Below are 72089 nucleotides of genomic sequence, written 5' to 3'. Positions count from 1 at the left end.
GTATATTTAAAAACAATTTCCCTAAGAAAACAGTGAAACATACTTGTAAGAAACCATCGAAAAAGTCATGGCTTACTAAAGAGATAAAAATATCTCATAAATAGAAAAGAGAAATGTATCTTTTAGCCAGAAGGAGTAATGATCCAGAACAGTCAAACATTATAAAAACTACCGCAAACTTTAAGACAAGTTATTAAAAACAACAGGAGTAGATGCATTCTATGTGAGATTAGCACTTCTGATAATAAAATTAATGCAATTTGGAATATTGTTAAAAGGGAAACAGAGCAACTGAAAGCACAGGAAGATTGTATTTCCATCAAACTCAATGAAAAGCTTCTTAACAAAAAGCCAGAAGTTGAAAATATTTTAATAATCATTTAAGTGTTGTAGAGGAAATGGGCTCCAGCTATTCATTAGAAAATACAAAGTTACAGTGTTGCCGTAAAAAAAAAAGGAAATTGTGGGAAGTGTGACAGTGAAATAGCGAAATCAAACGAATGCATTTCAAGTATACAAAAAATCGTGGAAGTCCTAAGACGTGAAATTTCGCAACTAAGAAATGAAAATACCGAGCTGCAGAAGGTGTGTCGTGTTCCTAACGATAAAACTGTAAGTAAATTGCAAACTGAAGCTGGAGAGAATCTCGAGAAGCGGAAAGGATGCGCAAAACATGTATCTAACTTTGTAAATGATATTGTGTTCGCCGAAAAAAACAGACTCACAGTACTGTCGACTGATAGAATCGAACACACTAAGGACAATGAACTCCATTAACAGCGAGAGAGTACCAAAACAAAAAAGGGCACAAAATAAAATTGTTACATAAACCGAAGCCCTGTAACTAAAGGTAGTGAAACCGTTCAGACAAGTGGAAAAAAGACAGTTAACAAGAAGAACAAGCCCAATAACCTGCTCGACGACAACTGTAAATTCACTCCGAAATCCAAATCGAAGTGCAATATCCTCTTGCTCGCTGACAGCCATAGAAGAAAGTTAGCGGAAACCCTGCAAAAAAGTAAACAATAAAATCCAAGTAAGCAGCGTGGTGAAGCCAGGAACAAGAACCAAAAACATTGTAGTAAAATCTTGCTGCACAATGATTTTATCGTATTTATAGCAGGCGCAAATGACATGGCGTTTAACGAAGCTGAGACCTGTGTCGAAGGCTTGTCACGTTTCTAGAACAAAACAAATCCTAAAATACTGTTGTTGCAACCATTCCACATCGGCATGATTTATCATACCATTAGTGTGTTAACAAAGAGATCAGAAAAACAATAGCAAGGATTAAACTGCTTTGTTCCAGATATGAAAAATGTTCGATTTTGGATATAGGGACATCAGATAAATACATGCATACTGTACATGGATTACATTTGAACCGTGAGGGAAAGTGATTTTTGTGTGAAAGATTACAGAAAATATCGATCTAAGTACCCTAAATTACGAAAACAGTTCGTTCTCAACTGATTTGCCAACTCACTTAAATATTGTATCCTGTGCCAGCAACATACAGAGTGTTCAACACACCAGCCAGACAGAACCATTGGAATCTCTAGCAGCGACCATAAAAGTGGTGAAGCAGTCAAAAAGAGAGATAACTTCCAGGCTCCAGGAGGATTTTTGGTATCCTTAAATGCAGAGGAAGAGGATATAGCAGAAATTCCGAAGCTCAAACCAACAGTAGGCCTACTTGTCCACAGTGAAAGTACCCTGATACCAAGTATGCCTAGTCGTAAAAATGGTGCAGATTTAAGAAAGACTAAACCACTCATAATTTTCTATCAGAACATTGGCCTAAAAGGACTTAAAAATTCACTAGACCAGCTACTAATAAACATATATGGTACTGAAAGAGAAAAGCAACCAGATATACTATGCTTCACTGAACATCATGTCACTTGTGGTATTCAGATGTTGTGCTTAGATAGATTCAGTTTAGCATCTCAATATTGCAGATCCAATATGGAGAGGGGTGGAACAGTGATTTATGTTTGAAATAATGTAGTATTTAGAACTCTTGATGTAAGCAAATTTTGTATTGAGCAGCAATTTGAAGTGTGTGGTATAGAACTGGCAACAAATAGTGTATCAGTAGTCATATTATCAATTTATAGAGCACCTGCAGGGAATCTTGGAATCTTTCTCAAACAGATTGAAGCAATGTTATCAAAATTGTACAGAAAAAACATTTCAGTCATAATACTAGGCGACTTTAATGTAAATTTCCTGAAAGAAAGTTATGACAGAATGGAGCTGGAGGAACTAATGAGCTGTTAGAATCTAATGCAAGTAGTTGAATTTCCCACTAGGGTAACTGACCACTCCAGTACTCTAATTGATAATGTGTTTGTTGAAAAGTCTAAATGGGTTGTCAGACCATGATGCTATACTTCTGACAATTCCCCATTTAAATCTTAACAGAAAACCAAAAGCTATCTGGAAAAATGAGAGACCAATAAATAAAGAAACAATGGAGACATACAGGCAGAAGCTACAGTTAGTTGACTGGTCTGAAGAGTTCAACTCAGCAGATGTCAACACAAAATTTAATGTATTTATTAATTTAACATCAAATCTGTTTGAGAAGGTGTTTCCAAGTAAAAGAGTCAGGGAAAATCAATGTAACTCTGCATTTAAGACATGGATTACCCAGGGCATCAAAATTTCATGTAAAACAAAAAGAGAATTGTATGCTTCAGCCAGGCAGTGAAACAATGCTGCAGTGATGGGGCAATATAAAGTGTACTGTAAGATATTAAGGAAGGTGACCCATAAATCTAAAAGTATAAAAGGAAATTGACAAATCAAATAACAAAATGAAAACCATATGGAAATATGTTAAAAGCGAGATGGGGAAAAGCCTATCTGCCAAAGAAGTGATTAGCTTAAGAACTGGGAGCCTTTCGGTGGATACTCCCGAAATGGTGGCTAATATCTTTAACAATCATTTCCAAACAGTCACCAATCAAATAGGATGCCAAGGTTCTGTAAAGAAAGCTACAGAATACTTGCATAACACCTTAACTAACAAAATAGATGAGATGTATCTTCGAAAAACTACAGTGATGAAATTAGAAAATATAATTATGTCTTTAAAATGTAAAACGCTGGAGTTGACAACATTTCCAGCAAGTTACTGAAATACTGTTGTAAAGAAATAAGTACAGTCCTCTGCCATATTAATAATATGTCATTGGAAGGCTAAAATATGGGCTTATAGACCAATTTATAAAAAGGGAGAAAAGACTGAAGCTACGAACTATCGACCAATTTTATTACTCTCAGTTTTCTCCAAGGTACTAGAGAAATTGATGCATAGCACAATGGTTGAGCATCTTAGTAAATATAACATCCTCAGCAGTAACCAGTTTGGCTTTCAGAAAGGGGTATCAACCGTGGATGCAATACATGCCTTTGTTGACAATGTTATGGAAGCCATAAATAATAATATTATGATGGCTGGAATGTTTTGTGACCTGTCAAAAGCTTTTGACAGAGTAAGTCACTATATTCTCTTGAGTAAAGCCAAGACCTTAGAAATGGGTGGAACCGTAGGCACGTGGCTTGAATCCTATCTGTGTGGTAGAAAGCAGAAAGTAATCGGGAAAGGACTGCATGGTGGCCATGTATCTTCAGAATGGGGTTCCACTACTGCAGGAGTACCTCAATGCTCAGTATTGGGCCCACTGCCCTTACTAATATTTATAATTGACTTAGCACTATGCACAGAATATGGGAAAATACTCATGTTTGCTGATGACACCACTTTATCAGTTCGTAATCTCTCAGGGAATGTGTCAAATGAGGCTGCAAATAAAGCTTTTGCAGATTTGGCAAAGTGGTTTGAAACCAATGGCCTTACAGTCAACCTAAAAAAGACAAATTACATTCATTTCTCTTCTAAAACAAATGTTACTAATGAAATGAACCTAAAAATAGGTGAGCATGAGACTTTGAAGGTTGAGTCCACCAAATTCTTAGGTCTGCATATAGATAGCAAAATGAAGTGTCACCACCATATTCAAGATTTGTGCAAAAAGCTAAGCTCTGCAATGTTTGCCTTAAGAATAATTTCAGACACTAGCGCAATGAGCACAATAAAAACTGTATATTTTGGCTATTTTCACCAACTTATGGCCTATGGTATAATATTTTGGGGAACTCAACCAATAGCAAAAAAAGTGTTCCATGCACATAAGCGAGCAATAAGAATTATGTGTGGAGTACATCCTAGGCACTCGTGCAGGGATCTGTTTAGAGCTCTACAAATCCTTACAACACCTGGCCAATATATCTTTTCCATTATGTGCTTTGTTTCAAAAAGTTGCTACTTCTTCAAATTCAATAGCTTATACCACAGTTATAACACCCAAAGGAAACTGGATATCCATTATGAGCTAAAAACGAAAAGCATAGTCCAGAAGGGGGTTTCATACAGTGATACCACGATTTTTAATGCCCTCCCAAAGTACATTAAAGAACTGGTTGGAAACGTGTCATAGTTTAAAGAAAATCTGAAGCAGTTCCTTTTAGATGAATCTTGTTACAGTATTCGTGAATTTCTTATCAAAAATGCATAGAACCCCTTGTTTGTGCTTAAACCTTACTGTGTGACCTCTACAATTGATCAGTCATACTCTGTAAGTACAGTGTAACTTAATATAATACCCAAATTTATGTATATCTGTGTATGACACGGAATAACTTAACAACAATACCCAAATTTATGTGTGACTGAATATTCTTTCAGATGTCCTGCATCTTAACTAATATGTAAGGGTAATGCTAATTTTCACAGTTTCTTTAATCAGTAGCTTCAATATTTAACTATACGGTAAAATTCCTGCAATAGGCTTTTACATTACACGTAGCTCACACAGAAGAGTTATCCTACGTTTAAATTAGGAATTTTCACTATTCTTACTTTTGATTATGATACTATGTTACCTAAGATCGAAAAGCATTTTAACTTTTCCGTCTGGTAATCGAAAACGCATATTGCCGGAGTGTTATGATATATCATTTCAATTTGTTTAAAAATAAATAACATTCGATGGTCTATTGATATTCTGCTTATCTGTTTTTATGTATTGACTGCAACTATCCACAACTTTTCAGGTTAGTTGGACCACTTGGTTGGCTAGTGCAGTCAAAATTAAATGTGCTGGCAAATATGTTGCCTCTTATCGTCACTGCGTCGATATGTGCATAATGCTCTAAATAAAATGCATGATTGTTGTGGTACTTCACTGTAATCAAGGCATCTTGGTTTCCAGACCGAGTGAAACGCGATCCAATGAGGTTTCAGCAAATGTGGAAGACTGCATAGAGCAATGTTTGCATCAGGTTTATTCTTATGATGAACATGTTATAGTCACTGCGCCATCTCTTCCTGTCTTGCCTCTTGAAAGTACGTTTCTGTCCACCACTAATTAGCTACATTCAACACAACTTCACCAGAGTGTGTCAGTGATGACTTGACAGAGAATCCTTTAGTTGTACGTGTTCTTCGACGCACAAAGCTTGGATGAAGGGTTGGGATTGCAATACTTGTTGATAATGGCACACTAAATTTCTAATTCTGGCATCACTCAGTAATTTATATTACTGTTGTGGTAAAATGAAACACAAAAGGGTTTTCTACATTTTTCCTGTGGTGTTATGATGTTCCCAAATAAATTAATGCAGCAGAGCAAATATGAACCCAAGGCATATAGCTACATACAGAAGTATATGTGTGTGAGCTTAAAGTAAATAACGGTACTTTTGTAATTGTAGCTATGTAGAGATCCCCATTGGGAAATGTTCAGCTATTTTTAAAAATATGGATTCTTTGTTGTGCTTTCTGTCAGACAGAGAGAAGCAAATTATTGCTTGTGGGGATTCCAATGTACATTTTCTGAAAGAGTCTGAGAGAAAACTGTACTATGAAATATTACATGTTTTCTTTCAATTTGATGTCAGTTATCGATTTTCCTACTTGAGGGGTGCAGGAAACCAGCACACTGATAGGTAATGTTTTTTAGGACAAGATAAATTTTATCAAATAAAAACTTTTCCTGTTAACAATGGTCTGTCTGATCATGTACATGAAATAGCTCCATGCAATAATGAAAACAGTCCTCCAATATAGTGTTTTCAATTAACGATTTAACAATTGCAAATTTTAGGGAAAGTTTGCAACAGTTAGACTGGGATGAGGTGTACAGGGAACCTGATGCTAATTAAAAATTTAACCCACTTCTTGACACCTTTGCAAGTATATTTAAAAACAATTTCCCTAAGAAAACAGTGAAACATACTTGTAAGAAACCATCGAAAAAGTCATGGCTTACTAAAGAGATAAAAATATCTCATAAATAGAAAAGAGAAATGTATCTTTTAGCCAGAAGGAGTAATGATCCAGAACAGTCAAACATTATAAAAACTACCGCAAACTTTAAGACAAGTTATTAAAAATAACAGGAGTAGGTGCATTCTATGTGAGATTAGCACTTCTGATAATAAAATTAATGCAATTTGGAATATTGTTAAAAGGGAAACAGAGCAACTGAAAGCACAGGAAGATTGTATTTCCATCAAACTCAATGAAAAGCTTCTTAACAAAAAGCCAGAAGTTGAAAATATTTTAATAATCATTTAAGTGTTGTAGAGGAAATGGGCTCCAGCTATTCATTAGAAAATACAAAGTTACAGTGTTGCCGTAAAAAAAAAAGGAAATTGTGGGAAGTGTGACAGTGAAATAGCGAAATCAAACGAATGCATTTCAAGTATACAAAAAATCGTGGAAGTCCTAAGACGTGAAATTTCGCAACTAAGAAATGAAAATACCGAGCTGCAGAAGGTGTGTCGTGTTCCTAACGATAAAACTGTAAGTAAATTGCAAACTGAAGCTGGAGAGAATCTCGAGAAGCGGAAAGGATGCGCAAAACATGTATCTAACTTTGTAAATGATATTGTGTTCGCCGAAAAAAACAGACTCACAGTACTGTCGACTGATAGAATCGAACACACTAAGGACAATGAACTCCATTAACAGCGAGAGAGTACCAAAACAAAAAAGGGCACAAAATAAAATTGTTACATAAACCGAAGCCCTGTAACTAAAGGTAGTGAAACCGTTCAGACAAGTGGAAAAAAGACAGTTAACAAGAAGAACAAGCCCAATAACCTGCTCGACGACAACTGTAAATTCACTCCGAAATCCAAATCGAAGTGCAATATCCTCTTGCTCGCTGACAGCCATAGAAGAAAGTTAGCGGAAACCCTGCAAAAAAGTAAACAATAAAATCCAAGTAAGCAGCGTGGTGAAGCCAGGAACAAGAACCAAAAACATTGTAGTAAAATCTTGCTGCACAATGATTTTATCGTATTTATAGCAGGCGCAAATGACATGGCGTTTAACGAAGCTGAGACCTGTGTCGAAGGCTTGTCACGTTTCTAGAACAAAACAAATCCTAAAATACTGTTGTTGCAACCATTCCACATCGGCATGATTTATCATACCATTAGTGTGTTAACAAAGAGATCAGAAAAACAATAGCAAGGATTAAACTGCTTTGTTCCAGATATGAAAAATGTTCGATTTTGGATATAGGGACATCAGATAAATACATGCATACTGTACATGGATTACATTTGAACCGTGAGGGAAAGTGATTTTTGTGTGAAAGATTACAGAAAATATCGATCTAAGTACCCTAAATTACGAAAACAGTTCGTTCTCAACTGATTTGCCAACTCACTTAAATATTGTATCCTGTGCCAGCAACATACAGAGTGTTCAACACACCAGCCAGACAGAACCATTGGAATCTCTAGCAGCGACCATAAAAGTGGTGAAGCAGTCAAAAAGAGAGATAACTTCCAGGCTCCAGGAGGATTTTTGGTATCCTTAAATGCAGAGGAAGAGGATATAGCAGAAATTCCGAAGCTCAAACCAACAGTAGGCCTACTTGTCCACAGTGAAAGTACCCTGATACCAAGTATGCCTAGTCGTAAAAATGGTGCAGATTTAAGAAAGACTAAACCACTCATAATTTTCTATCAGAACATTGGCCTAAAAGGACTTAAAAATTCACTAGACCAGCTACTAATAAACATATATGGTACTGAAAGAGAAAAGCAACCAGATATACTATGCTTCACTGAACATCATGTCACTTGTGGTATTCAGATGTTGTGCTTAGATAGATTCAGTTTAGCATCTCAATATTGCAGATCCAATATGGAGAGGGGTGGAACAGTGATTTATGTTTGAAATAATGTAGTATTTAGAACTCTTGATGTAAGCAAATTTTGTATTGAGCAGCAATTTGAAGTGTGTGGTATAGAACTGGCAACAAATAGTGTATCAGTAGTCATATTATCAATTTATAGAGCACCTGCAGGGAATCTTGGAATCTTTCTCAAACAGATTGAAGCAATGTTATCAAAATTGTACAGAAAAAACATTTCAGTCATAATACTAGGCGACTTTAATGTAAATTTCCTGAAAGAAAGTTATGACAGAATGGAGCTGGAGGAACTAATGAGCTGTTAGAATCTAATGCAAGTAGTTGAATTTCCCACTAGGGTAACTGACCACTCCAGTACTCTAATTGATAATGTGTTTGTTGAAAAGTCTAAATGGGTTGTCAGACCATGATGCTATACTTCTGACAATTCCCCATTTAAATCTTAACAGAAAACCAAAAGCTATCTGGAAAAATGAGAGACCAATAAATAAAGAAACAATGGAGACATACAGGCAGAAGCTACAGTTAGTTGACTGGTCTGAAGAGTTCAACTCAGCAGATGTCAACACAAAATTTAATGTATTTATTAATTTAACATCAAATCTGTTTGAGAAGGTGTTTCCAAGTAAAAGAGTCAGGGAAAATCAATGTAACTCTGCATTTAAGACATGGATTACCCAGGGCATCAAAATTTCATGTAAAACAAAAAGAGAATTGTATGCTTCAGCCAGGCAGTGAAACAATGCTGCAGTGATGGGGCAATATAAAGTGTACTGTAAGATATTAAGGAAGGTGACCCATAAATCTAAAAGTATAAAAGGAAATTGACAAATCAAATAACAAAATGAACACCCTATGGAAATATGTTAAAAGCGAGATGGGGAAAAGCCTATCTGCCAAAGAAGTGATTAGCTTAAGAACTTTGAGCCTTTCGGTGGATACTCCCGAAATGGTGGCTAATATCTTTAACAATCATTTCCAAACAGTCACCAATCAAATAGGATGCCAAGGTTCTGTAAAGAAAGCTACAGAATACTTGCATAACACCTTAACTAACAAAATAGATGAGATGTATCTTCGAAAAACTACAGTGATGAAATTAGAAAATATAATTATGTCTTTAAAATGTAAAACGCTGGAGTTGACAACATTTCCAGCAAGTTACTGAAATACTGTTGTAAAGAAATAAGTACAGTCCTCTGCCATATTAATAATATGTCATTGGAAGGCTAAAATATGGGCTTATAGACCAATTTATAAAAAGGGAGAAAAGACTGAAGCTACGAACTATCGACCAATTTTATTACTCTCAGTTTTCTCCAAGGTACTAGAGAAATTGATGCATAGCACAATGGTTGAGTATCTTAGTAAATATAACATCCTCAGCAGTAACCAGTTTGGCTTTCAGAAAGGGGTATCAACTGTGGATGCAATACATGCCTTTGTTGACAATGTTATGGAAGCCATAAATAATAATATTATGATGGCTGGAATGTTTTGTGACCTGTCAAAAGCTTTTGACAGAGTAAGTCACTATATTCTCTTGAGTAAAGCCAAGACCTTAGAAATGGGTGGAACCGTAGGCACGTGGCTTGAATCCTATCTGTGTGGTAGAAAGCAGAAAGTAATCGGGAAAGGACTGCATGGTGGCCATGTATCTTCAGAATGGGGTTCCACTACTGCAGGAGTACCTCAATGCTCAGTATTGGGCCCACTGCCCTTACTAATATTTATAATTGACTTAGCACTATGCACAGAATATGGGAAAGTACTCATGTTTGCTGACGACACCACTTTATCAGTTCGTAATCTCTCAGGGAATGTGTCAAATGAGGCTGCAAATAAAGCTTTTGCAAATTTGGCAAACTGGTTTGAAACCAATGGCCTTACAGTCAACCTAAAAAAGACAAATTACATTCATTTCTCTTCTAAAACTAATGTTACTAATGAAATGAACCTAAAAATAGGTGAGCATGAGACTTTGAAGGTTGAGTCCTCCAAATTCTTAGGTCTGCATATAGATAGCAAAATGAAGTGTCACCACCATATTCAAGATCTGTGCAAAAAGCTAAGCTCTGTAATGTTTGCCTTAAGAATAATTTCAGACACTAGCGCAATGAGCACAATAAAAACTGTATATTTTGGCTGTTTTCACCAACTTATGGCCTATGGTATAATATTTTGGGGAACTCAACCAATAGCAAAAAAAGTGTTCCATGCACATAAGCGAGCAATAAGAATTATGTGTGGAGTACATCCTAGGCACTCGTGCAGGGATCTGTTTAGAGCTCTACAAATCCTTACAACACCTGGCCAATATATCTTTTCCATTATGTGCTTTGTTTCAAAAAGTTGCTACTTCTTCAAATTCAATAGCTTATACCACAGTTATAACACCCAAAGGAAACTGGATATCCATTATGAGCTAAAAACGAAAAGCATAGTCCAGAAGGGGGTTTCATACAGTGATACCACGATTTTTAATGCCCTCCCAAAGTACATTAAAGAACTGGTTGGAAACGTGTCATAGTTTAAAGAAAATCTGAAGCAGTTCCTTTTAGATGAATCTTGTTACAGTATTCGTGAATTTCTTATCAAAAATGCATAGAACCCCTTGTTTGTGCTTAAACCTTACTGTGTGACCTCTACAATTGATCAGTCATACTCTGTAAGTACAGTGTAACTTAATATAATACCCAAATTTATGTATATCTGTGTATGACACGGAATAACTTAACAACAATACCCAAATTTATGTGTGACTGAATATTCTTTCAGATGTCCTGCATCTTAACTAATATGTAAGGGTAATGCTAATTTTCACAGTTTCTTTAATCAGTAGCTTCAATATTTAACTATACGGTAAAATTCCTGCAATAGGCTTTTACATTACACGTAGCTCACACAGAAGAGTTATCCTACGTTTAAATTAGGAATTTTCACTATTCTTACTTTTGATTATGATACTATGTTACCTAAGATCGAAAAGCATTTTAACTTTTCCGTCTGGTAATCGAAAACGCATATTGCCGGAGTGTTATGATATATCATTTCAATTTGTTTAAAAATAAATAACATTCGATGGTCTATTGATATTCTGCTTATCTGTTTTTATGTATTGACTGCAACTATCCACAACTTTTCAGGTTAGTTGGACCACTTGGTTGGCTAGTGCAGTCAAAATTAAATGTGCTGGCAAATATGTTGCCTCTTATCGTCACTGCGTCGATATGTGCATAATGCTCTAAATAAAATGCATGATTGTTGTGGTACTTCACTGTAATCAAGGCATCTTGGTTTCCAGACCGAGTGAAACGCGATCCAATGAGGTTTCAGCAAATGTGGAAGACTGCATAGAGCAATGTTTGCATCAGGTTTATTCTTATGATGAACATGTTATAGTCACTGCGCCATCTCTTCCTGTCTTGCCTATTGAAAGTACGTTTCTGTCCACCACTAATTAGCTACATTCAACACAACTTCACCAGAGTGTGTCAGTGATGACTTGACAGAGAATCCTTTAGTTGTACGTGTTCTTCGACGCACAAAGCTTGGATGAAGGGTTGGGATTGCAATACTTGTTGATGATGGCACACTAAATTTCTAATTCTGGCATCACTCAGTAATTTATATTACTGTTGTGGTAAAATGAAACACAAAAGGGTTTTCTACATTTTTCCTGTGGTGTTATGATGTTCCCAAATAAATTAATGCAGCAGAGCAAATATGAACCCAAGGCATATAGCTACATACAGAAGTATATGTGTGTGAGCTTAAAGTAAATAACGGTACTTTTGTAATTGTAGCTATGTAGAGATCCCCATTGGGAAATGTTCAGCTATTTTTAAAAATATGGATTCTTTGTTGTGCTTTCTGTCAGACAGAGAGAAGCAAATTATTGCTTGTGGGGATTCCAATGTACATTTTCTGAAAGAGTCTGAGAGAAAACTGTACTATGAAATATTACATGTTTTCTTTCAATTTGATGTCAGTTATCGATTTTGCCACTTGAGGGGTGCAGGAAACCAGCACACTGATAGGTAATGTTTTTTAGGACAAGATAAATTTTATCAAATAAAAACTTTTCCTGTTAACAATGGTCTGTCTGATCATGTACATGAAATAGCTCCATGCAATAATGAAAACAGTCCTCCAATATAGTGTTTTCAATTAACGATTAAACAATTGCAAATTTTAGGGAAAGTTTGCAACAGTTAGACTGGGATGAGGTGTACAGGGAACCTGATGCTAATTAAAAATTTAACCCACTTCTTGACACCTTTGCTAGTATATTTAAAAACAATTTCCCTAAGAAAACAGTGAAACATACTTGTAAGAAACCATCGAAAAAGTCATGGCTTACTAAAGAGATAAAAATATCTCATAAATAGAAAAGAGAAATGTATCTTTTAGCCAGAAGGAGTAATGATCCAGAACAGTCAAACATTATAAAAACTACCGCAATCTTTAAGACAAGTTATTAATAATTCCAGGAGTATGTGCATTCTATGTGAGATTAGCACTTCTGATAATAAAATTAATGCAATTTGGAATATTGTTAAAAGGGAAACAGAGCAACTGAAAGCACAGGAAGATTGTATTTCCATCAAACTCAATGAAAAGCTTCTTAACAAAAAGCCAGAAGTTGAAAATATTTTAATAATCATTTAAGTGTTGTAGAAGAAATGGGCTCCAGCTATTCATTAGAAAATACAAAGTTGTATATGGAAGAGACAATACCTGTGCAATTTGATAAAACTGAAATTCAACCCACATCTCCAATTGAAATTAGGAAAATCATAAATTGACTCAAAAGTAACAGCTCACATGGAAGCTGATGTCATTTCCAACAGACTACGAAAAGCCTTTTCCCAACAAAAGATTCTCAGAAACATACGTATAGCTCACTGAAGCAGGATATTTTTTCAAAGAGACTGAAATACGCTATTGTTAAACCATTGCATATAAAAGAGAATAGGTCTGATGCTAAGAACTACTGCCCAATCTCACTTCTGACAGATATATACAAAATTCTTGTAAAACTAATGTATTCAAGAGAAGCTTTATATATTTGTAAAAATGAAGTACTAACAAAATGTCAGTTCGATTTTCAGAAATGCTTTTCAACACAAAATGCTGTGTATGCTTCCACTGAACAAATATTAAATGCTTTGAATGACCGAACATCACCAATTGGGATATTTTGTGATTACTCAAAGGCGTTTGACTGTGTTAATCGTGAAATTCTTCTGGATAATCTAAAGTATTGTGGTACGAGTAGGACATTGCAGAAATGGATTAATTCATATTTAACTGGAAGAACGCGAAGGTTGAAACTGAAGGTACAGATTGTCTGCAAAAATCAGCAGAGTCCTCTAACTGTGGAGTTATGAAGAATGGTGTGCCATGAGGTTTAGTTTTGGGTCCCATATTGTTTGTAATATATATTAATGACTTACCACACTATGTTCATGAAGATGCAAAGCTAGTTCTTTTTACTGATGATACAAGTACAGTAATCACATCCAATAAACAATAATTAGCTCAGGAACTTGTATGTAATGTCTTTGAGAAAATTATGAAATCGTTTTCTGCAAATAGATTCCACTGAATGTTTAGAAAACACAATAAATACAATTCTGTGCAGTAAATGGCGTAACACCACTGATAAATATAAACTTTCAACAGAAGCATGTTGCTAAGGCAGAATATTCAAAATTTTTGAATGTGTGCATTGATGAGAAATTGAATTGGAAGCAATGATGTTCAACTGAAACAGTTAGGTTCATCTAATTATGCTATTGTGGTTATTGCAAATATTAATAACAAACATATCAGTAAATTAGTCTACTATGCCTATTTTCGTTCACTGCTTTCATATGGCATCAGATTTTGGGGTAATTCGTTTTTAAGAAATCAGTATTCATTGCAGGAAAGCTTGTGATCAGAGTAACAGCTGGAGACCGCCCAAGATATTCTTGCAGACATTTATTTTTGGAACTCGGAATATTCGCAGTGAATTTGTTATTAATAATCTACCCCAATTCAAATAATAAACAAGTGTATAGCAACAACACTAGAAGTAAAGATGATCTTCACTATTCTAGGTTAAATCTGACTTTGGTGATTTGCCAAATAGCGCTGAAAATCTGTAGCTCTTTCTACTCAATAGATGAATCTTCAGATATGAATTAGTAACTGTAATGTGATGAAAACCAGTGTTAAAGTGACACATTCGACATCATTACAAAATGTCGTATTCATGATCTATGGAACAAGTATTAATGCAATGTAACGAGAAATTTTCTAGCTAGTTTATCGAATGGGGGTGATTAGAAATTAATCTTTTTGGTAAATAAGCTGCACTCTTCCAGCGGTATTTGTACCTCTCAAGCAATGCTCTTTTCAAAAATTCGTTAAGTTTTGCGTGATAAATGCTTTTTCAATAATACTCTTTTTTAAAAGGAAATACTTTTATGGTCCCTAGAAACAGTGAATCAGTGAAGGAAAATGGCCAAAAAATAATCAGACCAAAACTTTCAAAGCGATAAGCAAATCGCAAAATGTGATGATAATGACAAAAATCCTGTATAAAGAAATACAAAACATGTCGAACCTAGAAATATAAGTGGGTTGCAGTAAGGTACATAAACAAAGGAAGGAAGCATCAAGAACGTGACAAACAAAGCGTCAGAAATGACTTCTTAATAATTGGTGATTCACTAATTAAAAACGTTGCAGTATCAGATACTAAAATCGATGTCCACCCAGGGATAGGTATGCATCAACTAAATAAACACCTCAAGAACATGTAGACAATGAAACAAAATGTGTTCCCACTGGTACATCGCTATGAAAACTACAAAGGTGTATTCATCAATGTGGGGACGAACTCGCTGCGAAACAGCAGTGAAGAAGAGATGGTAAAAGAAGCAAGAAACCTAATCCAGATGGCGACAAACTGGTGCCCAGCATGAAAGTTAATTATTCCTAGTATCCTGCACTGAAGTTGGGAATATGATAAATACATAGATAGGGTAAACAATCGTATCACAGAGCAGTGCAACAGACTTGGTGCAGTTTTCGTGGATGTGAATAAATTAATTAGTGATAAATTTATAGGACAAGACATACTGCATCTAAACAGGCTATGATACGCACATTCAGCAATATGTATAGTGATATAAGTAAGATCATACTTAATAAGGGAAACTAGTATGCAGAGACGTAGGTGTAAAAATTGATAACGAAGTTGAAACAAAAGAACCCAAACAGCGTTTCAAACCAGATGCATTAAGAAATATTCAAAAAAGTAACAATACTTTTCTAATGGACTAGAATATAAATATGTTAAGTTCAAACTACACAAATGGCAGAGAAACAAATCTTCATGACTTGCAAAACATTTTGTCAGAAATCCCAAATATCAAGATTGTATCTGTGAATGAACACTGGCTTACAAAGGATAGTATCAAAATCTTAAATAACCTTGATAATTTTTATGTTGCCAGCAGCTTTTGTTGAAGTAATTTCACTCTAGGAGGATTGTGCATACTTGTGGAAAGATCAAAGGCATGTAGAGCAAGACTCGATATCGATTCCCTTAACGAAGAATGCATATTTGAAAGCTGCTGCCTATAATTAACGCAAAACATTATAATTTTTATCTGTGTACAGAATTTCAGGCGCAGAAATAAAGAGACATTTTTTGTCGAAATTCCACGTCTGTAGCAAAAAATTCAAAAAGAAACCAAAAAAGAATCATAATAACTGCTGATTTCAACATAGATCTAGCCAGTGAAGCCAATAACTCCACTAAACTCAATGATATGATTCAAATATCGGGTTTTGGTGCAAATTTCACTGTTTTTACTCGAGTAAATGAAGTGTGTGCCACATATATAGAAAATATTTTAACCAATTACACTTCTAACGAGGCAAATAAGTTTTGTTTAAATTTTCTACTTTCTGATCGTTGTGCTCTGTCTATGGAACTACCAAAAACAATAAAACGTTGCTTAAAAGAACTCTACATCATACGCCAGTTCAGCAAAGAAAATATGAAGTTATTCTATCATAGATTACGTAAGGTGAATTGGGCTATAGATCATAGTATTTGAGGCTATGAAAATTTTACTACTTTCTTGGAAAATTTCATGCACGTTTTTAATGAAACTTCCCTCTGTACTGCAAATCATAAAAAATAGGAAATAAAGTAAAGTGGATAACTGAAGGATTAAAAATCCTGAGTGTCGGAAAAAGACGTCTTCATAGGGAACTAAAACATAAGAAAAGTCCTGATTTTGTTACCTACGTAAAATATTTTTAAAAAATTGTAAAGGCAGTCATAGAACTGGCAAGTGAGGCGTTATGGTCGGTGATCAAAGCTGATACAGGTGCCACAGGTAGATGATATTTCTGAAATCAAGATAGAGGATAAAACTATTGTAAATCCTGCTCAAATTTCTGAATTCTTTATAAATGTAAATAGATCTAATGTCAATGTAGCAGATTACCCACACAAGGTAAATTTCTACATCAATGAGCAACTTGATGATGAATTTTTAAGTACATTTACCAAACCTACTGTTAAAGTTATAGAAAATGTGATCCCCATGATAATCATTGAAAGTAACAGTACAGATCAAATTCCACAAATTGTATTAAATAATTTAGAAAAATTAGATACCTGGTTTGATATAAATTGGTTAAAATTAAACATGGAAAAGACTCAGTTAATGCAGTGTAAAACAAATCAAGCAAAAGTAAATGATATTCAAGTCAGTCACAGAAACCAGGATTTGCAGGAAGCTGTGTGAAATTCCTAGGAAGGCAACTATATAAAAATCTATCATGGGGATCCTATATACAGTGCCTTGCAAATAAATTAAACAGTCAAGCATTTGGAATGAGAATATTGTACAATGCTACCAGTATGGGCATAAGGAAAGTAGTATATCACAGCTAGTTTGACTCGGTAATAAGGTAAGCAATTATATTTTGGGATAACTCAAAGCATATGTGTCGAAAATTAAAACTCCAGAAAACCATCATTAGAAATATGCACAATGTAGGACGAAGAAAATCATGTCTCCCACTCCCAAAAATTCTAAGTATACTAAGTGTTCCCTCACTGTACACATATGAGCTGATTATCTCTGTTCACAGTAACCCTGATTTACTTGTAGTAAATCATTTTCAACATGCTTACGACACGAGAAATCGAAATAATATTATGATGCCCATCCACCGTTTAAAACTTTACGCCAAACTCCACATTATGAAAATTTGTAACAAAGTCAACGGAAGCGAACTACTCAGCATAAATTTAGAATCACATAAAAAAGTCCTTGTATAAGAAACTAGTGCAGAAAAGTTACTGTTCAGTAGAAGAATTCATAAATTACAACCTGAAAATTTGAGCATGAGAGAGCAAGTACTTAGGTCTGTTAATCTTAAAAGATTGTTACTCTTGAAGAAAAACTATTAATTGCTTATTTAACTAATTATTCTGTACTGTATATTATATTACTGGTATTATAAGGAAAATTGTAAACCAGTTTTTGTGTTCTGACAAGTCTCCTCTACTTTAAGTCGATGGCTTGAAATTGTAGTTATGAGACAATAAACTTCTACTTCTACTACTTCGAGGTTTATGTGTAATAATAATAATAATAAATAATAATAATAATAATAATAATAATAATATTTATTCAACATCGAATTATCAAATGCAATCCCTAGAAATAATACAGTTTCAGGACATCATACAGATTATTCTTTTGAATACGTCAGTTTATAAATTACAAACTAAAGGTTTGTTTGTATTAATAAATTTTACATTTTGTTGGATTTTACGTCTGGTAGTATACAATCACGATATTACAAATACTTTTTTTATCAACATTATATTAGTTGTAGGTTACTTAAAACTATGAACTTGACATACTTACAAAACACTTTTCATACAGATATAATACTCGTCTAGGGAATAAAAAGGGTTTTCAATTAGAATTCTTTTTAGCTGATCTTTTAATTTGTTAGTAGGAAGGGTTGTGAGACTTTTTGGTAGGTCATTAGCTAGCTTCAGCCCAGCATGAAGTTAATTTTTTCATATAAAGCTGTTCTGTGGCTATTTACATGGTATCTGATCTTTTGCCTCGTATCATATTGGTGCAGGTCACAGTTGAAATTTGGATTTATTGTTTTCACAAGCAATATAACTTTCAATGTGTACACACCTATAATGGTAAGCACACCTAATTTTGGGAACAGATTCCGACATGATTCTTGAGGTTTGGCACCACAAATGATCCTGATAACTTTTTTCTGTAGTATTAATAATGTACTTAGGTGCGCTTGAGTTGTTGCACCCCACATTTCTACAGCATAGTTTAAGTTTGATGAGGATGGGGCATGATAAGCAGTTTTTAGTACACCCATGTCCTTACAATAATTGATAATCATATTTATAGCAAACACATTCTTCCACTGCTTACATGCTAAGGAATCGATATGCATGTTCCATTTGAGTCTGTCCTGGATTGTAATTCCCAAGAACTTTGTCCACTTTTCCTTTTTTACAATGGCATTTCCTATGGACAATTTCATGTCAAATTCTATTTGTTTCCTTGTCTTAAATTCCATCATTGCAGTCTTTGAAGCACTTACATTTAGATCGCTTTCATTAAAATACTTGACTATTTCATTAGTTACACTGTTGAACTGTACCTCCAGACTCTCATAGTTTTTGTGTTTACACACTATTGGCGTATCATCTGCATACAATATTTTTGTACCGTTAGGAGAACAATACTGTATATCATTAACATATATCAAGAAAAGAAGGGGTCCCAAGACCTTGAGGCACTCCATATTTGATGTCTGTAATTTTAGATTTGTAAGACCCACTTGTTTGTTTTATGCAAGACAAATTGTTTTCTATTGCTCATATACGATTTTATTAGCTCATAGCCAGTTCCTCTGACACCCAGGTTTCACAGCTTGTTCAGTAATATGGTGATGTTGGCACAGTCGAAAGTTGTTTCTAGATCAAGGAACACTCCAGTTACATACTACTTGTTTTCTATGGTCGTTATTATTTTGTCTATTAATTCTGCTGCTGCTACTGATGTTGACTTGTTTTTCATTAAGCCATTCTGATTTTCAAATCTTAAATTGTGTTGACTCAGGCGTGTCATTAGTCTAGTATAAATAACTTTCTCAACTACCTTAGAAAATGCAGGTAAGATTGAGATAGGGCGGTAGTTTTCAATTTTAGATTTATCACCTTTCTTGTGAATCGGGGTTACTTGTGCTGTCTTTAGACTATCTGGGAAACAACCTGATGCAATTACATCATTTACTGTTGTGGCCATGGCATCAGATATGTTGTCTATGCATCTTTTCAGTGTACATATAGACAATCCATCATAGCCTGCTGATTTTGTATTTTTTAATGACATTACTATGTTTTTGACTTTATTGTTATTGGTTGGGGCCAAGTATATGCTTTGTTTGATTTGAATGCCCCTATATCTGTGCTGAAGATTCTTAAAATCGTCATTGACAGATTTTCCAACAGAAGAAAAGTACTCATTAAATACATTTGCAATCTGACATTGACATTTCATGATATGCCCTTGATGGTTTATAGTAAAATCGCTTGTTCATCTGTCCTTACAATTCCTAAAGCTATTTACTACTTTCCAAACAGCTAAACGTTGAATATTGGAATAGGGTAGAATATCTGAAACGGAATATTAGCTCAGGAGGTTACTTGGATTGCTCGTCATTAATTTGGTAAACATATCTTATTGTTGCCTTTCTCGTTAAAATGATCTATATGTTATGGCTCACGCGCGAACGACATTGTCTGTTTGACTTTGGCAAGAATGTTCTTACCTTCGACCATAGATACTATTTATTGTCGAAGGTTCGTACCTCTAGTTTGTACTTGAAGGAAACTAGGGATGTCTGTTGGAACTTTGTTCTTTGGTTGACGGAAGGAAGTGGTGGTCTATTTTGTGAGTTGAGTGACTGCAGGTAAGTTGGTTTTGAATAATCGGTTTTTCGATTGTGTTATTTTCAATAATTATGTCGGAGTTTAGAATTTAGAAAAGCTAAGTTTTGTGTGTTAGTATTTCAATATCCAGTAATGTAATGTTGATTTGACTGTAGGTGTTCTTTGGACCAGACACTTCCTTACCACGCGGTAACCACCAGAATGCAGAAGGTTTGTTTAGTTATAATTTGATTTAAGAAAATTTATTTTTTACTGCTTTACTGAAGACTGATATCAATTTCATGTTGCAGCCAGCAAAGGAGCCGATTCCTTCCGTGCAGGTGTTCGGTAGAAAGGTATGAGATTCGCACTGTAATCCTATTGTAGTGTGACGTGATATTTGTTACACATCACTAACTACTTAGACTCATTCAAGCGTATTACCTACCCTCGTCTTCGTAAAGTGTTATTTTTGTCGCGCTGTTTAACTTTTTCTGTAACAGAACTCCTGTGGATAAGATAAATGAACCTTGTTACGGGAATGTTCCGCCGACATGTGTTCTTTCGGCTTGTCAGTTGGTGGTTGAAGATTAGATGTATTTAGTGTGGGTAAAAATTTAATATTGCACTAGACTTTTTATTGGTGTTAACACTTCCTTCACAAGCTATTCTAATAAGTGATTATACGACAATTCTAGTAAGAGATTTGGATTATCCGCATAGTACTATTTCGCCCTCCCACCCTTTTTTCCACTTGCATATCGCCAATCAATATGCCTGTGATGTTAATATATCCCGAATATGATGTATATGTGAATTTTCAGTTCTTACTGAGGCTAAGAAACAAGGCTAAAATATGACTATTGAGCTAATGCAAAAGGTTTCATATGACTTTCTTTTTTCAGAAAAGTGCAACTGCTGTTGCATATTGTAAAAGAGGAAATGGAAACTTGAGAGTAAATGGCAGGCCATTGGAGATGGTAGAGCCTCGTGTGCTGCAATATAAACTTCAGGAACCAGTACTGCTGTTAGGAAAGGTACTAGTCATTAATTTGTTTTGGTAAAGTGTTGCTCGTGTAAATCTTTGTATGGGCTTCATATAGTTAATTTTCCTATTCATTTAATGAAAGTCAATGGTCAAATTTTAACCCATATGCAGACTTGTTGTTTTAATTCATTCTAGCTCATTGACTCAACACTGTTATGGGCATACAGTATTTTGTGTTATTATCGTAGGCAACATATGCTATACAACTTGAGTTGAAAATTAAAGTACAGATGTTTGTGGATAAAACTTGTTTAGCATTGAATTCTGTTCGGAATTGTTGGGAGAAATGCCAGATTCCTTGAAATAGAATTGGCATATTTGCATTTCACATGTCCTGCTTTGTGATATCAGTATATAGCAAATAAGACATGATCCCAGATGTTCAGTATGATCGCCATAACAAAATTATGTACCATATGATACTATGCTCAATTCATTGCGTTGTATGTAACGTCTGATTTACTGTTTGGACTTATGTAGCTGAACTTTTTTTGGCTATTAAATTCACTGGTATTGTGAATTCAGTGTATCAGCACCTGATCTAACCCAGTACGATAGTCAGTGTGTATATGTGGACAAGAAAAAGAATTCAAAGGTTTTTCCTGGATTTCCCAGTTAAAAACTACTTTCTCCCAGGTGAAAACACTTTCTCCATTTTAAGTAACAATATATTTTCCCTCAAAACTGTAAAACTCAACAATCCTGTAAATGGTGTTGGTCTTACCCACAGGCATAGTTTCCGGGCACTTAGAAAGAAAATGAAATTTGGGGGAAAAATAGGTTTTGGAAAGACCTTTGATCTGCAGGAATTATGAAAGTACAAATTCGAATTCCACCAAACACCCATGTTACTTTCCAAAGCATTGAAATAAATGTTGCAATGTGCTTTTGTAAGCCAGTCATATATCAGGCCGTGATCTTGCCAGCCGATGACTTGATATTCAGAGTGTAAGGCATGTGATGGTCAGCCAATAGTAACAGTACTTAATAGTGGGAGCACACAAACAAGAACTTAATGGTTCAAATTTATACATAGTGCTCTACAAGGAACTCAAGGCTTTCGCATACAATATTAATCTTTGCACCTGTTACATTTGAGGGTATTTCAAAGAGTATCGGAATTTTGTGAACTGTACCAAAACCTGCACATTTAAAGTGCATACTTGAGTGCTCATGTGTATGCCACCAAACTATATTCAGGACAGTGGAAATTAAAGTCCTGTGGTACCTCTCCTGCTCCCAGTCAGCAAGTTTGACAACCTGCCCCTCCTAATAAAAAAAAATAAGAAAGCTCGCAATTAATACCGGATGGGATTATTTGTAATTGGGAGAACAAGCGCTAGTGGTAAAATTTGCTATCTTAATTACTATTAGCTAATAACTTGCTATTTTGTCATAAAATGAATTATACATAAAGCCAGTAAAGGCAAGACAGCTCTTTAATCTTGCTACAGCTTTCCATGGTGTGCTTTCCTTAGTGCAAAAGAATCTGTTACCTCATCAGAGTTCGTCAAACGTTTCGCCACATGAAAAATCAAAATGTTATGTAACACTGAAAAAGCTGTTAATACAATTAGTACCCATGACTGACAGTGTGATTTCTTGAGCTAATTAAGTCTATTTTGTCCCTGGCAAGATGAAACAAAATAGGCCTTCCAACATTGCAGAAATTGTTACACCCAAATAAATGACTGTTTGGCACAATTGGTTGTTTTTATAACATGACAGAATATAAGTTGTGAAGTATCAATGCCTTCAAGCATGGGGTCAACAGAAGCATCAGACTCCACCTGTTTGGTTTGACCCATGACATACGGGTGTTGTGTGTGTTGTCATTAAGACAGAGTTTGTGAGTTGGTTGTGTTTGTAGATGTCGTGTTGCTGTTTGATGGTGCGCCCCCCCTCTCTCTCTCTCTCTCTCTCCTCTCTCTCTCTCTCTCTCTCTCTCTCTCTCTTTGTGTGTGTGTGTTGGCCAACCTACTTTACAGCCCCAAAACTTGTTTGTGGTAAGTAATTTTTTTATTTTTTTGGTCTATTTTTCTCGAGTTGGAATGTTTCGTGTATTCATGGTGTCAAAAGTGTTTTAATTTACATAGGGATGTTTGACTTTTGAATTTTTGAGGTGTTGTGTTTTTGGTTCTGTTTTTCATAGTTGTAGGCGTTGGTTTTTTCCTATCAACAATTGTGGTTGGCCTATATAGGTCAAGGGATGTCAGATTCCTGTACATTTGGTAATTTTTTGTTAATTTTGTGTTTTGGGATAGTGGTGTTTTTACTGTTATATTTAGCCTGTCCACTCCCTAAGAACCCCAGTTTCTCGCATTTGACCTGCTAGTTTGTATTTTTGGGTAGATGTTATAGTCTTATAAGTATTTACGTATTTTTTGCCATGTGTATGTAGTGACATCACAAGTGCTATATTGAAGATGCTTAGAATAGCCATTTCTGCCATATTGATGTCATGGGTCAAAGCATATGGGTGGTATCTGACACTTCTATAATCCTCAAGCATGAGACCGAAAAGCAGTTGTACGGTATTTTTATATAAATTTGGAATCACCATATTCTTCCTTAATTTGTGTGATGTCAGACTTTCATCTCAGTCCTCGTTCTAAGAATCTTGCCATCTTCCCTCCCAGAATCATCAATTTAGTTATTGCGCGATTATTCTCCAGTTAGGTGTTACATGTTTGTACAATATCTTCCACACTACTTCCAGAATAGAACTCAAGCAGCTGCTAGCTGGGGACTGTACAACTGGCACTTACTGGTATAGTGATCTGGCCAAAATTTTTTGTCTATTTCACTTTCTTGAGTGTCCCGAGAAGGTGTGTGCCCGCTCGTAACTGCTAGAAGGAATCTAATGTAAACAGTTGTCTCACTTGTTGGAGGCAGTTTGTTATGTAGCATTCCATAATCTTCCCAAAGCCTTTGAGGCATTTTGCTGTTGACACACTTGTATGAGCACTGTGTTGCGGTATATGGTGCAATTCTTTTGCAGTTTGCTATTTTTCTGTCATTGTTTTATTGCTGCAGTAGCGGAATACAGCAATCTCCTTTGTTAGAGTATCAGTTCTTAAGTCAGAATTACAAAAACAATAAAATCCTGTATTTCTAAGAAATTCCCGGGTTTCTCCCAGTTGTCCCAGGTCATATTCACTCTGATAGGACAATCCACAAATGATAGCGGTGTGCACATGTTGACATGGATGGGAATGGCATTATTTACAATTTCATGCAACAGATGTGTACATCCTGAAAATTCTCTTGCTTGCTTATGCAGAATTTGTGTTAGAATAAAAGTACACCTTGTTGCCATGTGTCTACTGAGATGTGCCATGTATATTTGGCAATCCTGTTTCATTTTGTGGGAGTCATACTACCCCATACACTAAATTTTTAATCTTTTAAATTAAACTTTTATTTTTGTTTACAATGTAAGATTTCACCTGAATCCTGTGATTTCTATTGCATTAAGAAGGCAGTGGTGTGATGGAGGCTGGAACACTGTACAGTTTCTTCTAGGCAATTTTGTCAGTGTTGTAAATGATATTACATGATTTGTGCTCTTTCACTGTTTCCAACAGTTTTGCCCTTCTCAATGCTGTGTCAAAAGAATCTATACAACCACTTCTTCTGCTGCTGCATGCAAGGCAAAGAATGAAATAAACAAATTTTGTTACCTCTCAAGATTTATTTTCTGTAAAAATCAACGAAGCATTCGGTACAAGCTCACCAGCATGCTAAAGAATGAGCTGACTGCCATGTGCAATTGAAGTTGTCAGTCATTGTGTCATCAGTCCATGCAGTCTGTCTGGAATTACCGGTGTTTATTCATGTTTCATCCATCCAAACGATTTTGTGGGGTTTACGCTTCAATACTTTGCCCAGAAAATGGCATTTCCAGGCAATGATGTCCTGCTGCTCAAGCAGAACTCTTCTTCCAGAGACACTTCCTATTGGAAGGCTATCTTTTTCACCAGTGCTGAAGGAATAGATTTTTCCTTTGAAAATGAGTCGGAGCAGCAGCTTCTTCTGGGTTGGATATTCTTTCGACATTTAATAATCATATGTATGTTGCTGAATTGTCCCCTTGAAAATCATCCAGTTCTGTTATAGTTAGAAGCACACACTTTGGTTTTCCCTGGAGCTGAAAGAGTAGCAGTTGGCTCCTGTAGATCTCCAGCACACCTTTCCCTTGTTGTTTTCTTCACAGAAGTTATTGCAGTTTCAGAGCAACAGCTACTTGTTCACTTTTGACAACAATATTAGTCGTGCTGTTGTCCTTTTCCTCCCAAAAAGCATAAGTAATATGGGCTTTTGGGATTGCCTTTTTAATGTAATGGTGCTGCCTACTTTCCTTCAGTGAGAGGAAGAGGCCATATCATATATGTTTGAAATTAGCAACACCTTACCCTTCACATTTTACACAAGTTCAGTTGGTAACTCATGATCCATGATTAAACGAATATAGGGCATGTGTGTTGCAGCCACTATGGAAGCATGGCACCATGTGCGACCTTGAGTGGTAGGGTTGCAATCTGGCACCATAGCAATGTTTACAAATTCCAGAGCTGGGATTGATGCTAGTGTCCCCTCCATGCAGTGCACTTGGCATGCAGGAGGTGTTGGGGACATTCTTGTAGTGGCTGACTACATGTGTGATCTAATTTGTGCAGGGACTCCTGAGAGTAGAGAAATAGGAGAAAAGATAGAAGGTAAGAGTTCTGTGGTTAAACTGGGAAGGTTGCATAAAAAAGGCATCTAGCAGGTGTCGAATTAATTTATCGCAAACTATGCATGACACATTTTGGAATTATTTCCATCTTCAGAAGTGATCACTGCATGGGGAGCCATGTATAATTTCGTCCTTTAGAATACACTATAATTATGTAGAAAAGGTCAAATGAATATGAAATTTTTTTAAAGATATTACCACTGTCTGGATAGTTGCAAACTTATCTATTTTCTAGTTGACACTACACACAATTTAAGAAATAAGGGTACTGGAAAAAATAGTTTGATACCAGTGCTCTGTTTTTTATATATAAAGGAACTTGTCTAGAATGGTGTTTTTTCTTATCAAATTTTTAGGTTGTATCCATGCAAAACCCCCTTCCCCAAAGGTTGTCCCTCTAATTTCATTGGGGTTTTGTCCGTGTCTGATATGCACGGCATTTGTATTTTTGAGTGTTGTGATGATGCTTTGGTAGCCATGTTGGATAATAGTTTTCAGTGTGTTGATGATGTCATTGGTCAGACCTGGCTGGTGGTATGTCTCCACTAATCCCAAATTTCTCAATGCTTTGAGGACTAGACACTTAGAAAAATTTCAGGCCCAGACAGTAAGCTATTTATGCAATATATTTTAAAATGTAACACGCTAAAGACCAAGATTCAGGGTTCAGTTCTTTCACAGATTATTAATTTTGTTGTAACAATGGTAAAAAGTATAGTTATCCTTCAAAAAAGTCTGAGGTGAGTTCTTGAGCAATGTAACACATAATTGGCTTTTATAAAAGTCGAAGTATGTATTCAGCCAGGTAAGCTACAATATGTTCGGTGTGCAACAGTGAAATTTAAAATTGTGCTAAAGAGATAGTCAGCTGCTGCAGTTTAAGCTGTGCTGGTAGGATCCTGCCTAACCTCACCCTTGGAAAAACAGCAAAATAATTTTTTGAAGAAGCTTAGCTTCTCTTGTAGCTATAGTGTATGTAAATTAAGTCATTGACATTTCCTGTTTGTATTTTCACACTACATAACACTGATATTGCTATTGGCTGACTACATCGCATGTCTTATGTTCTCAATACCTGCTGGCCTTGGCTGGTGAGATCATGCAACGGAATGTGATTGGCTGACAAAATTGCATTGTGCAGTGCAGTCCAGATTTTAGTGCTTTGGAAGCTGCCATGTATAAACTACCATGCTGTATTCAGTGGAATTCTTATTTCACTTCCATAGTACTAAATATGCACTGTAAATGTTGCCACACACATATACAAAACACATTGCTTTTTGGGTTTCATTTCCTTTAAGTGCCAGGAAGTTTTACACCAGTGTACAAAACCAAACCAGTCAAAGGTTTGATAAGTTTCACAGGTCTGAGGAAATTTTTTAGTTAACATGGGAAAAATGTATTTTCACCTGGGAAAAGTGTACTTTAAACAGTGAAATCTGGGAGTTTTTTCTATTCCATGTGTACACCATGTTAGAGGTAGAGCTACTGGTGTGGACTCCTTTTAGTAAGCAGTATCATTTCAAGATCTGGTGACACTTTTAGGGATAACCAAAGGTTCCAGTGCCACCCACCAGCTCTGACCTCTCGCTTCATGAAGATGGACACAAGTATTTCAAACTTACACGATATGCCAACCATGACATAGTGCATTACACATGCATACAGAAACAAATACGAAAAATGTTAATTGCATGAATAACATGAAACTAACAAAACAATGGTATTAGTGGGTTTTCAGTGGAGACAAACTAAGCATATGACAATTCTAATAATGAAGACATAAGCAAAAATCAAGCAAACAAAATCCTCAGCATTTGACAAACTTGTCAATAAAAAACCCAAAAAACTGGTTGAAAGTTCATAGGAGATTGTGCTTGTCCTACATTGTTGAATTGTTATGCCTGGTACTGTGAATCCCCACACATATCCAAAAATTGGTACCAGAAATTTCACTTTGTAATATGCCCGGGGGTACATATGGGTGGGGATCCTGAAACTGTTTTCTCTTGCCACTTGTCTGTGCCCCCTGTCCACACCATGTACCTGATTTCGCTGCAGTCGTATTGTTCTGCCCCCACACTGCTGCTGGCTTGCCTGAAATTATCTATCGAAATATGCATGTGGGTTTTGGGGAGCCACTCAATGTTAAAACACAACACTGACTTAAGTCTGGTATGAATAACTATATTCTGAGACAATAAGAATTCACAGGTTGCACTCTTTACACTTGTAAGTCATAAATGTTTATCCCAATTGACAATCTTGATGATTATCTGTCCACAATATCACGAGCATACGCTTAAGACACGACGCGAGTGATTATTGTTGATGCGGAAGCCGAATGATAGAACGGAAGTTCTTACTCTCGTCACGCGTACACAGATATTTGGTGCCAGTCTTCCTTGACACTAGTAATGATAGAACACTGTTCGTAAAGTTAATTTTACAGTTCAGTTCTCAGTTGTACGAGCGTGCACATAACCGTTGCGGCATGGCTGATTGCCGATGATGAGGAAACGCGATGACCGAAAGCACGTTCTCATGCTCGCTACAAGACACTGGCACTTGTTTGCACTCTTTTATGGTAATTAATTTTTGCTGATGCACATTAGTTCATTCTGAGTGACCAAACATGGTGCGGATGATTGATACTGTGTGGTACAACATGCAATGAGAGGGTACACAAATATGTTATGGTCTGCACTGCTCCTTTTTTAATTACTTCTTGACACACTTTCCTCTGAATCATTTTCAGATTTTATCACTTTACTTAATAGCACTTGTAGCAACACTAAAAATGCCTGTCACATGCAAAGCTACCCTCAACACGCGATAACAGTTCAGTGTCCTGTACTCGACTATGCAGACGTGGCTACCCACAAAGATAATCCGCAACCAAACCAGCAATATGACAGTATGCTTACAAGTTGACTATATAGCTTAATCAAAATTGAAAAAAACCACACACCGCTTGGCAAATCCAATGGCAAACACTTCACTTGATCTGTGGTATAACCCCAAAACCTGCTTACATACTTGACACTGCAAATCTAACCTCGCAGATTTAGGTAAAATGCCACTCTAACTTCCAATCTCAAGTTGGAATAATTACCTACAATTGACGGAACCCAAAAATTCGTTAAAAATTGCATTAACACAATTTTCGAGGAAGAAGGAACAAATTAAGCTTTGTAGCCCCCGGTCTAAAATATACCTTCTCTACAACTGTGGCACTATTATAGTTGGCAATTGGATTGAACTACTGAAGGAAATTACTTCTGGTCAAGATATCCCCTCATTGCGGCATGCTGTTACCTTCTTGTTAACTTTTTGTCATACCAATAACTAACCAAGAAGAACCAAAATTGTCTCCAACAGTAAGCAACACACCACACTAATAATTCCAAACCCATAAACAAATCGTTCCCATAACTGGCAACATGGAAGGAAAAAACTCGCTTACAAACAGCCACAAACACTTCCAGTATTTTCACAAACGGCAGTAATTGAGTCCAGTGCATCACAAATATCACTTACACCACACAATTTGGAAACACAAATATCCCATATTAGAGCACCTTAACTTGCCCTCCACAAACATTGTCCATTTCAAATATACTGTATGATGTCCTATGACAGGTCAAAGCAGATGGGTGCTACTGTAAACTTTTCATTTGCTCCTATAGTCAGCAGTAGTTGCCAAATATAATACTAAAGAAAGTACCAACTGTTTTGTTAACTCTTTTTATTCTAACATTTGTAGCAGTATGCTTAAGTGTTCTTCCCTCCAGTTAACTTTGCAGATCATAAACTGTAATAAATTGTATTGATATTAGTGCTGATGGCGACTTAAATTGCCACAGAAATTTAATTTGATATCAAATTGTAATGCCTGTTATTTTCTTATACCTGTTAGTACTTGTTTAATGAAATGATTTAATCTAGTGGAATATTATCTTGATTCAGTAAATTTCATGCAATAATATAGTGTACAGAGATTGTTCCAACAGTTCCATTTTTTGTAAGTTGTTGTTTTCACTGTCACAGGAGCGTTTTTCCGGAGTTGATATCAGAGTTCGTGTAAACGGAGGTGGCCATGTTGCACAGATTTATGCTATTCGTCAAGCCATTTCAAAAGCTCTTGTTTCTTACTACCAGAAATGTAAGTATGCTGTCTGTAATTTTGCAATATGTGAAATAAGGAGTTTCCTGTTTGTGTGTGAGACAGGGGTGTTAGCATTCAGGTTTAGAAATTCTATGCTTATGGCCACAGAAATACCTGCAAAGTTAAGGGGAATAAAGGGCAAAAGCAGATCTGAAGTAGGAATCACATGTTCAGATGTGGAGGGTGGGGGAGGGGGCCCACAAGTGGTGAGTTGCTGGGCAGTTAGTGTAGCTTCAAAGTCTTCACTTCAGTTGTAATTGTCATCCAGAGATCTAGAAGTACAAACAGATCATTATCTGGTGTCTGTTGTAGCTATTTGACACATCACGTACAAACTGGATCTGGTGGTAGTGAGGTACTTTTTGAAAGGATGAATGATGTCCAGGTTGTTTGTTGTAAGTGTTGAATTAATCATGCCAGAGAATCAACAGTCCCATAGAGTTATTAAAAACCGTGTTTTGTGGGTTCTTGCTTGTGTATGTTGTTGTTTTGTGATTACATGCCTGCAAGGGAAAGCATTGCCCTGTGTACTGAAAAAATTACAGTTCCTTTACACAAGGAAGTACAATGCAGTTTTACTACCAGGAAAATTTTCATTTTTTGTGAGAAATTAGCAGTGACACACAACCAGATGGTTACGTTGCCAAATGTGGCTTCTGGCACACCGTGTCTGTTTGCTACTAGTTGCATTCTGTAGAGGCAAAACGTACAGACTGTGACAAAATGCAGATCAAATTTGTATGCATAAATTTATTTATAGGTGCTAGTTGTTCATATAAACTCTAAAAATTGAAAAGTAGTATTCAGTTTATTATATAATTTAAGTTATTTGTAGTACTTCATTGTAGAAATGCAAACCTTTTGCTATATTGTCTAAAACTTGCAGTTTCTCTTTTTGAATTTCATGTATTGTGAATATTGATTTTTCTAAAAATTTGATTTGTCAATATCGCTTGCAGGAAAGTAGATAGATTAAAATATACATAGCAGTGTCTAACGTAAGAGTATACTGTGTCAATAGGGTGTTCATGATGCAAGTAAATGTCAACTTCGAGCTCATATAACTAAAGTGAGTAATTCGTAAGTACAACAAGCACTGTCATTGTGCACTCAGTGACAAATACAATGGCCATGCTGGCTTGTGACAGTAACAGTCAGTTTCTATGAGGTGCTAGCAGTTTATGTATGTCCACCTCACAGAAACTGACTCGCTGTAATCAGACAGCATGGCTATTTTGTGTGCCATTTTGAGTGTACAATGACAGTGCTTGCCTGTTATAAGTAAGAGTTTAAAGTGGACATCCCCCTGTGTTAATGGCTGTCTGACAAGTGCCCTCTTACCTTAGGCTCTGCTGTGTATACTTTGAACTGAAGATGATAGGTAATGGTTAAGCTTATCAGTTTTCTAGGTGTGATCTTGACTAATAGATTTCACAAAAAATCAGTATTCACTGAAGTAATACATTGTTTGTACTGTACTGTACAGGTAACTCAAATTTTTCATTGACAATTTATTCTACAGTGACACAATAATTAGTATATTGTGTTACAAGGTGGTGATCAGTCCATGACATGCTCTTCTCTTAAATTCCAGTGTGTTGCAGTTACAGTAATGGGGAAACACCACTTAAATTACTGTTGTAATCTGATTTCTAATTTTCTCTTCTGCACTACCAGAGCAGTTATCTGTCCCAGGTGTGGAATTATATATTTTCCACTTGCAGTGGTCCATAGTGCCTTTATTTTTGGGTGCCTCTTATGGCACATTTATGTCTACACTGTAAACCATCGTGAGGTGCATAGCAGAGAGTACATTCCATTATGCCAGGTATTAGCGTTTCTACCTGTCCCATTCACATGTACAGTGTGGGAAGAATAATTGTTTGAATGCCTCTGTGTGTACAGTAATTATTCTAGTCTTATCCTTATGATTCATATGTTAGTGATACATAGAGGGTTGTTTTATATTCCTAAGGTCATCATTTAAAGCCAGTTCTTGGAACTTTTAACAGACTCTCAGGATAGATGTAAACTATCTTAGCGCCTTCCAGATGAGTTCGTTCGTTATCTCTGTGACACTCTCCCATGGATTAAACAAACATGTGACCATTTGTGCTGCCCTCCTCTGTATACATTCAGTATGTGCTGTTAGGTACGTGTATGGCCCCCACACACAAGAGTAATATTTTAGGACTGGTCACATGCAATCTCTTCTGCACTTCCTCAGTATTCTACCAGTAAACGGAAGTGTACCACCTGCTGCAACCATGACTGATCGTATGTGACCATTCAGTTTCATAGTCCTACAAAGTGTTCCACTTCGGTATTTGTATTAGATGACAAATTCCAACAGTGACTCACTGATTTTATAGTCATAGGATACTAAGTTTTTTGTTGCCAATCTCTGCACGGCTTGCAATCTTATCAATGTTTGGCTTTATATTTATGCAGCTTCTTTATGATAATATATCATTATGGATAACTACATCATCTGCAAAACGCTTGATTTCACTATTATGTGTAAGATCATTAATATACAACATGAACAGCAAGGGTTTCAGCACACTGTCCTGGGTTACATCCAAACTTACCTCTACATCTGACGATGACTCATCTGAGATAACATGTTTGGACCTACCTACCAAAAAGTTCAGTCTAGTAACAAATTTCATAACCCATATAATTGTACTTTTGATAGCAAGTGTAGGTGCAGTACGGAGTCAAATGCTTTTTGGAAATCAAGAAAAACTGAATGCTGAGGCATAATCAGTCGTGGATGATATGATGATATTATGTTATGATATGATGATATTATGTTATGATATGATGATATTATGTTATGATATGATGATATTATGTTATGATATGATGATATTATGTTATGATATTATGTTATGATATGATGATATTATGTTATGATGATATGATGGTATGATATATGGTATGGTATGATAAGAAGAAGAAGAAGAAGAAATCTATCTGTAGCCTTCATCCAAAGCTTTCAGTATGTCATGGGAGAAAAGTTTCACATGATGGGTGTTTTCGAAATGCTGGTTGACATTGAGAAGGGCATTATGTGGAGCTCTAAATGTTACAAGAGACTACAATAAATCAATGTCAAGGATATTGGACGGTAGTTTTGTGGATCAGTCCTACTACCCTTCTTGTAGGTCACACCAAATGCAAATTCATAGGGGCTCCTACTTTGCACTGCAAACTTAAAGAATTTCTTGCAGTAGTTTAATACTGAAATATCACAATAACTGTGGCCATTAACGAAATGAAGCTGAGGAATGAATCTCTAAGATGTGCGAGACTGAGTTTATTACAGAAGAGTTTCTTTAAAATGGTTTGACAATTACTGCAGATCAGCCAGCTTGCGCAGCTGACAGATTACGCGCTGAGTAGGCCTGGAGTTACCATTGTTTGCTGATGTGTTCAGTGCACGCTGGCAACTGCACTTCCCTCCACCTGCTCTGTACTGAACTATCAAAAGCTGAAACTAATTTTAAATGCCCTGTAGTTAGACTGATGTACATGGAATTGCAAAATAATGTCCTTGTAGTGCTGCAGTATTTCTTATTATAGTGAAACATCAGAGGCAAAACAAATCTGTATTCTAGTTTTTAAGTATTAAATGGTTCTCTGTTGGTATAAAATTAGTGTTCATTGTTAAAAGATTATTTTGTGGATTTATGATTTTAATAAATGACATTTAATTTTCAGATGTAGACGAGGCGTCTAAGAAAGAGATAAAGGATATTTTGATCCAGTATGACAGAACTCTCTTGGTAGCTGACCCGAGGCGTTGCGAGCCCAAGAAGTTCGGTGGACCAGGTGCCCGTGCAAGATACCAGAAATCATACCGTTAAAGTGTATATTCTCTTATTAATAAACATTCTTTGAAAACAGGGTCTCATTTATTTCACCTTGGAAATTATTCCAATTTTTATGCAGTTATTTTATGTATTAATGGAACACAAGCCAAATTATATCGTATCCATCAAATATTTTGTAACACAAATATTGTTTGCTGATTTAGCGGTGCTCTGTGCGCATTTAAAACAAATTGTTCAAAAGATAGGCAAGCAATTGACATCTTTTTCACCATGAGGCCTAGAAATTTTTTCACTCCCTCCTTTATTGCTGTTTAGGCATTGCTTTCAATGCTTACTATAATCCTGTGTTTGACATTGAATTTAGCAGCTCAGAAAATGAAGAATGTGATGTTACTTCATTAGTGACTGAAGGTACATTATTTTGTCAGTTGAGTGACAGGTGCTCACCAGTGATATGAGAAATACATCCTCTGTGCTCCAGCCAGCTCTTCCAAGATTTAAGTCCACAGGAAACTTACGAAATCTGTGGTTAGACTTCACAGCTACGGATAAATTAAAAAATGACCCCAAGTTTCAGGATACATTAATCACTCCAATACACAAGTATACTTGGGGTTTTGACAGGTGTCCTTCAATATTTTGTAACTTATTATTTTGATCTTGAAAAGCTGTCTTTATCTGTGTGTGATATTTATTATATTTCCCATTAATAAAACAATTTGGAACATAATTTGAAAAAATCAGTTATGGGGGTGATTCTGTTTGTGGATGAAGCTGGAGTTTTCTGATGTATCTTATGTGCCAGATTTGAGACAGATCTGGTGATCCAGCAGGCCAATGCAACATGTAAACACTGCAGAGCATGTTGGCTTGCAACAGCAGTGGGAGAGCATTATCCTGTTGGAAAACACCCCCTAGTGTGCTGTTCACGAATGCCAGCACAACAGGTTGAATCATCATATTGACATGTAGTCGGGGTTTGTGGGATAACCATGAGAATGCTCCTGCTGTCGTACAAAATCATGTCCCAGATCATAACTCCAGCTATATGTCCTGTGTGTGGCATGCAGGCAGGTTGGTTGCAGACACTTAAAAAAGGCCAGTAACCAGCACACAGCCTTCACTAGTGCTGAGGCTGAACTAAGTTTAATCAGAAAACATACAGACCTCCACCTTGCCCTCCAATAAGTTCTCACTTGACACCAATGAAAGTGCAAATGATGGCAGTTTTGGGTCAGTGGAAGGCACAGTACTGTGTGTCTGGCTCTGTGATGTCCTTGAAGTCATTCATTTATGTTTGTCACTGTGGTGCCAACTATGGCGCAGGTGCAGTGCAAATGTATAGTTAAACCCAATTTTCCTTAATTTTGTAGACAATTTTTTTTATCTATAGCCTCTAGTGTGGCGTGTAAAATTTTGTTTGCAGTGTATGTAGCACAAACCAGGTCTTGAAAGCAAGTGGTGTTCTTCCAGCTTCGTGCATTCTCTGCTTCAATCAGTTGGCCAGCTATCAGTTTTAGTTAAAAGCATACACACAAATTGAGTTTAGCTGGGGAAAAAATGCTTGCCACTCAGGCATGTTTATCATTAGAGATGGTTCACACTGTGTAAAACTGAGCTGCCAGGGCACCTGCTGTACCTGTTTGGAAATTGTAGCATTCATGCACTCCTGAATGTTCAGTGTCATGCAGAGGACATGCTTTGTTGTGCTCAACAATTTTTGCTGTTATAGTTGACACTATTTTTCATTATGGACATAGTGTAGTTGATGTAAAATCCATTTATTTTGCAGTATGTATGAATGACTTTCCATTGTCTTAGAGAAATTCTAACATGTACAAACTGTTTTTCCCATTATCTTTCGCTGGCTATATTGGGACTTGTGCCTGTCATATATTGTGTTGCTTACCCCACTGTGAAAAAACTTACATCATACTATATTGGTTAAACTGTGAAATAGTCTTTTTGGTCACAAATTTGTTGTTCATTTCAGTAACTGGTTTTGATTATTTTGATCATCAGATAGTGACCAAAAAGAGTGCATATTTGTGATAAAGATCATTACAATACATTAAGGGATGTTTCTTCACATTGCCTGAAGCTTTTAACAAATGATGTACCTGTGTCCTTGAACTTTGTACAAGAAGCAAATGAAATTTATAACCATAGTTGGTGTCTTCACACAATACAAAAACTTGATAAAACTATGATGGACACTCATGGCCTGCAATGTATGCCCATCATTAGTGGTATGTTGCAAAGCCAGAAACAGCATGTTTAAAATTCCACCTAAGTTACAATAGGGTGCAACTAAAAGAGCTAGAGCATAATAATGGGTTGACAGTAAAATATTTGTTAAAATTATAAATGCTGACTCGCAGGGTCTTACAGTGCACACACAACATAATGAAACTAATTGAAGGTAGTGTACACAAACAGGAAAAAGGCTACAGAACCAGTGAGAGACAAGATGTCAGTGGGGCCAGCTGCTAAATATTGTGCCCCAGTTTTATTTTGTCCCTTGTTTAGCCAGAGTATCAGGACATACAAGACCTACACCAGCCTTCCAGACAATGAGAAAATATTCATTTGATGTAAATTTGTTTCTCATTCAGAATTTTAGTGGGATGGTGTTTATATTAAACCTGTATATTTCTGTTTCCTTCAGTAGGTTTAGTAGGTGATTGTGCTGTATGTTGACTTCAGTATGATAGTTTTCAGTAAGGTCTCCAAATGCAGTTTTGTTGTGCAGATGTCATGTTATTGTTGTGGTCTTCAGTCCAGAGGATCATATCTCCCATTTCATCTACATCCTCTACCATTTCCATAATATTGCTCTCCACTACATCACCCTTGTGTAGGCCCTCTGTATATTCCTTCCACATTTCTGCTTTCCCTTCTTTGTTTCGAACAGGGTTTCCATCTGAGCTCTTGATATTCATGCAAGTGCTTCTCTTTTCTTCAAAGGTCTCTTTAATTTTCCTGTAGGCAGTATCTATCTTACCCCTGGTGGTATTCACCTCTACATCCTTACTTTTGTCTTCTAGCCATGCCTTCTTAGCCATTTTGCACCTCCTGTCGATCTCATTTTTGAGACGTATGTATTCCTTTTTGCTGCTTCATTTACTGCATTTTTGTATTTTATCCTTTCCTTAATTAAATTCAATATCTCTTCTGCTTACCAAGGATTTCTATTAACCCTTGTCTTTTTACCTATTTGATCCTCTGCTGCCTTCACTATGTCATCTCTCAAAGCTACCTATTCTTCTTCTACTGTATTTCTTTCCCCCATTCCTGTCAATTGTTCCCTTATGCTCTTCCTGAAACTCTGTAAAACCTCTGGTTTAGTAAACCTGGTTCCTAAATCTCTGACCATTCTATAATCTATCTGAAACCTGTCAGTATCTCCAGGCTTCTTCCATGTATACAACCTTCTTTCATGATTCTTGAACCAAGAGTTAGCTATGATTAAGTTATGCTCAGTGCAAAATTCTACCAGGCAGCTTCCTCTTCAATTCTTCCCCCCCCCCTCCCCCCCCCCCACTCCATATTCACCTGCTAAGTTTCCTTCTCTTCCTTTTCCTACTATTGAATTACAGTTACCCATGACTATTAAATTTTCGTCTCCCTTCACTATTGAGTAATTTCTTTTATCTCATCATACGTTTCATTAATCTCTTCATCCTCTGCGGAGCTAGTCGGCATATAAACTTGTACTACTGTGGTAGGAGTTGGGTTTCGTATCTATCTTGGCCACAATAATGCATTCACTATGCTATTTATAGTAGCTTACCTGCATTCATATTTTTTAAATTCATTGTTAAACCTACTCCTGCATTACCCCTATTTGATTTTGTATTTGTAACCCTGTATTCACCTGACCTGAAGTCTTGTTCCTCCTGCCATCGAACTTCACTAATTTCCACTATATCCAACTTTAACCTCTCCATTTCCTTTTTTAAATTTTCTAACCTATGTGCCCGATTAATGGATCTGACATTGCGCCTCCGACTCATAGAATGCCAGTTTTCTTTCTCCCGATAACGTCGTCCTGTGTACGCCCCACCCGGAGATCCGAATGGGGACTATTTTACCTCTAGAATATTTTACCCAAGAGGACGCCATCATTTAACCATACAGAAAAGCTGCATGCCCTCGGGAAAAATTACGGCTGTTGTTTCCCCTTGCTTTCAGCTATTCGCAGTACCAGCACAGCAAGGCCGTTTTGGTTAGTGTTACAAGGCCAGATCAGTTAATCATCCAGACTGCTGCCCCTGCAACTACTGAAAAGCCCCTCTTCAGGAACCACACGTTTGTCTGGTCTCTCAACAGATACCCCTCCGTTGTGGTTGCACCTATGGTACGGCCATCTGTATCGTTGAGGCACGCAAGCCTCCCCACCAACGGCAAGGTTCATGGGGAGGGGGGGGGGGGCAGATGTCTTACATTCCCCAAATATAACAACAATGAAACTGTCAGATGTGGCTTTCAAACAAATAATACTCTGCAACTGTTGGTTAAAAATAAGATAGCTAAGAAAGGCAGGACCTGGGCACTACACTCATCATCCTAAAAAACAACTTCAGAGTGCTGTCTTGCAGTGAAAGTGAAACTTAGTTGATGTGCACATTTCGTCTTGTGAAGGATGTTGTTTTTTGTAACAAGCACTGAAGGAAAGAGATTTGTTACTAATTGAGATTTAAGGCTTGTGCACTCACCATATGTGCATCAGGATGTCATTCAGCATGTTAAGAAAGCTGGTTCAGCAGCCATTGATTGAACAGGTTGCAAACAAGCTGCAGGTTGTGGCACATGAGACTATATGGTCATATTACATCATCCCAGTAATTGGCCAAGGAGGTTCCTCAATTAATTTTGGTGTGGGTCAAAATCTTCAGCATTTTCCCCAGAACTGATAATGGTCAGTGTACATCAGCACTGACACACTCAAGACATAGTAGCAAAAACAATAAAAGGACAATACACTTTGCAGACATTGATGATATCTGTCCAACAACCTTAAGGAAGAGTGCTCTAAAGATAATTGAACCATTTGCACACAGTTCGCTTCAAGCAGATGTATTGAAAATTAATAGGAGCTGGGAGAGAGAATGTAAATAACTACATGCTATCACAATTTCCTCTTGCATGTAAAAAAATATTAGAGGAATTTGTTTGAAAAACTTTTGAAAGCTGTAAATAAAAGCATAATCCTGTATAATGAAGAACACATACCTAGAAATAAAAGGTCAACAATAACTGCAGTTCATGAATGCATTAATTGTTACTGAGCTTGAAATGCATAAAACGAGTATTTATTGACTTGACAGAAGCTTCCTATATGGTGGACCCCCTGCAGGTCCAGAGGTTAGAATGGGCCCGAGATATTCCTGCCTGTTGTAAGATGCGATGAAAAGGAGTCTCTCACATTTCAGTCTTTATGTAATGGTCCCCTGTAGGGTTTGACCTCAATTTTTCAAAATTTCCCTGAAGAGCTAGCCAATTGGGGAAGGTCGCCTTATATGGTGCATCATGCATTGAGATCTTTAGCCTACTTTCTCATCGTCACATTGTAGTCCCTCCCATTCTCCATCTCTTGGACGAGGACACCTTCCTGGGTGCGTTTTTCACTATGTCCTATGCAGTGTCACTTTCTGTGCTGACGATGACAATGGACTTCTTTGCACCTCATATCCAGCACGGTAGCCAGTCCATTGTCGTGGAGCTGCCATGTACTCTGTTAGTTGTAGCCCTCTGACAACACGGCTGATGCCTATTCCGTTAACTCTCCACGTAAGCCAAGGAGTAGATGCCTGTCACCCTGGGGCATTGGGACTCCCAGCAGTGGCCATCCTGCCAGGTGGCCTTTGCTGCAGCTGGGTGGTTCCCATGGGGAGGGCCACTGGTCGGAGTAGGTGGCATCAGGGCAGATGACACGCCATGAAGCGTAGTACACCATCTCTTGCTGGTGGTCCACTGCCAGCACTCTCTAAACTGGCAAAGTCTAACTTTAATGCTAAGAAATATGACCCCAAGCCCTTTCTCTCCATGGCCACACCGTGGGAGGAACGCCACGCTAAGGATGGCAGTGAAGCTTATTCACCCCAGTACCCTCATATGTACGAGAGTTGATGGGGAATCTTTCATGTCCAAGAAGCCTCAGTTTTTTGTGGAGTATTTGGAGACAAGTTTGGAGAGGTGGAGGGCTTGTCCAAAATGTGCTCTGGATCAGTTTGGATAAAAACAGCATCCTCTGCCCAGTCATGGGCATTACTTGCATGTGGCAAGTTGGGGGATGTTTCCGTTACCATCACGCCGCGTGAGAGCTTAAATATGGTCCAGGGTATTATATTCCACAGGGAACTTCTTTTGCAGTCTGACGACGAGCTGCATGCCAATTTAGAGCGGCGAGGTGTTCATTTCATCCGGTGCATCCATCGGGGTCCGAGGGATGACCAAGTTGCCACTGGTGCTTTCATCTTGTCCTTCGAGGGTGACACATTGCCCGAGAAGGTCAAGGTGACGGTCTACTGCTGTGACGTCAAACCGTATATCCCTCCCCGATGCGGTGCATTAAATGCTGGAAGTTTGGCCATATGTCTTCCTGCTGTACTTTCAGCCCCACCTGTTGAAATTGTGGATGTCCATTGCATTCCAATACTCCATGTGCCCCACATCCCGTCTGTGTTCACTGCAGAGAGCATCATTCACCTTCCTCGCCAGACTGCAGGATTTTACAGGAGGAGAGGAAAGAGTGCCTACATTCTGTGGCTATGACCTCCTCATATGCCACTGCTATGAGAACAAATGTTGCCCCATCAGTTCCTCAAATTCCTATTGCCTCTCAGAACCGGGAGACTACACCTGCCCCCTTAATGGTGGGGGGGCACTTCCCTCCCTGATGATCCCACACCACCTAATTTCCTAATTTGGGAGCACACCGCCCCTCTCCCTCCCAACCATCGGGGATTTCAGTCCCCACTTCTGAGCCAGAGAAGCATAAGGCTTCTTCGTCTCCTCACCTTTCTCAGGTTTCTGCTAGTGGGAAAGGTGACACCCACCAGTGGCTGAAGAGCCCAAAAGCAGCTGGTCGTTGGGCTTCATGCTCATCCTCAGTCCGGGAGACTCTTTCGGTGAAGTCCTCCCAGTCAGGGAAACCCAAGGAACTGCAAGAGAAATAAAAAAAGAATACCCCTAAGAATAAGTAACTTGCAGTGGCACCCACACCACCAATACCTACAAGCTCTGGTTCTGGGGATGAGGTGGAGATTCTGGTGTCTGCTGATTACCTAGATCTCGCTGCACCCTCAGACACAATGGATATAGACTGCTCAGGCAATAAGTCGGTGACAGCAGGTGACCCTGAAGCTTAAACTGCCTCATTGAATGTTCTATGCCTTCCCAGTCGAACGATGTCATCCTCCAGTGGAATTGCGAATTGCGGCAGTTTTTCCACTGCCGGGCTGTGCTACAGCAACTGTTAAGCTCTACACCTGATATCTGCATTGCTCTCCAGGAAACCTGGTTCCTGGCAATGCAGACCCGCACCCCCCCCCCCCCCCCCCCCCCCCCCCCCCCCCCCCCCCCCCCGCAGCTATAAGGGATATTACAGGAACCATAGCAACTATAATCCAGTGTCAAGTGGAGTTTGCGTTCATAGGCCTAAACCCAGTCTGTAGAGCAACTGTGCCCCTTCAAACCCCTCTTGAAGCTGTGGCTGTCAGAATAAGGACAACACAGGAAATAACTGTCTGCAATGTATATCTTCCTCCAGATTGTGCAGTCCCCTGAATGTATTACCTGCACTGATTGATCAACTCCCTAAACCTTTCCTTCTTCTGGGAGATTTTAACACCCATAACCCGTTATGGGGTGGCACTGTACTTACTGGCTGAGGCAGAGATGTCTCAGTTCGACCTCTGCCTCTTAAATAGTGGGGGCACCACACATTTTAGTGTAGCTCGTGGCAGTTACTCAGCCATTGATTTGTCCGTTTGAGTGCAGGACTTCTCCCATCTATCCACTGGAGAGACGACCTGAGTGGTAGGGACAACTTCCCCATCTTCCTGTTACTGCCCCTGCGTCAGGCCCATGGACACCTGCCCGCGTTCGTCAGCTTATCAAAAGACGTAAGCAGGAGTGTTGGGAGAGATACATCTCGACCATTGGATGCCGTATGTCACCTTCCTGGCATTAACTTCAATGGTGTGTTGTCTACCAATGCAAACACGATTGCTGAGCACTATGCTCGAGCCTGTGCGTCAGAGAACTACCTCCCAACCTTTCGCACCCTCAAACAGCGAATCCTATAATGCCCCATTTACAGAGTGGGAGTTCCTGAGCGCCCTTACACATTGCCCCGGCACAGCTCCTGGGCCAGATCAGGTCCACAGTCAGATGATTAAACATCTCTCGTGTGACTACAAGTGACATCTCATCATCTTCAACCGGATATTGTGTGATGGCATCTTTCCATCGCAATGGTGGGAGAGCACCATCATTCCAGTGCTCAAACCTGGTAAAAACCCGCTTGATGTGGATAGCTATCGGCCCATCAGCCTTACCAACATTCTTTGTAAGCTGCTGGGTTGCGTCCTGGAGTCACGTGGCCTACTGGCTCCATGTCAGGGCACCTTCCGCCAGGGTCACTCTACCATTGATAATCTTGTATCCCTCGAGTCTGCTATCCGAACAGCCTTTTCCAGACACCAACACCTCGTTGCCGTCTTTTTTGATTTACGAAAAGTGTATTACACGACCTGGCGACATCATATCCTTGTCACATTATACGAGTGGGATCTCTGAGGCCCGCCGCCGATTTTTATCCAAAATTTTGTGTCCCCTTGTACTTTCCATGTCCAAGTTGGTGCCTCCCATAGTTCGTCCCATATACAGGAGAATGGTGTCCCACAGGATTCTGTGGTGAGTGTATCTCTAATTTTAGTGGCCTTTAATGGTCTAGCAGCAGCTGCGGGGCCGTCTGTCTCTCTGTATGCAGACTTCTGCATACACTAGATCGCGTGTTCCTGGTGTTGCTGAGCGGCACCTACAGGGAGCCATCCACAAGGTGCAGTCATGGGCTCTAGCCCACAATTTCCAGTTTTCGGCTGCAAAGTTGTGTGTTATGCACTTTTGTCGGCATTGTACTGTTCATCCGAACCAGAACTTTACCTTAATAATGATCCACTCACTGTAGTGAAGACATATCAGTCCTTAGGACTGGTTTTCGATGTCCCATTGACTTGGCTATTTCACCTCCGTCAGCTTAAGTGGAAGTGCTGGCAGCATCTCAATGATCCAGAGGCAGCAATGTTAGCCACTAGACCATGAGCTGCAGGCGCAGAGAAAGAAGGAGTAGTTTTTGACAACCTATTGCACTACAAGCTGTCAACCACCACAGCAGTTCTATTCACACCAGTCAACTGCAGATGGTGAGCCAATCTGGGATGAAGCCCATCGCCGTACCCTGGATGATGTCAATCCTCAACACGCCATAGCCATTCCCTGTCACTGTAAAAGCTACCAGGTGCTCAACTTGCTGCCAGATTTGGAAAAACTAAGTGAGGCAACAATCTATTGAGGTGAGACCACGACAGATGAAAATCCTTCAAGGGTGACAGTTATCAAGATGTCAGGAAATCTAATTGGAATCATAATCACCAGCTAATGTGTCCTGGTGCTAGTCAACTTAGGGGGACTATTTTTCTGTAAAGTCAATTTTCACCTTTCCCAGCTTAAGAAGACTGTGTTCCGTGGTACAAAAGTAATTGTGGTGAAGGTTGAAAATTGATAATGTGTCCAGCTGACAGGAACATTTATTGCAAGAAAAACTACCAGTGAAAGAACATAGCCTTTAAAATTTTATTGTTTTAGCAGAATGTAGCCATAATACTATTTCCGGATGGGACTTCTTGCAAGCGTCACAAGCAGGCAAACTATGGAAGATCAGAGCTCCATACTGATGAAGCTATTCCAAGCACACATAACGAAGATTACTCTGGATGGTGTTTAACATTGAAAGTGTTATTTTGCCGTCATGAGCGAGATGAGTTCCAGTTGTGATTCTAAATGCTCAGCGGAAGTGTGAAGTTTATGTTGATTGCAAAAAGCTGCTCAGAGTCACAAAGAAACCTTCATACCAGTGACAATTATAAGCATTACAAATGGTCAAGAAGAACTTAGGATCAGTGTCATGAGCAGTCACTGCTCGTCCCTAAAGAAAGCAGATCAGTGCTATCAACAAAGAATTGTCCTCTGCGACCACTACAGACTGCCAATGGGTGGTGGCCTGTCCAAGGAATGTGAAATTTCTGGATGCTTTAAATACATTCTAGAAAGCGGTGAAAAGGTGACAGCTTATGCTTCCAGAGTACTTTCCAAGTCTGAGATGCACTACTCTACAAATGGGAAAGAGGCCTTGCAGTTGTTTGGGCCATTGCCAAGTTCTGGTTGTATTTATTTGGACAATTATTCACCACTGTGATGGGCCACCGTACTCTGTGCTGGCTGGCTAGCCTGAAGGACCTGTCAGGTTGACTGGCGAGATGGGCACTGAGGCTTCTGGAATACATCATATTGGTATATAAAAAAAAGCCACAAACAAAAGGATGCTGACTGCCTTTCAGAGCACTGGTAAAAACCATAGAAGCCTCCAAGGAGGAGGAACTGACCAAAGGAGGATTCCAGTTGATAAACAGAGTATTGTACGAGGGTTGCCCAGGAAATAATGGACCACATTTTTTTCTCAGCCGAAAGCAATGCTATGAATGCAAAATGTTATATGTGTATTATTTCAAGTCTCCTGAGTGAGTGTGGCAGGTTTCCATCGCTTCTGACGTACCTGGAGGACAGTTTCAAAATGGCGTCTGCAGGTGATGTACATTACAAGCAATGTGCCATCATTAAATTGCTCACTGCAGAGAAAGAAACTGTGGGGAATATTCACAAATGTTTGTGTAAAGTCTATAGAGCATCTGCTGTCAACAGAAGTACAGTTAGTTGCTGGATATGGAAGGTGAGATAATCAGAAGACGTTTCTGCGGAGCTTCACGATTTGCAGCAATCGGGGAAACCAATCCATGGCTGTCACACTTAACATGTTGCAGTGAACTGCTGATGTCATTCATTAAAGGATGCCATTCGTGGAAGACATTTTGAGGACGATGAGGAGGTGATTCACACAGTGAAGCAGTGCCTCCACCACCAGGACATGTATGCCCTTGTTTTGCGCTGGAGGAGGGCCATACAACAGGATGGACATTATGTGGAAAAATAGTGTGTGTAGATAAAACATAATTCTTTCATGTGTGTAATTCTGATTATGTTCAATAAAGTATTGTTGAAGAAAAAAAATGCAGTGCATTACTTTGTGGGCAACATTGTATAAAATGAATTATGATCCAGTGGGGTGGAAGTGGTTGCTCATTGTCCCAGTTCATCTACAGCCAGCTATCTTGAAGTTTTTCCATGACACTCCAACATCTGGTCACCTGGAATTTGTAAAGGCTCGGGGCAGAATCAGACACAAGTATCACTGGTCAGGTCTCTACCACTCCTCTAGACACTATGTAAACCACCCTAAGGAATGCCAATGACAGGAGCACATACTGCAATTATCTCCAGGGCATCTGGAACCAATTCCACCTGCAGTAGTGCCATTCCAATGAAATGAAGTTAATATATTCAATTATCGTTTTAAAAAAGAAAGTTTTGTCTCTTTTGTGTGGTGCTCTTTAGTGGTAATTGAATATAAATTTTGATAAGAGGAAATTAACTGGAGTGCCATTAATCAAAAGAAGCAGACAAGTAAAGAAGATGACAAGTTTAAATTATCAAACGACACAGATAAATTTACCACTAAGAGAGAGAAAATTAAGAATTCAAGATTTTGTCTAACTGAATTGATACCATGGAGTGGACTGACCATGCACATCATTTGTTGACCATATGCCGATCATTAATATTAGGCGTTACGCACAGAAGTGCTGCCCAAAAACTGTGTTTAAAGATTGGCTTAACAGGTCTTACTGACACACAAGTGGCTGCTCCAGATTCGAACATCAGGTTATGTTCAGCAGCGGCCAGCAAATGATATGTTGGCAGTCATGCAGTTCTTCTAGCTGAAACAGAAAAGTTGGTGGGCAAGGTTAGTGTTGTGGAAATGAAACACTGGTAAACAATAATAATTTCAGTGACTGCTTCACAGACTGTGCCACATGGATCCTTCCCACCAACACCAGCTTTTCTGAATTTTGCAGGTGGGTCCACTGCTTCACAGTCTGTGCCATGTGGACCCACCTGCACAGTTCAGAAAAGCTGGTGTTGGTGGGGAGGGTCCATGTGGCACAGGCTGTGAAGCAGTTCATTTCAGTGACTGCTTCACAGACTGTGTCATTTGGATCCTTCCCACCAACACCAGCTTTTCTGAATTGCCCAGGTGGGAATTTTTCCTGCAATACATCCTATGTTCCCATAACCCTCCTGGCCTCAACCTTCGTTAGTCACTGTTCTCACTCATCCAGCCTCATCCCTGTTCCCATTCCAGCTCTACACAGCTGTCATTCCACCATCCACACCCAGTCTCTTTTTGTTTCTCTCCTTTTCTGCTACTCCCCCCCCCCCCCCCCCCCCCCGCACTCACCACATCTCTCCTGCCCTCTGTCTAACCTGCAACACTTCACTGTCCACCATCCCCACCATTTATGCCGCCTCCACCTCCCCGGCTCAGCCTCGTCCTTAGTCCTACCCAGTTTCCACTCCCATCAAGCACTGGTGCTGCTGCCAGCAGTGTGGTTTCAGTTGCCTGTGACTGCAGTCGCACTCATCCATTCTGGATTTTCCATTCTGTGAAAAAAAATATCTTTCAAGTACAACTGCCAGTTACAAAATCATTCAAGAGAGTGATCATTAAGAGAGTGTGATCAACAAGAGTGGAGACATCAATATAGAGCGGGCCTCAGGAGGGGGAGAGAGAGAGAGAGAGAGAGAGAGAGAGAGAGAGAGAGAGAGAGAGAGAGAGATCACATGTTTACATACAAGTAAGATTCAGAAGGATGTAGGTTGCAGTAGGTACTGGGAGATGAAGAAGCTTTCACAGGATAGAGTAGCATGGAGAGCTGCATCAAACCAGTCTCAGGACTGAAGACCACAACAACAACAACATACAAGTAGACAACTGAAGGGAACTTTATTGTTGCTTTTCCTCAGTCTCTTCCTGTTCTCGAAACCGCTTGCGTGGAAAAATGATGTTTTAGGGACTTTAGTGTGCTCTTTTTCGCTGTGACTAATCGCATAAAATTTGATTGTTGATGCTACTTGTGCTGCGTCTGATGTGTTATTTGCCAATTAAAAAGTAAAGTTGCTCTCTTCTGCTAATTTTAACACCTGTATGCTATCCTACATTTAATAATTAGTTACAATTTTACATTATAAGACAATTTAAAGACAAATACACGGAATTAATACTGAAATACAGTGTTTCTTACGTAGGCTTATGTGAATTATTTTAGTTTAAGGCCTTAAATTTATTTTCACTTAAAAAGAAATGTCTCATTGCACCCTTGAAGGACATTTTTTAGTTTTATAATGTAGTTAGAAAATAAAAAGTAGAATTCAATTGAATGTGGAAGTGTAGTAGCAGGCAAGCTTTTACATAGGAACTTCACTTTTTAATTACAGTTTTGTTAATGTTCTTGTTTGTGAAAATTGTCTTTTACCTTTCAAGTCCAACTGATCAATCATCTCATTAAAAGTTCTACAAATTATTGTACAAGTCATAAAAGTTGCATAAATGTCACTTCATCTGTAAAGATCTTTTACAAATCAGAAAACACAAAGAATGTACGTTTCACTGTGCTCATGTTATGCGTTTGTCTACGTTTCATCAAAAAATTCAACCTGCTTTGCACATTTAATTAGTTAAGTCTGTTGATTGAATGTATTGGCTCAACGTACAGCAGCAGCACAGTGAGGATTATTACTCTCAGCATTCAATCAATTGTGCAGTCAAATGAAGAGCGTTGATCAACAGCGGCAGCCCAGGTTGCTGCTAACGCCATCTCCTATGAGTGATGTTACTCAATCATGTGCCGCATGTCACGCACCCTGCTGCTGGCCAGTGGGACAATGAAGGCCAGCATGCACCGTGCATGTGATTCGAGCTGGGTTGCTGCGTGGATGCATGTGGTGCCAATTCATGCAATGCTTCTTGTGTTCATGAAAGACTTAAAACACAGCACAATTAGTCTTTTATATATCAGTACACACAGCAACATCCTAGGAAAAAGGTTCTGATTAGCACATGTTGTGTTGTTTGGTAAGTGCCCCTATAGCATGAATGTAAATTTTCACTGTTTCTTCACTAGAGCATTCACAATTCACAAAACTGAAGTTTGTCACACTGTTTTAAAATGGTTCACAGTTTGAATAACCACAACAAACATGTCTCAACACTGTCTGTTACATTTATTTAGTGCAGTTATATACGTGTTTTTAAGTAGGCATTTATTAAACGTCTCTGCTAAACAGTATATTCGTCACACTGTAGAGTCATGTCGTATGTAATTGCACTGTTTATGTGTTGTCGTTAATAGGTGATTATAAGTTTCATAAACACTTGAAAATCCACATTTTGTGCACCCTTGAGTGTCCCATGTTTGCTTAATAGTGCACTTTATTGTCCATCTGTCTTTGTGGCACTATTTGCATTACATTTAAACACTCACTTTTGCAAGTTTCCATCTTATTTACAAGTGAGACCCTGCTACCGGAATACCAGAAATCAATATACACAATACCTAAATATTTACAAAATATATGCATATTAAATTTGTTTACATTGAAACCATGCCTGCATAGTAATATCGTGCTGCTATAGAATTTATCCCAGCAGTCTGAATGGCTCATATATGCAAGATCATTATCAACATATATATGAGACCACGACTGCTCCATGTTACCCAGGTGAAATTCCTATTCACGACGGAAAAAAAAGAAAACCTGCAGAGAACAATGAATGAGAGATATTAAAAAAAAGGGGAAGCTAAATGCAGTATTCGTGTTTGCAAAATTAAATATTCCTCAAAAACCATATGTGTCAAGCCTGTGTCTTGCCTAGCATAATCAGTTCATCTCATGGTCTTACAAAATTATGCTTACAGCAAGGCATATAAAAGGCTCTTAATGCTACTTTCAGTGTTATGTGTTCCCTGAATTGTGTTAACTGAAAAATGAATATAGATATGTACAATAACGAAATGTAAGCAAAAACAAAATTGCATAGATGTTAACTAAATGCTTACTAACATTGAGTTCAAAAACTTAAAGCTATTTTTTATATAGATCTGTGCATGTTCTGTAGCACATCTCTGGCGCCAAATATATGATTATGCTCTTCACGGAGCAAATATGTCAATAAGAAATCTCCTAATAAAACATTCTTTAAATGACTCAATCAAAGGTTCTTTAAATCCCAGTAAAATGAAACATTAACAGGGGTCAGCAACATGACTGCATAGTCATAGAGCTGTTTGCATAAAAGATAGATATAGCAATACATTTAAATGTAACTATTTATAGATTTATGTACGGTATTCATGCCTTCTCGCTTCCCGAGCACGGGGTCCTGGCTTCGATTCGTGGCGGGGTCAGGGATTTTCACCTGCCTCGAGATGACTGGATGTTGTTGTGTCGTCTTCATCATCATCATTCACCCCCATTATGGTCAAAGGAAGGCAATGGCAACACATCCCCTGGGACCTTGCCTAGTACGGCGGTGCGGGTCTCCCGCATCGTCCCCTATGCTCTGTCAAGGAGTATGGGACTTCATCATCATTACTGACAGCTTACTTTACTGGCAACATTTCTCAGTCTATTTCAGTTCATGTTTATTTTCTGTAAGCGCTTAAGGTGCTGTCTTTGTTCAATTCATTAGTGGCAGTGTCTGAATGACACTTATTAACCTAGGAATAAATGTAAAATATGCAAACAAAGAGAAAACATAAGAAACACTTTACAGCAAAACACAGGAAATGAATACGGAAAGTAGTAATAATCTCTGTGTTAGACTAGTATGTACATTGTATGCTCTACTGTGCTTCCTCATTAATGAGTCAAATCTGGTTCAAATGTTTATGCATGATTTTTACAGTCTCTGTTTGTTCCTTATATAGTCCATATCGTGTCTATCTCAACATACATGAATACAAAAGCCACAAGATAACATAGATAATAATAATAATAATAATAATAATAATAATAATAATAAGGAAAATAATACAAAATGCTGCATGCCCTTGTTTACATAGATAAATATGAATTCTGTTCATCATTGTACATATTTCTTGAGCACATTTTGATGGTATAAGCCTTTAATCTTCCACGATTCTGGGTAGGCAAGCCAATAATTGCCTTCATGAGGTACGCATACAATTTTGTATGGACCGGTGTACAAAGTTTGCCACTTCTTGTTCTGCCTTAGAAGTAAAGAAGATTTTGGATGTAATCTCAGGAGGATACGATCTCCTACTTTATACCATTGCACTTGGTCAAGCTTCTTATCATAAGCACACTTCCTAGTCTGTGCAGCAGCATTAATGGAAATAAGCACTTGTCTGATTTGTTTCTCTCTGGATAATTCATCATCAGAATATTTTGGCAGATGATTGATCCCTTCATTCCTCTCTTTAGTATTGAACATAATAGACCCTGGCGTAAGTTGCATCATTGTGTGGGGAAGGCAGTTTACCACCTGCTCGAATGGTGAAACAAATTCCACCAATTTGGTTTGTTTAATTGGTATATATGTTCAAATGACCGTATGGAATGCCCAGAAAATCCTTGCCATAGGATTTGATTCTGGATAGAAACTACTTATTAATATCTGGCAGATACCATTTTCCTTTAAGTTTCTCCATGTCTTGCCAGTGAAATTTGGTGCATTATCAGATATAATAGCATCCGGCTTCCCGAACATGGGAAAGAAATCTTCCTGGATTCACACGACGACCTACTGAAAACCTGTCTCCCATCCTTTTCCGATCCCTAGCCCATCCTTTTTCTTTTCCTTCCCATTTCCTCCACATATCCAATGGTGGCAGTTTAATCATGCATAGTCGTGCGAAGGAAATGCCAAGCCCATATGCAGAACATATGGCAAATCGTCAGTGCCTGGGCGATAAGGTGGCAGCCCTACTAAGGCAATTGGAAGCTGTGGGCCAATCACCAGGCCTTCTTAAATAACCTGATTACTGAAACCGAGACGAGAGTGCACAGAAGTGCTGCCTGGATCCTATTTTTACAGATCGGCTTAATAGATCTCTGGGGTGCATGAGTGACTGCTACAAATTTTTGAACATCAATTATGTTTGGCAGTGGTCTGCAAACGATATGTTGGCAGTCTTGTAGTTCTCCTAGCTGAAACATTGAAAAGTTGGCAGGCAAGGTTAATGTTGTCGAAATGAGACATTGATAAACTGTAACAATTATTCATATGTTGAAGATACTTTTATATAGATAAAGACTTTACACACCTTGAAAATACCTTTCAAGTCAACTGCCTGTTACAAAATCGTTTGAGAAAGAGATCATTAATAGTCAGCGATAGACAAGAGTGGAGACATCAATAGGGTGCGGGCCTCAGGAGAGAGAGAGAGAGAGAGAGAGATATCGAGAGAGAGCAAGCCAGATGTCGCTCGTGTTTATAAACAAAGACAACTTACAACTATTTTACTGTCATTTTTCCTCAGTCTCTTTCTGTTCTAGAAGCCTATTCCATGGAAAAATGTTCAAGAGACTTTGCTGCACCCCTTTCTGGCATGGCTGATCGCATAAAATTTGATTGTTGTTGCCGCTTGCACTGAGTCGGATGCATTATTTCGCTAATTTTATACATCTGTATGCTCCCTCACATTTAAGAATTACTTACAATTTTACATCATAAGATGATTTAAAGACAATACATGGAATTAATACAAAAATACAATGTTTCTTATGTGTTGTTGTTGTTGTCTTCAGTCCTGAGACTGGTTTGATGCAGCTCTCCATGCTACTCTATCCTGTGCAAGCTTCTTCATCACCCAGTACCTACTGCAGCCTACATCCTTCTGAATCTGCTTAGTGTACGCATCTCTCGGTCTCCCTCTACGATTTTTACCCTCCACGCTGCCCTCCAATGCTAAATTTGTGATCCCTTGATGCCTCAAAACATGTCCTACCAACCGATCCCTTCTTCTAGTCAAGTTGTGCCACAAACTTCTCTTCTCCCCAATCCTATTCAATACCTCCTCATTAGTTACGTGATCTATCCACCTTATCTTCAGTATTCTTCTGTAGCACCACATTTCGAAAGCTTCTATTCTCTTCTTGTCCAAACTAGTTATCGTCCATGTTTCACTTCCATACCTGGCTACACCCCAAACAAATACTTTCAGAAACAACTTCCTGATACATAAATCTATATTCGATGTTAACAAATTTCTCTTCTTCAGAAACGCTTTCCTTGCCATTGCCAGTCTACATTTTATATCCTCTCTACTTCGACCATCATCAGTTATTTTACTTCCTAAATAACAAATCTTTACTACTTTAAGTGTCTCATTTCCTAATCTAATTCCCTCAGCATCACCTGATTTAATTTGACTACATTCCATTATCCTCGTTTTGCGTTTGTTGATGTTCATCTGATATCCTCCTTTCAAGACACTGTCCATTCCGTTCAACTGCTCTTCCAAGTCCTTTGCCGTCTCTGACAGAATTACAATGTCATCGGCGAACCTCAAAGTTTTTATTTCTTCTCCGTGAATTTTAATACCTCCTCCAAATTTTTCTTTTGTTTCCTTTACTGCTTGCTCAATATACAGATTGAATAACATCGGGGACAGGCTACAACCCTGTCTCACTCCTTTCCCAACCACTGCTTCCCTTTCATGCCCCTCGACTCTTATGACCGCAAATTGTAAATAGCCTTTCGCTCCCTGTATTTTACCCCTGCCACCTTTAGAATTTGAAAAAGAGTATTCCAGTCAACATTGTCAAAAGCTTTCTCTAAGTCTACAAATGCTAGAAACGTAGGTTTCCCCTTTCTTAATCTAGCTTCTAAGATAAGTCGTAAGGTCAGTATTGCCTCACGTGTTCCAACATTTCTACGGAATCCAAACTGATCCCCCCCGAGGTCCGCATCTACCAGTTTTTCCATTCGTCTGTAAAGAATTCGCGTTAGTATTTTGCAGCTGTGACTTATTAAACTGATAGTTCGGTAATTTTCACATCTGTCAGCACCTGGTTTATTTGGGATTGGAATTATTATATTCTTCTTCAAGTCTGAGGGTATTTCACCTGTCTCATACATCTTGCTCACCAGCTGGTAGAGTTTTGTCATGACTGGCTCTCCCAAGGCCATCAGTAGTTCTAATGGAATGTTGTCTACTCCGAGGGCCTTGTTTCAGCTCAGGTCTTTCAGTGCTCTGTCAAACTCTTCACACAGTATCGTATCTCCCATTTCGTCTTCATCTACATCCTCTTCCATGTCCATAATATTGTCCTCAAGTACATTGCCCTTGTATAAACCTTCTATATACTACTTCCACCTTTCTGCATTCCCTTCTTTGCTTAGAACTGGGTTGCCATCTGAGCTCTTGATATTCATACATGTGGTTCTCTTCTCTCCAAAGGTCTCTTTAATTTTCCTGTAGGTAGTATCTATCTTCCCCCTAGTGAGATAAGCTTCTACATCCTTACATTTGTCCTCTAGCCATACCTGCTTAGACATTTTGCACTTCCTCTCGATCTCATTTTTGAGACGTTTGTATTCCTTTTTGCCTGCTTCATTTACTGCATTTTTATATTTTCTCCTTTCATCAATTAAATTCAATATTTCTTCTGTTACCCAAGGATTTCTAGCAGCCCTCGTCTTTTTACCTACTTTATCCTCTGCTGCCTTCACTACTTCATCCCTCAGAGCTACCCATTCTTCTTCTACTGTATTTCTTTCCCCTATTCCTGTCAATTGTTCCCTTATGCTCTCCCTGAAACTCTGTACAACCTCTGGTTCTTTCAGTTTATCCAGGTCCCATCTCCTTAATTTCCCACATTTTTGCAGTTTCTTCAGTTTTAATCTACAGGTCATAACCAATAGATTGTGGTCAGAGTCCACACCTGCCCCTGGAAATGTCTTACAACTTAAAACCTGGTTCCTAAATCTCTGTCTTACCATTATATAATCTATCTGATACCTTTTAGTATCTCCAGGGTTCTCCCATGTACACAACCTTCTTTCGTGATTCTTAAACCAAGTGTTAGCTATGATTAAGTTGTGCTCTGTGCAAAATTCTACTAGGCGGCTTCCTCTTTCATTTCTTAGCCCCAATCCATATTCACCTACTATGTTTCCTTCTCTCCCTTTTCCTACACTTGAATTCCAATCACCCATGACTATTAAATTTTCGTCTCCCTTCACTATCTGAATAATTTCTTTTATTTCATCGTACATTTCTTCAATTTCTTCGTCATCTGCAGAGCTAGTTGGCATATAAACTTGTACTACTGTAGTAGGTGTGGGCTTCGTATCTATCTTGGCCACAATAATGCGTTCACTCTGCTGTTTGTAGTAGGTTACCCGCATTCCTATTTTCCTATTCATTATTAAACCTACTCCTGCATTGCTCCTATTTGATTTTGTGTTTATAACCCTGTAGTCACCTGACCAGAAGTCTTGTTCCTCCTGCCACCGAACTTCACTAATTCCCACTATATCTAACTTTAACCTATCCATTTCCCTTTTTAAATTTTCTAACCTACCTGCCCGATTAAGGGATCTGACATTCCACGCTCCAATCTGTAGAACGCCAATTAATTTAGTTTTGGGCCTTAAATTTATCTACAAATAAATGAAACGTTTCACTCTTGGGGATGTTCCAGAAGTTTATGCAGGAACTCGTAAATGATGGATATTAGATTGCACTAATTATCTCATGCATTACACAATCTACACAGTCACGAAAGCTGTGTCATCTGCCAAGCTCTGAAAATTGCAAGGTTCCTTGAAGCAAAAAGGATCCTGAGTGATGACTGTTTTAGTTATCAAAAGTTTTCCAGTTAAGACACATATCAGAGGTAATTTCACACTGCGACATCACACACATGATGAAAATAGTTTGCCACCCAGAGATGAGTTGTCACACATAACGCTTTAATAAAATATGGACAAATATGCTCCTGATGTATGGTGCTGTCAAACAGAGAGACTCGGAGACAATAATGTCCGTTGTGAAATTTGTATACAACACAGTGAAGCGAGACACTATTGGGTACACACCATTCTTTCTATTCCCAGGTCATGAGACCAAAACAACAATGAATATACTGTTCTCTTTTCAACTGGATGATACTCAGGATGATTATGTGAAACAACTCATCAGGACCAAAGAAGCAAGACAGCTGGTTTGCATAAGGACCCTGGGTGCCCAGGAGGACTGTTGGTGCTATTATGTCAAGTAGTGGCCAGTGACTTACAACCTGGGAGACTTTTCATAGATTTTTACATAAGTGTGGAAAGTGGGACTATCAGAAGAGTTACTGAAGCACTTCGTCATTGCTTTAAGGACATTACAAAGAAAATTGTGGATTATTATCCATCACCGTGAAGACAAACACGCAGAGATGGCATTCATGTCCTTTGTATGAAGCCATAATACAGTCTTGAGGCACAGATCAATGATGGAGACTTCTTATTCAAGGAAATTGAAGACCCACTCGATGACCACAAAGTTTCAATGTAAGGGGCTAGCTTCAATGCTCATCGAGGTGAAAAGATTGTGACAACATGACCCGAATATGAGGATCTGCCATGCAGATAACCATTGAGCCACTGACAAGGTCTGGATCCAGGATGCTGTACGTGGCCCCGATGAGAACTTCTGAAAGGAGAGGTAGCAATGGTGCGAGCTATGCTGCATGCCATATCGCATAGCGGGTACCAGTGCTGATTGGCACGCTGTGGTTCATCAGTTCAAACCCAAACATCATCATTTATTTGCTATTCAGTAGAGATCATTTCTGGAAAGTTCTCAAAATTTCTTATTTTTGTGTAAATAGCAGCATGGCCCTTCCAGGAGTTGTGCTCTGGTTGTACGTTTGTGCCTGTAATAAACTTCCTTACAGTACTAAGTGTTGTACTTCACTGATGACCTTGCTTCTGGATTTGGATTTGACTGTTGTTACAACATAACAATATAAATTGATCCGTCCATTGTCTTAGGTGTAAGCTGCTTTTGTAGACCAAAGAACAATAAAAAAAATACAACACACAGACCACCTCCATCCCAACTGGTATGGATTCTAAGAACATCAGCTCTGAATATCCAAACCCTTCCTTTTCTTGTGTGACATCCTCAAAGCCTAGCTCAACACAACTAGGTACGTGCAGTAATTCTTCACTTCCAGAAAGCATTTGATTGTATACCAAACCAAATATTATTAATGAATGTACAATCTTATTAATGACCAGACAGACAACAGTAACCTCAGACTTTTTGTAGATGTTGCAGTTATCTAAAATGAAGTGGAATCTGAAGAAAAAGCTGCAAAATTTTTCTGTCAGATAGGTGCCAATATTAGCAGCTGCCTTTAAGTATTCAGCATTGTCAAACTGAGCACTTGTTCAGATAGCTTCAATAATAGGTCTGACAGATGGTAGACTTTGGTTCATCAACATGATAGTAGGAAAATGCCATCAGTCCCACAGAAAACACAACTAACAGGTACACTGAATGTGTATGCATTAGAGAGGCTGGGGATGGCAGGCCTCTAAAGTGGGTTGTGGAAAAGGGCTGGCAGAGATCAGGTTTCCAGCAGAACACCACTTTGCACTGGGTAGCAGCAGAGCAGTAAGTGGATGCCTGGTAGTTTTCCAATGTATTGTCAGGAAAATGTCATAGTTAAAACATTCATTTATTTCTCAGCAAGCTACAGCAGTCATGATGATGATCAAAGAAGTCATTACTCTCAGGACACCATTAGTATATGGCTGGCAAAGAGGTGTGTACTTCATCACACGGCCTGTGAAATGATAATGGCACCGACTCGGTAAGAATCCTGACTCCAGCAGTGGGCAGAAGCTCACAATGGAGATAAGAGACAATCTGGCTGTGCAGGACAGGGCATGCCAAGGTGTGTGGAATCACACTGTGAACCCAACGTGGTTAAGATGGATCATAGCAGCAGTGCCTGCCCTTGCAAGCAGAGGCAGGCTGCGAAGAACTTGCCCACACAGCATTTGTGGCTGAGAGGCTGCATGGACCTGGACTCTGACTAAACTATCAGTGGAGGAGGCCAGCAGCAACTGAAGTAGGCCTGCTGGTTGGAATGTGCTAAGTTGGCAGCATTGGACTCATCATGAATTCCAGGGCCACAACTAGCAGCGACAGAGTTCATAGGTGGTGACTTGTTGATTTGTGTACACTCATAGACTGTTGTAAGTCCACCCTCAGAGCTGGTGGCCAGGAACACTGCTGTTCATCTGTTTAGAATTGATTAGTATTTTTAAGGATTTGGCTCAGCCCTCTTTTGCTAAGGCATCTGTTACAACCACGTACATCACAACAGAGCCACAGCTCAGGCTTAAAGAAGTTAGGTCACCTGCACCACAGTAGCTCTGTCTTTCAACTGTGTTAATGCTGTTACACCTCTAGTTCCTGCTTGGGTGTAGCGTATGGTAACTGCCTCAGCACTGTGGTGACAGTACTTGTCAAATTAGCAGGTAGCTCCTGATGTAGCTTCACCTGGGTAGCACGAACTGACCTTCTGTGGCCTCTTGTCTTCAATGTTAGTGGTTTCAATTTTAATCAGCCTTGCCATGTGAATTAACTACAGCACTTCATGCCTCTCTCCTTCAGGAGATATGGCTTACTAGATTTTAGCTTGTGGCAATTCTGCAAAGTCTCAATACATATTTTACAACAGATTCCGGTTTCTCTGTGCTAGTTCAGCTTCAACTACAAGGTTAATTGGCTATTCCTTAATGTAAATGTCACTGTTCAGTCACTTTAATGTGACCACCTTTCATACAGTAGACCACTACCAGATGCTCAGGAAGACCGTCAGTGAGGTTCTCAAAGGTACCAACAGGGACATGGAGCATTGCTGACTCCAGTGTCATGGCCAGCTACACTTGGTTTCTTGGTTGAGGATTCAGAGTTTGGTGGCCAGAGGAGCATGGTAAACTCATCCTTGCACTTTTTGAACCATGCACAAACATTGAGAGTTGTGTGACATCTTGCACAATCTTTTTGGTAGGTGCCATTCACAAACTGGTCCCTGAGGATTGTTGCAAACCTGTGTTATCCACTGTGTCCTCCTAGAATTATGAAACCATCCAGGGAATGCCACAAATACATTGACCAGCCCATAACACTCCCATAACTCTTGCGGTTTGGACCCTTTTGATGATTGTTGCAGGGTATCTGCTTTCACTTGTTTCACACTGTACATGCTGATGGCCATCTGCCTGATGGAGTGTAAAATGTAATTCATGCGAAAAGGTCACCTGTCACCACTCAGCAGACGTCCATTTGTGGTACTGACATGCAAATTCAAGCCTTCGTTGCCAGTGAACAGCAGTCAGCATGGTTGCATGAACCAGGTGCCTGCTGTGGATGCCAATGTGCAGCAGTGTTTGCTGATTGGTCATTGAGGATGCACTTTTGAGATTAGATTAGTACTTGTTCCATAGATCATGAATACGACACTTTGTAATGATGTGGAATGTGTCAGGTTAATAAAAGGTGTCTATACGAGAGATTACATTACACAAAATATTAAACAACACTTTTTTTCTTTTTTTTTTTGTAGGGATTGGGGAAATTAGCCACTTAATACATCCAAAAATTCATCTAATAAGTAGAAGGAGTTTCCATTAAGAAATTATTTAATTTCCTTTTAAATGCTATATGGCTATCTGTCAGACTTTTGGTGCTATTAGGTAAGTGGACAAAGACTTTTGTGGCAGCATAATTTACCTCCTGAGCCAAAGTTAGATTTAACCTTGAGTAGTGAAAATCATTCTTTCTCCTAGTGTTAGAGCCATGTACACTGCTATTACTTTTGAATTCGTTCGAATTGTTAATAACAAATTTCATAAGTGAATATATAAATTGTGAGGCTACAGTGAAGATTTCTAGCTCTTTAAATAAGTGTCTGCAGGATGATCTTGGATGAGCTCCAGCAATTATTCTGATTACACACTTTTGTACATTGAACACACTTTTACTCAATGATGAGTTACCCCAGAATATGATGCCGTACGAAAGTAGAGAATGAAAATAGGTGTGGTAAGCTAATTTACTGAGATGTATATCACCAAAATTTGCAATGACCCTAATAGCATAAGTAGCTGAACTCAAATGTTTCAGCAGATCCTCAGTGTGTTTTTTCCAGTTCAACCCCTCATCAATACATACGCCTAGAAATGTTGAATATTCTACCTTAGCTACCGATTTCTGATTGAAGTCTATATTTATTAATGGTGTCATTCCATTTACTGTGTTGAACTGTATATACTGTGTTTTGTCAAAATTTAATGAGACCCCATTTGCAAAGAACCACTTAATGATTTTCTGAAAAACATCGTTTTCAATTTCACCTGTTAATTCTTGTCTGTCGGGTGTGATAGCTATACTTGTATCATCGGCAAAAAGTACTAGCTTTGCCTCTTCGTGAATATAGAATGGCAAGTCATTAATATATATTAAGAACACAGAGGACCCAACACCAAATCTTGCGGCACATTCTTGATTGTTCCCCAGTTTGAGAAATCACCAGTTTTTTTGCATATTATGTGAACTGCTTATTTCAACTTTCTGCACTCTTCCAGTTAGGTATGATTTAAACCATTTGAGAACTGCCCCAATCATACCACAGTACTTGAGCTTATCTAGAAGTGTTCCAAGATTTACACAATCAAAAGCCTTTGATAGATCACAAAAAATCCCAATGGGTAACTTCCGGTTACTCAGAGCATTTAATATTTCATTAGTGAAAGTATATAAGTATATGTAGCATATTCCATTGAAAAACCCTTCTGGAAACCAAACTGACATTTTGTTAAAACTTTATTTTTACAAAGGTGTGAAGCTACTGTAAAATACATTACTTTTTCAAGAATTTTGGATAAGGCAGTCAGAAGAGAGATTGGGCAGTAGTTGTTGACATCAGACGTATCCCCTTTTTTATGCATTGGTTTAACAATGGCATACTATCTGGGAAAATATCCTGCTTCAGAGAGCTATTACTTATGTGGCTAAGAATCCCACTTATTTCTTGGGAACAAGCTTTTATTATCCTGCTGGAAATGCCATCAATTCTATGTGAGCTTTTATTCTTGAGAGAGTTTATTGTCTTCCTAATTTCAGAAGGAGAGGTGAGTGGAATTTTATTTGTATAAAAAGTATGGGTAAGGCCTCTTCCATTAACTGCCTTGTTTCTTCTAATGAATATTTAGATCCTATTTTCTCTACAACATTTAAAAAATGTATTAAAAACAAAGATTCCAAGACTTACCAAGCAGGAAAGTGCCGGCATATGTCTGCTTGTGTCTGTATATGTGCGGATGGATATGTGTGTGTGTGTGTGTGTGTGTGTGTGTGTGTGTGTGTGTGTGTGTGTGTGTGTGTACCTGTCTTTTTTTTTTTCCCCCCCTAAGGGAAGTCTTTCCGCTCCCAGGATTGGAATGACTCCTTACCCTCTCCCTTAAAACCCACATCCTTTCGTCTTTCCCGCTCCTTCCTGAAGAAGCAACCATTGGTTGCGAAAGCTAGTAATTCTGTGTGTGTGTCTGTGTGTTTTGTTCATTGTGCCTGTCTGCCGTTGCTTTCCCGCTTGGTAAGTCTTGGAATTATTGTTTTTAATATATTTTTCCCATGTGGAAGTTTCTTTCTGTTTTATTTACATTTAAAAAATGATTATTCAAAGTGTTTTCAACTTCTGGCTTCTTGTTTATCAAGTTTCCATTCGCTTTGATGGTGATGCCATCATCCTGTACTCTTGGTTGCCCTGTCTCCCTTGTAATAATACTACAAATTGTTTTGATTTTGTTATCAGAGGTATTAATCTCAGACATGATGCACATTCTTCTGGACTTTTTAATAACCTTTCTTAATATAGCACAGTAGTTTTTATAATATTTGGCTGTTTCTGGGTCATTACTCTTTCTTGTTGTTAGATACAGTTCCCTTTTGTGGTTACAAGATATTTTTATTTCTTTAGTAAGCCAAGGTTTTTTGCATGGTTTCTTATAATTAGATTTAAGTACTTTCTTGGGGAAACATTTTTAAAATTCTCTTACAAGTGTATCATGAAATCAGTTAGCTTCGGGTTCATTGTACACATCATCCCAGTCTAACTGCTGAAGATTTTCTTTGAAATTTCTAATTGTTGAGTCATTAATTGAACACACAACTCTGGAGGGTAGTTTTGAATTACTGAATGGAGCTATGTCATATACTGTAACTAGCTGAGCATCATGATCAGAAAGGCCATTCTCAACAGGACAAGAATTTATGTTTTTAAACCTATCTTGGTCTATAACAGTGCTATCTATCAATGTGCTGCTGTCCTTTACTATCCGAGTAGGAAAATTAATGACAGTTCAGTGAATCGACATTGAAGTCCCCACAAATAATATTTTACTTTCCCCTATCTGAGAGATAGCACAACAAGGCACCCAAGTTTTCAGGAATAAATGAAAGTCTCCTGAAGGGGACGTATATATTGTTACAATTATAAAAGAGCCCTCCTTCAGTTTAAGTTGACAGGCAAATGCTTCTATATGTTGCTCTAGACAAAACTTCTTTGTATCTAAGCTTTCTACACAGTGATAACTTTTGACATATATGGCAACTCTTCCTTTCACCTTATTCTCTCTACTCATATGTGCAGCTAGTTTATAACCACTTATATTTTACTTTTCCATATCAGACACAATGTGATGCTCAGACAGGCACAGTATTATCTATTACACTATAAGATTCAATGTCATCTAAACAAACCAGGAGCTCATCTAATTTATACATCAGTCCCGGGATATTTTGGCGAAAAATGGTAACATTATTTTTTACTTTGCTTTTGTGAGAATCTACTTTTTTCTTTAATCCTTAAATATTTTGGTTAAATATGGTAACATTATTATTTACTTTCCTGTTGTGAGTGTAATAGGATGACCGGAGCAGGTGATGTGGTCAGGGTTGTAGGGCGTGGCTGGGTAGAAGAAGGTGGCTGTGAATTTTGTGAGTTTTGGACCTTTTTAGCACCTGCCTGCCTGAACTTCTCAGTGGACACTGATATCAGTTTAAAAAAGAGGTACATCCATGAGTACTAGTGTCCCCCCTTATGGATTTCGCTAACAACCCTGCCAGTTTACCCTTCCCTTTCCTATTGAGATGTAGGCCATGCTTTGTGAAATCCCCCCTATCAATAGCCTCGACAGGAACCAATCCAAAGGCTGACAGAGTGGCCGCCCTATGCAACTGATCCAACTCCATATTTACCCTCCTGACAGAGCGGTTCAACTGGGGCTGGTCATGCCACACTAAAGCAGGCACCAGCCCAACACTGGTATGAGTCGTTGCTGAGGGTATTTTCACCAGGTCACACTCAATACTGTAGCCCTGATCCCTATCAATACTGTTTCCCACTCCACCCACTATCATCACATGTTCCTGCTTTGCGAAACCCTTGCACAAGGAACCTATATCCTCTATCACCTGGATAAGACGTGCACTTGGCTTGAAAAAGTTTGTGACCTGGTACCTGTCGCCTAATTTTTCCTGCAAAATCTGGCCCACACCTCTTCCATGGCTGCTACCTAGCAACAGAGTTTTCCTCTTACTTTCTACTTTTTTTGAAACAGTTGGTTTCCTAGCAAGGTTCTGTTGCATCTTAACTACATCTACTTCTACTGGAGCCTCTTCCTTACTTAACTGCGGTAGCAAGGCAAATCTATTGGTTGTGCCAATTGGGAAACTGTCAGACACTGTCCTCTTTTTGTGGCCCCTGTTCCCAGCTACCACTTCCCACCGTTGTTTACCCTCCTCCCCCCTTAACCTCTTCAGTTCCTCCCTCACTCAGTTCAAATCAGTGTGGAGGGCTCTTAATTTTCTCCTCCTGTTCAGCTACCACTTCCCACTGCTGTTTACCCTCCTCCCCCCTTAACCTCTACAGTTCCTCCCTCACTCTGTCCAAATCAGTGTGAAGGGCTCTTAATTTTCTCCTCCTGTTCAGCTATAATCCTATCTCTTGAGCAAACCCTGCAAAAGAATGGAAGAGTCTTGTTTGCATCCCCAATTTCCATGCCGCTACAATTTCCCCAATGAAACCACCTGTCACAACAGCTGCACAAAACCCCTGAACTAACTTTCCTACTGCAGCTCACACACTTAGTATCCATGGTAGTTTGGAAATTAGTTAAGAGATTTACTAAGTGATAACGATAATATATTAAATACAGATGCGAAAGGACACTAAATATGTTTTGGCAACTAATATGTAAGTAAACTATTACCAAATGCACTTAAATTTGTGGTATCATGCTAAATATGCACGATCAAAAATTAGGCTTAAACAGCTGAATGTAACCAAAACGACCTTTTTGCGATAAGTGGAGGAATACGTAAATAAAAGAAAAACCTTTAATGGCAAGCTTGAAGAGCATACTAATGAACATGTTTAATTAGTTAATCTATACCAAATGCACTTAAGATTGCGGTATAATGCTAAGTATGCACACTCAGAAAGTAAGTCAAAGCTGCGAAATATGAACAAAATGAACCTTTCGCAATTACTGGAACAATACACAAATAAAAGAAAAACCTTTAATGGTGAGCTTGAAAAGCACCCAAATGAACGGATTTAATCAGTTAAACTACAGCAAATGCACACTCGAAAAATTAGGCCTAAGCAGCAGTAAGTAAACAACCAAATTTTTCGCGATTACTAGGACACTGCGCAAATAAAAGAAAAACTTTTAATGGTGAGCTTGAAGCGTACACTAATGAATGTATTTAATTAGTTAAAAGTGTTAAACTACAATTAATTACAACCTAAATTATGAGAGCTCTGTCTGTACGAGCGGCCTTGTGCAGGGCTTCTTCTTCACAAAACAAGTCCTCCTTCATTCATTGGATGAGCTTATAGCCTCACAGAAGGGTCCTATTATACAGATGAACAGATGTTACAGCAGTACCATTATGAGCAGCACGATTACATTATGACCATGAGTATCATGGATGTGAGTATAAGAGTTGCAACCCCTGACACTCTCCCTTATTTCCCCTACTATTTCTTTCCTCTCAGCTTTGGGATGCAGCTTGATGAATGTCTCTTCTAATCTTTTTACCTAATTTCTTACTTCCCATGTCTAATAGAGCAGCCTTAACATCTACCAGTGGTTAGTTGACATGATGTCCTCCTGTCTGGAAAACAACACACTCACTTTGCGTTGTTGGCTCTGAAGTCTGCCCATATACCTCCCCCTGAGTGGTGCAGAATCTTCAGAATTATAGTACCCGTCCTGCACATTCTTGATGGGGGAAAGGGATTCACATCATTCTTCCTCCACCTCTACAAGACTGGTCGTCGAAGGTTCATTACTACATCAAGCATTGTATTACAGTTGTATATTCCCGCTTACTTATTTACTATCTACCTACCATCCCATTAATAACAAAACATAACAACACCACACAGACAGACTTGCTGTATTACAACAGCCCCATTACAAGTAGGCAATGACACAACTTCCACACATTTTACCACAAAACCGTTTACATATCCCTCACAATTCAATATCTACTGGCGTGATGTGAGTGCGTAAGGCACTCCATGCACATTCTCCTCTTAGTTTTATCTTTCCCTGCAGGCAGTGGCACTGGCACTTGTGGTAAAATGTCTAAAGAACTCTTAAAAGACTTAATGCATCCTACATGAACATGGAAGTCATTGTTGGTAGCTGCATCTTCACAGTCATGGGTGATGTCATTTCTACGACTTGGTATGGCCCTTGACACTACATAAGTATTTTTTTCATTTTGCCCTTTGGTGTGTATGCGCTTGCCAGCATAACCCATTGACTGAGTTTATACTCATGTAGCTTAATAACACATTGTTCCATTTGTTCTTGCCACTCGAGCACTTTTGTATTCACTTTCTTTACCCATTTCCACACATCCTGCAACAACTTCATGAACTTCACCACTGACTCCCCATTTTTCCAAACTTGAGGCGTAATAAGTTTGAAAGGCATTGGTATGTTTCTACTGTATACCACCTTTTACAGTGAGAGCTCCATGCTACCATACACATTAGAATTATAGTCTGCTATGACTTTTGGCGGGTAAAAATCATGGTCATTATGTTGACTGTTAATAAGTATCTAACATTTTTACCAACAGTACATTGAGTGCGTTCTGTTGTTCTTTTCAGCTGAGAGTGGAAGGAACTAGTTCTTAGCCTCTGTATTCACAACAGATGACACAACTGCTTAATCAGCTCAGGCATGAAGTTAATGCCCTGATCTGTAATTATTGTTTTGGACACTCCAAACTTTAAAAAGCAGTTGTTTACCATTGCCTGTCCAATGTATTCACTTGTTGATTAAGTATTGCAACCATCATAACGTTATGTGAAAAGTGGTCTACAATAGTTCAACATGTAACAGTTACTCACACACCACTACAGTATTAAGTTGAATGGACCCAAAATGTCCATTCCCACCATTTTAAATGGCTTGGGTGCCTTAGGTAATCTTTCCAGTAGTATTCACTGATGACTGAGATTGGCATGGTATGCAGTCCCGTACACACTGAAGAATGTCCTGTCTTCTTGTCCTCCACTAGTATCATTCAACTATTGAAAAACTTTGATTTCCCTGACCCGCTAACACATGAATGTGTGCTTCCTTCAACACTTTGTCCCTCAGAGCTGCAGGTAACACAAAGAATGACCCAACCTTTGTCATCCTATACAACAGTCCAACAGGTGTAGCAACTGTATCCTAAATAACAGGCAGTTGTGTCAGTGGCCTGCACTTCTTCCCACTCGGCATGGTGTCTGACAAGCACACATGTACCCCTAATCTTTCTACTTAAACCTTTGGCATTGCCTTATTTCATGCTGAGTTTCTGTACTGCCTTGCAATAAAATTAACTCAATTCTAATGTCATATGATTTAATCTGCTCAAAGGATCTTTCAGCCCTAATAACCATTTAATGCCACATCGTTTGTTATAACTTTGAATTATTCACCATACATGTAAGAACACAAATGGATAATATCACACGTGACAACCATCACTTCCTTCTCCATGGTTAAGTAATTCCATCTGGCTTTAACTGCTTTTATGAATATGCTACTGTGTGTTCCCTGTCATCCAAATTCTGACTTAGAATGCATCCTGTCACCTGGTTGCTTATGGAACATGGCAGGAAATATTCTATGTTGTAATTTGGAAACGTTAATACCAAGTTAATTGTAAATACCTATCTCAATTTTTTGAATATAGTTTGGCGGACAGTTGTTCACTGAAATTTCGCACCCTTTTTAAACAAATGAGTTATTGGTGTAGTGATTTCAGCGAACTGATTGGAGTTATCTCACCATTAGCGCCAGTAAGAAATCATGGACAGTACATATCAACCTTGGGTCTGTCTTCATACCATCTTGGCTAATCACATGTCCTAGTTAGTTTACCTCTGTGGATGCAAAGTGACACTTTTCAATACTTAATGTTACGCAAGCGAAATGGTACATCTTCAAAACATCCTCCAGCTGTTGTGCATGCTCCTTCAAATATTTGAAAACAATAATATCATCTGGATAATAGATTGAACTGTCCTTGTAACATTAACCAAAACAGCATTGCTATGCTGGTACTGTGAACGGCTGAAAGCAAGGGGAAACTACAGCCGTAATTTTTCCCGAGGGCATGAAGCTTTACTGTATGGTTAAATGATGACGATGTCCTCTTGGGTAAAATATTCTGGAGGTAATATAGTCCCCCATTCAGATCTCCGGGTGGGAACTTCTCAAGAGCACATTATTATCAGGAGAAACAAAACTGGTGTTCTACAGATCGGAGTGTCAACTGTCAGATCTGTTAATTGGACAGACAGATTAGGAAATTTACAACAGGAAATGGATAGGTTAAAGTTAGATATACTGGGAATTAATGAAGTTTGGTGTCAGGAGGAACTGGAGTTCTGATCAGTTGAATACAGGGTTATAAATACAAAATCAAATAGTAGTAAATAAAATAGAAAGAAACTTCCACATGGGAAAAATATATTAAAAACAAAGATTCCAAGACTTACCAAGCGGGAAAGCGCCGGCAGACAGGCACATGAACAAAACACACAAACACACACACAGAATTACTAGCTTTCGCAACCGATGGTTGCTTCTTCAGGAAGGAGAGGGAAAGACGAAAGGATGTGGGTTTTAAGGGAGAGGGTAAGGAGTCATTCCAATCCCGGGAGCGGAAAGACTTCCCTTAGGGGAAAAAAAGGACAGGTGTACACTGGCACACACACACACAAACACACACACACACACACACACACACACATATCCATCTGCACATACACAGACACAAGCAGACATATTTAAAGGCAAAGAGTAAGGGCAGAGATGTCAGTCGAGGCGGAAGTACAGAGGCAAAGAAGTTGTTGAAAGACTACAGGTGAGGTATGAGCGGCGGCAACTTGAAATTAGCGGAGGTTGAGGCCTGGCGGATATCGAGAAGAGAGGATATACTGAAGGGCGAGTTCCCATCTCCGGAGTTCGGATAGGTTGGTGTTGGTGGGAAGTATCCAGATAACTCGGACGGTGTAACACTGTGCCAAGATGTGCTGGCCATGCATCAAGGCATGTTTAGCCACAGGGTGATCCTCATTACCAACAAACACTGTCTGCCTGTGTCCATTCATGCGAATGGACAGTTTGTTGCTGGTCATTCCCACATAGAAAGCGTCACAGTGCAGGCAGGTCAGTTGGTAAATCACGTGGGTGCTTTCACACGTGGCTCTCCCTTTGATCGTGTAAACCTTCCGGGTTACAGGACTGGAGTAGGTGGTGGTGGGAGGGTGCATAGGACAGGTTTTACACCAGGGGCGGTTGCAAGGGTAGGAGCCAGAGGGTAGGGAAGGTGGTTTGGGGATTTCATAGGGATGAACCAAGAGGTTACAAAGGTTAGGTGGACGGCGGAAAGACACTCTTGGTGGAGTGGGGAGGATTTCATGAAGGATGGATCTCATTTCGGGGCAGGATTTTGGGAAGTCGTATCTGTGCTGGAGAGCCACATTCAAGGTCTGATCCAGTCCCGGGAAGTATTCTGTCACAAGTGGGGCACTTTTGGGGTTCTTCTGTGAGAGGTTCTGGGTTTGAGGGGATGAGGAAGTGGCTCTGGTTATCTGCTTCTGTACCAGGTTGGGGGGGTAGTTGCGGGATGCGAAAGCTGTTTTCAGGTTGTTGGTGTAATGGTCGAGGGATTCAGGACTGGAGCAGATTCGTTTGCCACGAAGGCCTAGGCTGTAGGGAAGGGACCGTTTGATATGGAATGGGTGGCAGCTGTCATAATGGAGGTACTGTTGCTTGTTGGTGGGTTTGATGTGGACGGATGTGTGCAGCTGGCCATTGGACAGATGGAGGTCAACGTCTAGGAAAGTGGCATGGGATCTGGAGTAGGACCAGGTGAATCTGATGGAACCAAAGGAGTTGAGGTTGGAGAGGAAATTCTGGAGTTGTTCTTCACTGTGAGTCCAGATCATGAAGATGTCATCAATAAATCTGTACCAAACTTTGGGTTGGCAGGCTTGGGTAACCAAGAAGGCTTCCTCTAAGCGACCCATAAATAGGTTGGCATACGAGGGGGCCATCCTGGTACCCATGGCTGTTCCCTTTAATTGTTGGTATGTCTGGCCTTCAAAAGTGAAGAAGTTGTGGGTCAGGATGAAGCTGGCTAAGGTGACGAGGAAAGAGGTTTTAGGTAGGGTGGCAGGTGATCGGCGTGAAAGGAAGTGCTCCATTGCAGCGAGGCCCTGGATGTGCGGGATATTCGTGTATAGGGAGGTGGCATCAATGGTTACAAGGATGGTTTCCGGGGGTAACAGACTGGGTACGGATTCCAGGCGTTCGAGAAAGTGGTTGGTGTCTTTGATGAAGGATGGGAGACTGCATGTAATGGGTTGAAGGTGTTGATCTACGTAGGCAGAGATACGTTCTGTGGGGGCTTGGTAACCAGCTACAATGGGGCGGCCAGGATGTTTGGGTTTGTGAATTTTAGGAAGTAGGTAGAAGGTAGGAGTGCGAGGTGTCGGTGGGGTGAGGAGTTTGATGGAGTCAGGTGAAAGGTTTTGTAGGGGGCCTAAGGTTCTGAGGATTCCTTGAAGCTCCGCCTGGACATCAGGAATGGGATTACCTTGGCAAACTTTGTATGTAGAGTTGTCTGAAAGTTGACGCAGTCCCTCAGTCACATACTCCCGACGATCAAGTACCACTGTCGTGGAACCCTTGTCAGCCGGAAGGATGATGATGGATCGGTCAGCTTTCAGATCACGGATAGCCTGGGCTTCGGCTGTGGTGATGTTGGGAGTAGGATTAAGGTTTATCAAGAAAGATTGAGAGGCAAGGCTGGAAGTGAGAAATTCCTGGAAGGTTTGGAGAGGGTGATTTTGAGGAAGAGGAGGTGGGTCCCGCTGTGATGGAGGACGGAACTGTTGCAGGCAGGGTTCAATTTGGATAGTACTTGATCGTCGGGAGTATGTGGCTGAGGGACTGCGTCAGCTTTCAGACAACTCTACATACAAAGTTTGCCAAGGTAATCCCATTCCTGATGTCCAGGCGGAGCTTCAAGGAATCCTCAGAACCTTAGGCCCCCTACAAAACCTTTCACCTGACTCCATCAAACTCCTCACCCCACCGACACCTCGCACTCCTACCTTCTACCTACTTCCTAAAATTCACAAACCCAAACATCCTGGCCGCCCCATTGTAGCTAGTTACCAAGCCCCCACAGAACGTATCTCTGCCTACGTAGATCAACACCTTCAACCCACTACATGCAGTCTCCCATCCTTCATCAAAGACACCAACCACTTTCTCGAACGCCTGGAATCCGTACTCAGTCTGTTACCCCCGGAAACCATCCTTGTAACCATTGATGCCACTTCCCTATACACGAATATCCCGCACGTCCAGGGCCTCGCTGCAATGGAGCACTTCCTTTCACGCCGATCACCCGCCACCCTACCTAAAACCTCTTTCCTCGTCACCTTAGCCAGCTTCATCCTGACCCACAACTTCTTCACTTTTGAAGGCCAGACATACCAACAATTAAAGGGAACAGCCATGGGTACCAGGATGGCCCCCTCGTATGCCAACCTATTTATGGGTCGCTTAGAGGAAGCATTCTTGGTTACCCAAGCCTGCCAACCCAAAGTTTGGTACAGATTTATTGATGACATCTTCATGATCTGGACTCACAGTGAAGAACAACTCCAGAATTTCCTCTCCAACCTCAACTCCTTTGGTTCCATCAGATTCACCTGGTCCTACTCCAGATCCCATGCCACTTTCCTAGACGTTGACCTCCATCTGTCCAATGGCCAGCTGCACACATCCGTCCACATCAAACCCACCAACAAGCAACAGTACCTCCATTATGACAGCTGCCACCCATTCCATATCAAACGGTCCCTTCCCTACAGCCTAGGCCTTCGTGGCAAACGAATCTGCTCCAGTCCTGAATCCCTCGACCATTACACCAACAACCTGAAAACAGCTTTCGCATCCCGCAACTACCCCCCCAACCTGGTACAGAAGCAGACAACCAGAGCCACTTCCTCATCCCCTCAAACCCAGAACCTCTCACAGAAGAACCCCAAAAGTGCCCCACTTGTGACAGAATACTTCCCGGGACTGGATCAGACCTTGAATGTGGCTCTCCAGCACAGATACGACTTCCCAAAATCCTGCCCCGAAATGAGATCCATCCTTCATGAAATCCTCCCCACTCCACCAAGAGTGTCTTTCCGCCGTCCACCTAACCTTTGTAACCTCTTGGTTCATCCCTATGAAATCCCCAAACCACCTTCCCTACCCTCTGGCTCCTACCCTTGCAACTGCCCCCGGTGTAAAACCTGTCCTATGCACCCTCCCACCACCACCTACTCCAGTCCTGTAACCCGGAAGGTTTACACGATCAAAGGGAGAGCCACGTGTGAAAGCACCCACGTGATTTACCAACTGACCTGCCTGCACTGTGACGCTTTCTATGTGGGAATGACCAGCAACAAACTGTCCATTCGCATGAATGGACACAGGCAGACAGTGTTTGTTGGTAATGAGGATCACCCTGTGGCTAAACATGCCTTGATGCATGGCCAGCACATCTTGGCACAGTGTTACACCGTCCGAGTTATCTGGATACTTCCCACCAACACCAACCTATCCGAACTCCGGAGATGGGAACTCGCCCTTCAGTATATCCTCTCTTCTCGATATCCGCCAGGCCTCAACCTCCGCTAATTTCAAGTTGCCGCCGCTCATACCTCACCTGTAGTCTTTCAACAACTTCTTTGCCTCTGTACTTCCGCCTCGACTGACATCTCTGCCCTTACTCTTTGCCTTTAAATATGTCTGCTTGTGTCTGTGTATGTGCAGATGGATATGTGTGTGTGTGTGTGTGTGTGTGTGTTTGTGTGTGTGTGTGTGCCAGTGTACACCTGTCCTTTTTTTCCCCTAAGGGAAGTCTTTCCGCTCCCGGGATTGGAATGACTCCTTACCCTCTCCCTTAAAACCCACATCCTTTCGTCTTTCCCTCTCCTTCCTGAAGAAGCAACCATCGGTTGCGAAAGCTAGTAATTCTGTGTGTGTGTTTGTGTGTTTTGTTCATGTGCCTGTCTGCCGGCGCTTTCCCGCTTGGTAAGTCTTGGAATCTTTGTTTTTAATAAATCAAATAGTAGGTTTAATAATGAATACAAAAATAGGAATACAGATAAGTTACTACA

At 39.2% G+C, this 72089-nt stretch overlaps 1 protein-coding gene across 1 annotated transcript; it reads left to right on the top strand.

The window, feature by feature from the left end:
* Positions 1–20185: 20185 nt before the first annotated feature.
* LOC126281427 (40S ribosomal protein S16) lies at positions 20186–34112 on the top strand. The gene is made up of 6 exons (XM_049980376.1): positions 20186–20288; positions 20424–20478; positions 20559–20603; positions 21153–21284; positions 30084–30198; positions 33928–34112. Exons 2-6 carry the CDS (start codon positions 20470–20472, stop codon positions 34071–34073), a joined length of 447 nt encoding a protein of 148 aa, XP_049836333.1. The 5' UTR covers positions 20186–20288; positions 20424–20469; the 3' UTR covers positions 34074–34112.
* Positions 34113–72089: the final 37977 nt, after the last annotated feature.

This window comes from Schistocerca gregaria, chromosome 7 (genome assembly GCF_023897955.1).
Source record: "Schistocerca gregaria isolate iqSchGreg1 chromosome 7, iqSchGreg1.2, whole genome shotgun sequence".
Lineage (NCBI taxonomy): Eukaryota > Metazoa > Arthropoda > Insecta > Orthoptera > Acrididae > Schistocerca > Schistocerca gregaria.
Note: the sequence above shows the minus strand (reverse complement) of the source record. Positions and strands in the feature narration are given on the sequence as shown.

Bases quoted from the DNA above. Each gene is read 5' to 3' on its own strand.
- LOC126281427 (XM_049980376.1), top strand. The intron at 20,604-21,152 runs GTATGAGATTCG...TTCTTTTTTCAG, and splicing joins TGCAGGTGTTCGGTAGAAAG to AAAAGTGCAACTGCTGTTGC. The intron at 21,285-30,083 runs GTACTAGTCATT...TCACTGTCACAG, and splicing joins CAGTACTGCTGTTAGGAAAG to GAGCGTTTTTCCGGAGTTGA.